The 63,052-nt window shown below is 36.6% G+C and overlaps 5 protein-coding genes across 8 annotated transcripts; 4 read left to right on the top strand and 1 right to left on the bottom strand.

Annotated features, from left to right (window-relative positions):
- The first annotated feature begins 4,368 nt into the window (after positions 1-4,368).
- On the top strand, positions 4,369-10,309 carry akip1 (A kinase (PRKA) interacting protein 1). Its single transcript, XM_053499993.1, has 5 exons — positions 4,369-4,489; positions 4,767-4,936; positions 7,459-7,548; positions 7,754-7,894; positions 9,857-10,309. Exons 2-5 carry the CDS (start codon positions 4,787-4,789, stop codon positions 9,998-10,000), a joined length of 525 nt encoding a protein of 174 aa, XP_053355968.1. The 5' UTR covers positions 4,369-4,489; positions 4,767-4,786; the 3' UTR covers positions 10,001-10,309.
- Positions 10,310-10,895: 586 nt separating this feature from the next.
- Positions 10,896-14,609, bottom strand: c7h11orf16 (chromosome 7 C11orf16 homolog). 2 transcript variants are annotated; one of them, XM_053501000.1, is made up of 8 exons: positions 14,530-14,609; positions 14,195-14,405; positions 13,426-13,794; positions 12,651-12,763; positions 12,402-12,549; positions 12,081-12,315; positions 11,410-11,958; positions 10,896-11,219 (listed from the first exon to the last, which is right to left on the bottom strand). In XM_053501000.1, exons 2-8 carry the CDS (start codon positions 14,402-14,404, stop codon positions 10,993-10,995), a joined length of 1,851 nt encoding a protein of 616 aa, XP_053356975.1. In that variant the 5' UTR covers position 14,405; positions 14,530-14,609; the 3' UTR covers positions 10,896-10,992. The 2 variants fall into 2 exon arrangements, with proteins under 2 accessions (XP_053356975.1, XP_053356976.1); XM_053501001.1 differs by having other exon boundaries at positions 11,410-11,952.
- Positions 14,610-21,879: 7,270 nt separating this feature from the next.
- znf143b (zinc finger protein 143b) lies at positions 21,880-30,609 on the top strand. 3 transcript variants are annotated; one of them, XM_053500731.1, is made up of 16 exons: positions 21,880-21,983; positions 23,756-23,871; positions 23,964-24,056; positions 24,206-24,319; positions 24,427-24,507; positions 24,995-25,179; positions 25,293-25,361; positions 25,469-25,585; positions 25,717-25,792; positions 25,877-26,002; positions 26,121-26,300; positions 26,403-26,630; positions 26,971-27,107; positions 28,999-29,154; positions 29,285-29,428; positions 30,243-30,609. In XM_053500731.1, exons 2-16 carry the CDS (start codon positions 23,763-23,765, stop codon positions 30,324-30,326), a joined length of 1,899 nt encoding a protein of 632 aa, XP_053356706.1. In that variant the 5' UTR covers positions 21,880-21,983; positions 23,756-23,762; the 3' UTR covers positions 30,327-30,609. The 3 variants fall into 3 exon arrangements, with proteins under 3 accessions (XP_053356706.1, XP_053356707.1, XP_053356710.1); XM_053500732.1 differs by lacking the exon at positions 21,880-21,983 and adding an exon at positions 22,017-22,801; XM_053500735.1 differs by lacking the exon at positions 21,880-21,983 and having other exon boundaries at positions 22,017-23,871; positions 24,206-24,289.
- Positions 30,610-31,692: 1,083 nt separating this feature from the next.
- On the top strand, positions 31,693-37,760 carry wee1 (WEE1 G2 checkpoint kinase). Its single transcript, XM_053499711.1, has 10 exons — positions 31,693-32,816; positions 33,208-33,413; positions 33,675-33,741; positions 33,885-34,057; positions 34,273-34,541; positions 34,886-34,978; positions 35,058-35,143; positions 35,891-36,061; positions 36,188-36,333; positions 36,580-37,760. Exons 1-10 carry the CDS (start codon positions 32,337-32,339, stop codon positions 36,734-36,736), a joined length of 1,848 nt encoding a protein of 615 aa, XP_053355686.1. The 5' UTR covers positions 31,693-32,336; the 3' UTR covers positions 36,737-37,760.
- Positions 37,761-41,142: 3,382 nt separating this feature from the next.
- Positions 41,143-59,913, top strand: swap70b (switching B cell complex subunit SWAP70b). The gene is made up of 12 exons (XM_053501009.1): positions 41,143-41,298; positions 43,106-43,246; positions 45,788-45,961; positions 46,932-47,159; positions 47,978-48,124; positions 48,423-48,531; positions 48,685-48,866; positions 53,475-53,582; positions 54,856-55,022; positions 56,506-56,704; positions 58,516-58,612; positions 58,833-59,913. The coding sequence occupies exons 1-12, from the start codon at positions 41,203-41,205 to the stop codon at positions 58,949-58,951; spliced, it is 1,767 nt and encodes a 588-aa protein (XP_053356984.1). The 5' UTR covers positions 41,143-41,202; the 3' UTR covers positions 58,952-59,913.
- The last annotated feature ends 3,139 nt before the right edge of the window (positions 59,914-63,052 follow it).

Below are 63,052 nucleotides of genomic sequence, written 5' to 3'. Positions count from 1 at the left end.
ATTACTGCATTGCACACTCTTGGCATTCTCTCGATGAGCTTCAAGAGGTAGTCACCTGAAATAGAAGGATGAAATAGTTTTCCAACAGTCTTGAAGGAGTTCCCAGAGGTGTTTAGCACTTGTTGGCCCCTTTGCCTTCACTCTGCGGTCCAGCTCACCCCATCAAAGAATCGTGACAGAGTGTTTTTGTGTAGAGCAGAGAGAAGGGGTGTCTGAGTGTCTGTAAAGGCGAAAGTAGGAGGGGTGTGTGTGTGTGTGTGTGTGTGTGGCACGGTGTCCAATGAGGCGCGTGCACACAGACATAAAGAGCAGGCTGATACAGAGAGAGAAAATGGATTTTTAACCTCTCTGAGACTTGCTTTTGCTTTATTCATCATGCGCGCTGTACACACGCGCATACAGACACAAAATAAAATTTGTTTTACGCACACACGCGTGGTCACAGTGTTGCAGTATGCGCATGCACGAATGTTGATTATACCAGTAAGTGACGCGCACTAAGACCCAGCAGGGGAGACAATTACTCACTATTCCGCAGCACAAGAGAGAGAAAAAACATTGGCTCAGTTGTGATCACGTGACTCTCCGCGTCAAAATAAGTAGCGCATACGTGATACATGATACTCTGTAAAACAAGACTTGTTCGTTTTTCAAGTTTTTCAAGTTCTTTGCTTGTCTTGCGGAACACTCGCAAACCGCGGTACTCACAATCCGAGGTTTCACTGTAATAGCAAAACATGCAGCAGGATTCTCCCACTTCCTCAGCCTAATGAAGAGTACAGGGTGTACCACAGCCACATAGTTGCTCCAAGCACATACTGGTCAGAAGAAGTGGGCAGTCAAATAACTGAGGGTGTCAACGGTGTGTGAGATGCCAAAGATAGTCCTATACTATATGCAATAGAAGGATGAGGCAAAGCAGCACACTGAGCTTCTTCATTTTGAGACATAAATGATAGTCTTTCTGTCCTTTACCAATAGCCAGTGTTGCTCTGATCTTTTTTCTGTTTTTTTATTACCTATATACAGTTCAAGCAATCTTGGGCAAGTAATCTGTCTGGAAGGTATTTGACTATCGGCAATGGATGACTGAATAAGTTTGCATAATCAAATGCCATCCAAAGATTCTACACACATTCTCAAGCACCTCCCATTTGGCCAAAATATGTATCTGTATATGTCATATGTATGACTCACTTTTGCTACACTGGTATAATCTTACCAAAAGAGAGAATTCCATTAGAAATCATTGGTTTAATAGGAATTGTTGAAATGCTTCAGATACTCTCTGCCATGCTTCAGATCAACTGTGGGGATACTAAATAAAAATTAATATATGGATACTGTATGGACAAACTAAGTACAGACCACACTTCAAAAAGTAATATCTTAACATGTGAACATATCTTAAATCTAGGAAATCATTCTAATATATTGCATTTATCTGCAATTTCTTAATATATTATTTTTTGTTAGTTCATCTTTATCAAGTGAGGGCACACTGCAGTTCAAATATTAAATTTTCCATACTTCATGATCTCAGTCCACCCTTTCGATGTCCACTCTATAAAATTTTAGCTGAATATCCATGCTTTACCTTTGTGACACTTATATGGATATCAGAATAAGGCCCGCTGCCCAAAGACTCAACAGTGGAAACCCTGTGGTGACATAGCTTGAACCACCAACTCTCTAATCAGCAATCCAGAGCCTCCACTGCTCCAATATAAGAATGCAACTAAACCAAATATAAGATTATTAAACCTATTCCTAGACAGATTTTAGTGTAAAAAATGCAACAACAAAAAAATCTATAAACAGGCTTAATTCTCTTTAAATTGAAAAGCTCAGTTGCCCTTTTATGTGGAACACAGACTTGCCTAACAGACAGGCCACCATGATAAAAACAGTACATCAGAGAGTGTGTAGACAAAGATGACTACTGTCAATCCTTTTTTAAATTAATGTATACAATGGAAGGCTGAGGCAAAAAAGCACACTGAGCACAGCCATGCAAAGAACAGGGTCTTTCTGTGCTTTATGCGTTTACTGGGAGGGCAAATATAAGAATAGAGATCTGTATGGGTGCAGTGGGAATCATTCCCACTTTTGCTATATCTAGTTATAATTTCACCAAAAAAGAAATAATTTTCTAAGACAAATAACACATTGATTTTAAAGGACTTTATAGAAAGAGATATGGTCATTTTATTGTTTTAATTTGATCTGGTGTATTTCATGATGAGCATTTGGGGTATATAATTAAGGTTTCAGTTACTATTTAACAATACACTACCAATTCAAAAAATAAAATTCAGATTTTTTTTATATTTTATTTTTTATCTGTTTGAAGAGATGAAGTAAGTAAAAATGTGTATAGATCATAATGATCAGATTGTCCCTGATGAGCAAGCCAAGGGCGACAGCAGCAGTGGCAAAAAAAATCCCTGAGATGGCAATAAAAAAAGCCCTTGAGAGAAACTCATCCTCATTTGGGTCATAACGCATACTGTGTTAGGCAGCTGGAAGTACAATATAACAGATGATGTCTTAGTTAACATGGTGTCCAGTTCGGCACCAGAATGAGTCAGACAGGTTCAGACCTACACACTCACACGCTCATTCACACACTTTGGGCAATTTAAGAGCGACATTAATCTGCCTAATCTGAATGTATTTGGACTGTGGGAGGAAGTCGGACGTACCCTCAGGAATCCCATAAAGTACGGAGAGAACATGCAAACTCCATGCACATAGAACCGAGGCAGGAATTGAACCCTGACCATGTAGGGTGAAAGTGTTTAGCGCTAAGCCCCTGTGCCACCTATAAAATATACAAGCAAAAAATATATCCTAGTATATAATGTACTAACCTCATAGTGCAGTGTACTGTTGTGTACTCCCTGTGTCCCCTTCTGTTTTCATGACAGAAATGCTGGCAGTGGATGACTGAACAAGCTTTCCCAGCAAATACCAACCTGAATCCTACCCTAATTACCCAACACTCCCATTTTAAATAGAGATGGGCTCTGGAGCATTATAAAAATAGACATGCAAAATTAATTGTTTCCTTAATTCCAGTAACATATTTTAACAAAAAACCAATGGTGAACACACAAACAGTGACAATGAATTGTTTTGAAAAACAAAATATTGACATATTGACAAAAATATATGGGTATGATTTATTGTGAATCAGCTTTAAATACTACATTTCACTACAATACGAGAATACGACAAACATTTCTGCAAACAAATCTACTGCTTATGGGATATGATTTACCTAATGCCAGTAATGCAATTTTTATACTTAATAATAATAATAAAAACACAACAACAACAACCTCAGTTCCGATTTATATTTTAGTACTACAGGACAAATAATACCACATTATACTCCCAGGTAAAAGACGACTATTTACTGCCAGCCAGCCAGCATTTTACCTAATCTAAATATACTAAAATATGTTTCCACATAAAAAACCAGTCTATAAAAGGTACAGCACCAATTCTATTAAAGCGAACTAAAACATCTTTTAGTATTCTAAAATAACATACTGAGTAATTGTTAGAAAATGTAACATAAAAAAATCTAAGTGCACAAGAGTCAGGCATGATTAGTTTCAATTAAACAAATTTTTATGCAAATGTTTTACACTTCTTTGAAAACTCAACCCAATACACATGACCTACCACGAGGAATCTGCAAATTACCTAATTGCCAGTCATCCTTAATGTTGTGATTTTGCATGTCAAATGTTAACCTCAGACATTAGGAGTCATAGTAAAAAAAAACAAAAAAAAAAACATTTGATCACCAGGTGAAGGACTATTCCGAAGCCAAAGAAATAAATGTAAATTATATGCGTTGACATTTATTTCAATGGCTTAATTTCGGCTGGGCTCAGTTTCTCATGACTATTTTCACTAATATGCTTCTAATAAGAAAAACTACCAAAGTTCTTTCAGAGAATACATAACGTCTAAAAGGAATGTTTTGTAAACCTCTTAATGGTTCTGTTAAGATCCATTAAGTCCTGGGTGTGTTCATACAGTACGTGTCTTCTTCTGGCGAAGTTGGCGGCTATTCGCCAACAGGGGGCGACAAATTATATGACTAGGCGACTGTGTTGCCCTGTTCGGCTAAAACAAACTATACTGTTTAGCTTTTTGACAAATGGATGATGTACAAAAATAAACGATGTAGATAAATGTTGCCCATCTTGAAAATGACGGATAAAAATCCAGAAAAATCATTCTAATGTATATACATTGGTTTTGCAAGCGGTATATTACGTCATGTCACGTCCCCTTAATAAGAGACAAATAGACTACACTTCCCGACAACACCCGGCAAAGGAAGGAATATTTTACCATTCACTTTCATTTACGCGCCCAGCAAGTCTCATTTAATAGCAACTTCTTTCCCCAGCAGCACTGAACTAATAATATTGCTGTGAATATTGATGTCACCAATGTCGTGAAAGCGGTAAGTGTTCGCGGGAATAGGAAATAATGGATCTCGGGTCGATTTTGGAAAAGTTCTGCAGATTTGAGGCTTTCGACTGAATGTTTTGCACGGCTACGTCCAACAACACACAACCTTGTACTAAACAATTGATGGTGTTGCAGTAATTTCCCGTACACGCATTATTACGTGTAAAACTGATTTGGGTGTAGGCTTCTTAATGATCGGTTGTAATCCAGCAGTTATGTTTGTGCGCGTGGTGTTTATAAATGTAACTCTCTCATGCACGCGCATCCAGTGATCAGGCGGAGATCGATCATGGCAGGTCGGTGTTGGCTAGAATCTTCACTGGATCGTTCGTCTAAACTCGGGCTTGAGGTGCTGCAAAGAGCCAAAAGACGTTCGGAAACCTGGAAGAGTGTAGGAACACCACACAGGGATCATCATGGCACCGAGAAACACACGGAGGTATAGTCTATTAAAACTGGACTACTTTTAATTTAATCCATACACCATTTACACGTTTATAATTTTTAGTTGCTGCACAAATAATAAAAATAATAACAATTATTATTATTATTATTACAAATCTGCCTGTTACCTAAAATCTATCTACCTATTTACCTACCTACCTACCTACCTACGGCTTACCTATCCTTCCTTCTTTGCTCCCTTCCTCTAGTAACCACTTTATCCTGGTCAGTTTTATTATGAATCAGTTGCCTGACAGGCTCCATTCAAATACACACATTCACACCTATAGAATTCTGATGTAGACAATCTAACTACCAGCATGTATTTGTATAGTGGGAGGAAACCATCCTGCATAAACACCAAAACAAGCTAAACTCTCCATCAAACCAGGGACCCTGGAGCAATGCTACCTGCTGCTCTATTGTTCCACCCAGAACCAATATTTATTTGGTTTATTCCAGCAGTGTGTACATACAGTGGTGTGAAAAACTATTTGCCCCCTTCCTGATTTCTTATTCTTTTGCATGTTTGTCACACTTAAATGTTTCTGCTCATCAAAAACCGTTAACTATTAGTCAAAGATAACATAATTGAACACAAAATGCAGTTTTTAAATGAAGATTATGTTATTAAGGGAGAAAAAAACCTCCAAATCTACATGGCCCTGTGTGAAAAAGTAATTGCCCCCCCTTGTTAAAAAATAACTTAACTGTGGTTTATCACAGTTAAAAGTTCAATTTCTGTAGTCACCCCCAGGCCTGATTACTGCCACACCTGTTTCAATCAAAAAATCACTTAAATAGGAGCTACCTGACACAGAGAAGTAGACCAAAAGCACCTCAAAAGCTAGACATTATGCCAAGATCCAAAGAAATTCAGAAAAAAATGAGAACAAAAGTAATTGAGATCTATCAGGCTGGTAAAGGTTATAAAGCCATTTCCAAAGCCTTGGGACTCCAGCGGACCACAGTGAGAGCCATCATCCACAAATGGCAAAAACATGGAACAGTGGTGAACCTTCGCAGGAGTGGCCAGCCGACCAAAATTACCCCAAGAGCGCAGAGACAACTCATCCGAGAGGCCACAAAAGACCCCAGGACAACAACTAAAGAACTGCAGGCCTCACTCGCCTCAATTAAGGTCAGTGTTCACGACTCCACCAAAAGAAAGAGACTGGGCAAAAACGGCCTGCATGGCAGATTTCCAAGGCGCAAACCACTTAAGCAAAAAGAACATCAAGGCTCGTCTCAATTTTGCTAAAAAACATCTCAATGATTGCCAAGACTTTTGGGAAAATACCTTGTGGACCGACGAGACAAAAGTTTAACTTTTTGGAAGGTGCGTGTCCCGTTACATCTGGCGTAAAAGTAACACAGCATTTCAGAAAAAGAACACCATACCAACAGTAAAATATGGGGGTGGTAGTGTGATGGTCTGGGGTTGTTTTGCTGCTTCAGGACCTGGATGGCTTGCTGTGATAGATGGAACCATGAATTCTACTGTCTACCAAAAAATCCTGAAGGAGAATGTCCGGCCATCTGTTCGTCAACTCAAGCTGAAGCGATCTTGGGTGCTGCAGCAGGACAATGACCCAAAACACACCAGCAAATCCACCTCTGAATGGCTGAAGAAAAACAAAATGAAGACTTTGGAGTGGCCCAGTCAAAGTCCTGACCTGAATCCTATTGAGATGTTGTGGCATGACCTTAAAAAGGCGGTTCATGCTAGAAAACTCTCAAATAAAGCTGAATTACAACAATTCTGCAAAGATGAGTGGGCCAAAATTCCTCCAGAGCTCTGTAAAAGACTCGTTGCAAGTTATCGCAAACACTTGATTGCAGTTATTGCTGCTAAGGGTGGCCCAATCAGTTATTAGGTTCAGGGGGCAATTACTTTTTCACACAGGACCATGTAAGTTTGGATTTTTTTTCTCCCTAAATAATAAAAACCATCATTTAAAAACTGCATTTTGTGTTTACTTGTGTTATCTTTGACTAATAGTTAAATGTGTTTGATGATCAGAAACATTTAAGTGTGACAAACATGCAAAAGAATAAGAAATCAGGAAGGGGGCAAATAGTTTTTCACACCACTGTACATATCTGCAGAAGGCCAGTGTTGCTCCAGGGTTTCATTCCAACCAATAAACAGTCAGTCCTTAGACCACAAGTTAATGTCAGTCTGTCATCTTGGCTATTTAATACATCTCCTGTCTAGCAGAATGAAAAACCTGTGATTGAAGACTCCTGGTTTCTTGCTGTCCATTGACGATAACTGTTTTCATCATGGTATTTTTCACAGATTACAACTTGTTTAATTGTAAACTGGTTTGCTGGTTTGTATTATATGCACCCTAGGCTCCCCAATGCCCACCGGGACAAAAGGCTAGCCCGCCAGGTTTGATCTCACAGAAAAGTCAGCGCAAAAGTCAATGTTAAAAACATTATAAAGGCATGAAAACTCCTGTGTACCCCCTGTATTTACAATAATAAAATGTATTTTTTGTTTATTGAAAGATTCTGGAACACTCTGCCACCCATATGACACTGGATAAAGCTTTTGCAAAAATAGTGGAGTGCATGTCTGAAACTAGCAATCAATGCAAGGTACAGTCTGATGCAATGTTTTTCCCTCTCTTTATTTACATTTCATCTCACACAAAACCATCCTGGCAAATAGTTATGTCAGGCTTGATAAAAAGAAAATAATATTAATTAAATACATCCATACTAATTAAGCTAAAAATATAATTGAAGTAAAATGTAGTCTAAGGATAGAATTATTCATGTCTAGTGTTTGTTTTCTTAACAGAAGTTTTACAGGTCTGCAAGTGCAGCAGAGCTTCAAGGACAAGAGCGAACCCATGTATGTCGTTTTCATGCTTATGACCTTCGACAGACTTCTCGGCAAATAGAAAATACTACTTTAACATCCAAAGGAGCTCATTATACTGTAAGTAGTGCCCACATACAATGAGGAAATTAAATATCCAGACAGTCTTGTTATTTAACATGCTTCCGGTCCACTTCAAATATAAACACAAGGTTTATGTCTTTATCCTTCTAAAGGTATATATTCATAAGCATACCAAACATTATCAATCAAGGGGGGTGTATTCAGGAACCACTATTACCAAGATTAGAAAGTTGTTCCCACCGAAAGCTAGTTACAGCTAGTTCTACAATAGTGGCTAAAAGTATTGAGACGAAAGTGAAATTCTGTCTTTTAATGACAATATTTTAAAGTAATGACAGTCAAAATATTAAGTATAATTTGCTATTTTACAGTAATCAATATGCGGGTTTTACCACAAAGCCAGCTTGATCCGGCTGGGCATAGAGTCAAAAATACATCTGCAGTATTTTGGTGTCACTCTCTCAATCCACTCCAGCTTGCTTCCTGAAGGTCATGTATAGTACAGCAAGCATTTTTTTGCCTGCTATTGCCTTCTTCACCATTGTCCAACAGGTTTGTTTGAGGTTTAGGACTAGAGATGACCCAGGTCATGGCTCAAGGTGCTGAACACTATGTCGGACAGTTTTTGACTAGATTTGAGTTAATAAGCACAACTCTTCAGCCGGAACTAATTGGCTAAATCATCTGGGTATTAATACTTTTGGCGACCACTGTATTTTTGAATATTTGAAAAGAGGTCTTATTTGTCCAGCTGATTTTAGACACGCATCTCAGTGCTTCTTTTTTAGCTAAAGAGTTTGTGTGTGGTTTAGTGTTATAAATTATTTAGGTGAATATTTGTTGCGCTTTTTTTTCTGTTTACAGTAATTGTAGTTGCTGCTGCTTTCAGTTTGTCCTGCAGCACTTTTTTCCCCTGATTTTCTCCCTAATTTTTTCCCTGATTTTCTTCCTAATTTAGTCGTATCAAACTCCCACCCGTCACTAGAGGGCTCCCACACCAAGGCTTCCACTGCCTCTCAGTAGTAGACTATCACATGTTCCATCCCTCACATTCCACCACACTGGCTCTCTCATATATTATATGCATATACTGTATTATGTTTTTTTTTTGGTGCACAGTTTTGGTTAGTTTTTGTCACTTAGTACACTTTAGGTTTTTGGTAAACCATCGTTGTTTGTCTTTTTTTGTTATGCTAGGCCAACACCAGACCAAAAGTTAGATTCTAGACCCTGTTATTAGTGTAAATAAGTTTTCATGACAAAGCTGATTGTTACAAACTTTTTCCATTGCTCCAAAGACTTTATGCTCCATAGAAATACAGTAGTCTCACAAACAATTGATGTTTTTATGGCCACACAGCTGTGTAGTGACAATTGTATGGGTTCTCGGGGCATTGTGCGTGTAAATGCTTTTAGTTTCACTAAATGATACAGCTTCAACAAGCATTTAAGTGATTTCTCATCACAGTCATTTAAATATCCTATCCTTTCAGGTTTTAATAATGCATTGTCCAGTTCTTAACACAATTTTAGTAATCCTAATATTTGCTTTGCATTGTGCAGGCCATTAAATTTGGGTCTTCTGAAACAGTGATTTTTTTTTTTTTTTTACTGTCTGAATAACCTTTTATTATTTTGTTTATAAAAATGTTTGTGCTTTTGAATATATACTTTTTAATCATGCAAAATAAAGACATTGTGTAGAAATGTAAAGTGAAAATATGTATAAAAAAACAAAGGAGTATGAAGACCTATTTCATTAATTATATTATTAATTTCATTAATTATATATATATATAATTAATGAAATAGGTCTTCATACTCCTTTGTTTTTTTTATACATATTTTCATATATATGATATATATATATATATATATATATATATATATATATATATATATATATATATACAATGTATAATAATTTGACTAACATTCAGAATTGAAGAAGCGTACTGGAATAATATTTATGAGTGCCCTGTTTCAATTTTATTGAAGGGTTTGTCTGAGCCAGAGGATTTCCTAATTGAAGTGTCTCCGGGCACTTATGCCATCACAGCAGCAATGCAGGATGCTGGCCTACAGACCAGAGTGGTGCACATCAATGCAGGGGAGAGCATGAGACTCGCATTCAACCTCTAATCTTAAGATACTATCCTCAAAGATTAACAAGATTTTTTTCGAATACAGTGAATCATGCCCGCTAAAGCATAGTCTCATTTAATTGCACTGAAACTAAAAATGAAATATTAACAATTATGTTTAAGCTATTTGGTGCTTTTATCATTAAGGAAAATGTGCCTTAAGGTAAGGTGCACATGTACCACTCAGGGTATTTTCAGCAGTGCTGAATTTTAATAGTTATAATCTGATTGTAATTGTGTGCAATACAACTTTTGCCTTTATTGTGTTAACTTTTGATACCAAAATAAAGACATTTATTTTTTAGAATGTTTTGCTGCGGGTTATTGCTTTATAAGCTAGAAAATAAGTATATTTATAATTAAAAAAAACATTAAAATGCAAAACAATTAAAATGATCAACACATAATTCATTTATTCATAAAAATTCCAGAATTGTGAATTTCCCAAACTATTTGAAAGTGTGTGTCAATTTTAAATTCTTGATGGTTCTTGATGGCTGTAATGTTACATGCCTTGGAATATCCTATGAAGTACTTACATGTTAACCATAAAATGTTACAACATATTCACAAATCACTTAGAATACCTTTCACTCCACTTAGCTCTACCATTTATGGAGATTTGTGGGTGTTACATAATGCAACTGGACTAAATAGCTCTGCTGAGGATTTAAAATAGAGTAAGTCAGCTTGTACTATCTCACTATCTAGCATAGATAAGCATTGCTTACTAAAACATGAAGTTTAGCACATGGTTTGGAACAATTATCCTTTACGTTAGTCATTTTTGTCATTCAAAATCATAAAAAAAAAATTTTTTATAATGATTATAACATTATTAGTTTATAATTTAAAGAATTTTCAAAAAACATAATCAGTAGTTACATCTCCACTAAATCATATGCAGTTTAAGCAAATTTCATATAAAATATTTTAATAATTTTCCAGGCCTATTGAGCCATTTAAATAGATTTATTATCTTGTTTCAGCTCAAATTTTCTTTAATGCAGAAGCCACTGGAGATGATGCTTCAGAAAGAGGTTTTTGTACAGTCCAGCCAAATACCTCTTTCACTGTTATACCTCTTCTTACTGAATGTGGAATCATTTCAAACAGTGAACGGTGATTTGTGGATGCAGAACTGGATAAGGAATATCCAGAATCACTATTTATTGCAAAATAAGTGTCACCTGGGTTTGGAGGTTTAACTGTCTGTCCTATAAAACAACATAATTAAAAAGAAAATAATAATTTTAAAATGTAATATATATTTTCATACAGACAACATTTAAATGTTCTACCATTTAAAGATAATAGCCCTAGCATGTAGATGTGTTGTTCTAAAATACTTTGGAATCTTTGGTTCCACTGAAACCACAGATGGCCTGTGATTAGTGAGGCAGTTACCTGGTTTTTTGTGATGTGGCTCTGGGGATCCTCGTCTCCAATATCTCCAGGCCGGTCTACACTGTGTTTCAGCATGTGCCTTTTTCATGTATGATATCTCTGTGTTCACTGATCGGCTTACCAGTTCTAATGGTGTAGCATTTACCTTCACGTTTGCAACTTCTTCCTCATCTTCGCTTGAGTCTAAAAAAGATAAATCAGTCTTCATCTCCTGAGAAGCTGTTGGCTCATTTGTTAGGTCAGCTTTAATGTTCTGCTCCTTTAGTTGATTGTCAATAAAAAGGCTATGATTAGAGATGGGACAGCTACTGATCGGGCAAAGGCACACTGAGGAAGTTTTTGAAAAACAGTGATTGATGCAGCAAACTGGAGACCAGTTAACATGAGTACAGTGGCTATAGCATAAGCAGCCTGATCTGAACACATTTGTTTGGAGTTCCCTGATTATTCGCTCATGGTGAGAAGCAGGAATCCATACAGCCAGGTTTTTTGGAACATGCAGTCTGATTCCATTCCAAAACAGCACCACAAGTCCATCTCCCCCTCCAACTAAAAAAAAAATAAAACAATAAAAATAAAACAATAACAAAAAAATGTATCCCACTGGGGAAAATGATGTAAGTAGTTTAATTAAAACACCTCAATTGGACCTAAGCAAAACCTGGCCTTACCTGTCAGTGGATCTCGTAGTTCGATGCCTGATACAACTCTGCCAGGACCATATCTGCTTATCTGAGGTTCCCATGGAGCTAATACAGTGTCTCCAGATACTATACTGTGCCCATGTGCCTGAGTTACATTCACCATGTCAGGTTGGCATGTTAACTGAGGTGAAACTATTTCCATCTTGGTGTCAGCTTTGGGCAAACATTCATTAAATTTTACCACAAAGTGTCCTGGCCTGTCCTAGGGTAAACAAAACTTATGTTATCACACATGGCAGGTAAAGAGATTTTAAGTTAATTACAGAATATGTAGAACTTTAATTTTACCTGTAACACATGTACAATAGTCCCCAAGTAGTAGAATCCATCTGACTCTCTTCTTGCTAACACATGGCAACCTGGAAAGTACTCTGTCCCTTTTATTACTTTCCTTATAACACATGGTGCCACACTAAAGGGATTCCTCGTTGGACACCTGAAAACATAATTATTATTTTTTTTTTAATCATCTGGTGCTAATACCTCTTGGAATCCCTTACCCCCTAAGTTTCTGGACTATAACTATAGATAGAATACCAGTACGGTGAGATGGAGAGGGAACAAAATGGTTTGTAGTATAAGAGCTGACATCTGTCTTCTGAGCATGACAAATGTTGAATCTGGTGTTCTGAGGAGTGCAACAAGGCTATCTGTTATGAATAAAAACATATTACTATTAATTTTGCACAGCATTTAGGATAGCTTCAATTTGTTCTAAGACACTGAAATGTGTAACAAATAAAACTTGACTAGAGTGTCTTATTAGAAGAAAATTTGCTTTGATGGGATGGAGTGATGATTTCCAGCAATATTAACACTATTGAGTAGTCATAATAAAAGTGATAATTCCTTCCCTCCCTCTTACTCGAAGTTAAAAAGAAAATTGCTTTCATTGTTGCAAAGAAATAAGAAAACACAAATTGCTCAGTCCTAGAATTCCTGGCTTTTAACAGAGAGATGATAATGTGAAGTCCTTTCATAAATCTCATAAAAAACCCTCACCATGGCAATGATTATATGTTGTTGTATTAAGTAATATTTTAAGTTCATCATTAGACTTAGATTCTTTAGAGCAGTAGTTCCCAACCTTTTTCATTGAAGCAGGGGGCTTGTATCTAAGAAAAGTTACCCCCTCCGTGCCCCATAAAACAGGTTGGGAACCATGGCTGTAGAGCCATACAAGGATTTATATATTTATTCCACCATAATAAACCAGTCATTTGAAAAATAGATGACACAATAGTCAAAGCCATACTATAAATCTATACAACACACAATGAGTGATGCTTTTTCATTGTTCTAGGTCACTGACCGACGGTTTCACTTGCTCAGCTGCGTCATTAATGTTTAGAGACAGCCTGTAACAACTCCCTTTAGTCGCAGTATTCAAGCATTTAAGGAAATTCAAAGTGTCTATTTCCAAAGCCTGCTTTTCTGAAATAAAAAATGTATGCACAGGGCATGCGATAAAGGCAGATAAAGCATTCAGGCAATTCTCTGGGTTTCCTGGGATGCTGTTTGTCACCAGTTGGACAGATTGACAGGCTGGATCAGAAAATGCTGTAATGAGCGCCGTAAGTAGATCATTTCCAGGACTTGTGCTGAGTGTATGGATCCAGCTCAGGGCCTGGTATACCGTATCGGGTGCACAAGGAATCATGTGCTCAGACAATGACGTTATCTAGGGAGATACATATAGGTTTGGTTAGAAGATGTGGGTACTGCTTTGTATAAAAGGGAAAGTATTTTAATCATATTGCCTGCAAATAGAGATAATGTGCATATTTGTCATCATTATACAATTAAATACAACAATATTCAATATATTAAGGTATATTATTGACTTCAGTAAGTCTAAAAAATGTACATGAAATTTAAACATTAAAAAAAAATTTAACACTTGGTTTTGCTTTAATGATAGCAAAGCTGACATGACTCCTCACGTTTGTCAAAAAACTTATGATACAAGTCATATTCATTGCAATTACATTTAGGGACCTACTGTACAACTAGTGTAAAATCTTAAGTACTGAAAATACGTAGAGAGAGAGAGAGACTGAGACTAGAACAAGACACAACACCTTATATGAAAAGGTTATGATGTTAAACAGGGAGTTTCTGAGAGACGCCTTGGTAAGCAGACTTTGAATAATTAGGTTTTTCACTGTCCCCAGAATTGCAGCCATAGCCTCGGATGTGTCCAGTATATAGGTGACATTCCTGTCCCTCCCAAGCAGCACAGGAATAACACTTTGACTATCAGAGAGCTGGTATATGGAGGATGTTGTCATTCTGCAAAAGAGGACTGAATTTAATTAAACATTAATTCTATTTTACATTACCTGAAATTCCATAGATCTTTCACAAAACGTGTAAAAGACTGTAACCAATACTGAGAGAAGAAAAAGGAACATACCTCTAGAGATTTCTGAGAAAGTTCATATATATATCCTCAGTTTGCAATCCACTAGACATTGTTGTTGTGCAATATTGTTGCTATAGCGATACACTGGCTACTAAAGTGTGACAATGAACCCATCTAGTGGTGACACAACAAATGGTGCCGCTGCAAGACTGCATGATAATCATGTATCTTTTTATGATTTATTTTAAAGAAACACAACTATAATTATCCAATATTAATTATAGTATCACAATATTGTTGCTAATTTACACAATGTTCTGAAAGAAGGCCTGATTGTGGCTCTTATTTAATGGTTATAAAGGCTAAACCTGTGTGGTCTCTCACACACCAGAAGCACAGATCATATAAGCCAAGCTGCTAATGAGCTAAAATCATTTGGGAGACATAGGAAAATGATAAATGCTTAATATGCTTTAACTGATTAATTGGTTTTTGCTCTGGAAATTTTGCATGAGGAGTGTCCCTCCCCCTGTATTTTTTTCCCCAACTCTTGAAGCATTGGTTTTGTTTGTTTTTGTTTAATTTTCAATTAAAAAGTTATTAACAAAAAGAAATTTAGCATGAGGATATAAAATGTGCAAAATTAAATCACTACAATCGCATACAAGTTAATATTTGAACGGGATATGAATGCATTTGTATGCGATATGAATAAAATTGTATTTCTTGAGGTTGCTCCATTCTCACAAAATGCTCTTCCACAACCTGGTGACTCAACCAGAATTACTGTAGCATGTCACAATATGACTGATAGCTGGTTTGAGACTGAGGTGGGGCAGAGTAAAGGGGCATTGTCGATAAAATGACTGACATGAAGGTGATCCAAACACAGACTAGCCTTTGAAAATATCCATTTTTCAAACATATGATCACAAATGTTAACACTCTAAGATTTAAGACAACAAACCATAATAATACACTTGTCAAAATAGCCTATGACAGAAAGTCAATACAAGTTTTTCTAGTAAAAAAAAAAAAAAATCTAATATAAAAATACACTTTTGTGGACACTTAAAGCTTGGTTTTCTATTAGTAAAATTTCCATAATAATGTAATTGGGATACATGTGATATTGCTAAGCTGTAGTGTTGTAGCTCATAAGAGTTCTTAGCTAAATTAATTGCAAAATTTGACCCAGGTAACACTAACTAGAGCTTTACTTAATAAAACTGATATATATATATATATATATATATATATATATATATATATATATATATATATATATATATATATATATATATATATATTCTATGATGTTGGTACCTATGGACTGTAGAAAGATATGAACTGGACACCTTTTTTTATTTGGAGCTATAAAAAAGTTTAAACATGTCTGCTTTAGAGAATGATATCTGTATATAAAGCCATCATATCCTTCCCAAAGCACTAAGCAGAGCTGGAAAAAAAAAAAGAACAAGGTTTTTCAAACCGATATGCTATGGGGTATACTTAGCAAACTGTCATCCTTAACCATAGTGTATTTTTTTCACCTGACACACAACTTGAATGAGGTTAGTCTCGGACATATTAGGGTCGCTGTGCACGCTGTGGTTTCAAACCGTTTAATTGTGTTTCACACCGTGTTGTGGTTTCATATTTCCGTTGTTCAATCTGTTCTGTGATAAGTGCGCCTCCAACAAACCTCCTCTGGGGAATTTTAAATAATACATTGCATGTCTTGGGTTTGTGGGTGGAAACTGGAGTACTTTGAGGAATCCCACCATGCATGTGGAGAACATAGATGTTTAAATATAGCACACTGACCGTGTTGCCAAGGTAAGATTTATATTTAACGCAAGTGGTTATTAAAGATGAATAAATGAACAAAGAGAGAACAACCATTATCACCTGAGTGACGTAGGTTGGCAGAAATGGCCAGATGACAAGTGGAATGTCCTTTGATAGCCCACAAATGCACAGTCATGATCATGACGTGATGATATTACTTTTGGCACATGGCAAGAAAACAAGTAATCAAGAAAACTCCAGTCATCGAAAGTGCTGATCCACTCCTCACAACCACAGTTTCATACTTAATCCTCTGTTATAACTGTAGAAAAGTAAAACAAAACAAAACAAACAAAAAAAAAATTAAATCATCATTTTAATCAGTGTTTATTGTATGTATAATAAAGTGGGATATATGGTGAGTGAGTGAACTTGCCTTTAAACTCACTTTAATGGTACTGTAATTGCTTAATATCTGGTTTGACTTTGGGGCGTGCTAATGTATTTTCTAGTTACGCCATGTAGTGTCCAGTTAAAAATGGTCATCTTTAGGCTCAGCAACGTTATGTGGCAATAGAATGAAGTCAGCTGATAACCTGAATGTACTGAATGGCCAGGTGATCACTTCTATTCAGTTTTCGTCCCTGCTGGCACATAAGTGCCATCTAGTTCTTAAATTGTGTTTCAGTGAGCATGAGGAATCATTTTCACACTTGAACTGCCCACCACTTTGTGTGCTGTAATCTATGCTAAAGGTGACAGAATGAAATCTTGGAGGGATAGTTTTTTTTTTTGGCCAGGCAGTATACAATACTGTATTGACACAATGACAAAAAGGAGATATAGTATACAGCTACTCAGCCATTCAGTTATCCAATCATCCAATCACATGGCATCTGTGCAATGCAGAAAATTATGCACGCACATTTCAAAAGCTTAAGTTAATGTTTACATTTAACATCAGAAAGGAGAAAAAGATATTTTAGTCACTTTAAATGTTTGGTGAAAAAGCCCTTGGTCCCAGAAAGGCTGGTTTGATTGCTGATTCAATGTATTATTTAATACCAGAGCATCAAGCTTGGGGCAAAATCCAATTTTAGAACAGGTACCGCGACTGCAATTATCCACTGGAGACCCCTTATTACACTGAAGCAGAAGAAGCAGGTAGTTTTAGGAACAATATCGAATCCACATTTAATTTGATGCCTACAAAATGTCCTTGTAAACATAATACTTTGTTTTATTTGTCTGCATTATGGTAACATGGTTCAAACACAAGCTGTGTTGTAAAAGAGCATGTTGAATAATTCATTAATTTAAAAAAAATCTTCATAAAAAAACTGTGGTTTAAGTGAAGTAACACACCCCAAACCATGCTATTATATTAAAATAATGCACTTAGGCACACAGTCAACGGCTGGGGACCACCCCAGTGCCTGTTCTTTTACTCACTCACTAACTCATCGTCTATACCGCTTTATCCTGTATTCAGGGGCATGAGGCAGGGTACAATCCATCACAGGGCACACACACACACACACTCATTCACACACTATGGGCAATTTGAAAACACCAACTGGCCTAATCCGCAAGCAGCTGAGGCTATGGCTGCAGTCTTTGGACTGTGGGAGGAGTACCCGGAGGAAACCCACCAAGCACGGGGAGAACATGCAAACTCCATGCACTCAGAGACGGGAATCAACCCTAGCTGGGATTCGAAACCAAACCCTGGAGGTGCAAGGCGATAGTGCTAACCACTACACCACCGTGCCACCCTGTTCTTTTATTTCATATTTAAAGCAGGATATCTAGCTAGCAGTTGTAAGACAACTAGCCAACTAGAAAATTATTCTTCATTGCTACATGAATATTATTCATGCCTAAAAATATTTAGACAATATGGTTTACAGTTATATATCACAATGACTTTGCTATTGTATCTGTCCTCTCTTTGTGTGATATACTGTATATGGCTTTTTTTTTTCAAACACAAAGACTGAGAGTACAATTTAGAGAGCACAAGTATAATTTTATGTATTTTTCCCAAACTAGGCTTAGCAAATAATAACAGTAAAGCTGCTTTTGTTATATTTGGTCAGTTAACGATTTTATTTTAACCAAGCAGTTCAAAACCAAGCAGTTCATTATAGCCCACTGCCATGATCTGCTGATCAGTGTAGTTTTTCAAAGTTCCTGAAAAGGGAAGTACACTGTGGTGTTCACAGTTTTGTCTTATTTAGCTTGCAGCTATCACCATGTTAAAACTACACCAACACCTCTTTCAACCATCATATTGTGCATGTGATAGACTAACACAAAGAAGCATATATTACACACACACACACACACACACACACACAGTGGGTACAGAAAGTATTCAGACCTCCTTAATTTTTTTACTGTTATATTGCAGTAAAATCATTTAAATCATCATTATATTTGCTAAAATCATTTAAGTTATTTTTTCCCCTTATTACTGAATACACAGCACCCCATATTGACAGAAAAACACAAAATTGTTGACATTTTTACAGATTTAAAAAAAAAGAAAAAGCTGAAATATCAAGGTCATCGAGGTTATTGGGTAGCGTTGTAACATAAACATGATCTTTTACATATCCTCACAAGTAAAAATCACATACGGTGTGGTCTGGAGATCTCACAGACCAAGCACAAAGAGCAAGGTCATTGGCCCCCTTCTGAGATATATAGAGATAGGTTTGTCCTGTAATCACCCCCTGTGGCAGCCATTCAAAACTTAGATAACTCCTTTTTCAACTGGTCACTAACTCATTCCATAACGATGCTTAAGAACTGAAGCAATTGGTCATGAAATCTGTTCATTCCTTTTGAATTACCTTGTATTAGTTGCGTTTAGACCAATATGTTACATCTGATCAGAGCACCTTGTTCCACGTTTATCCCCCACATGACAGAATCAGAATCAGAATCAGAAAGAGTTTTATTGCCAAGTACGCTTACACGTAAAAGGAATTTGTTTTAGTGACAGAGCTTCCAGAACAGAAAACAAATGACAAGACAAAAAACAGCACGACAAAAAAAAAAAAAAAAAAAAAAAAAACACATTTGACATCAAATGGAGTAGGGTGTGAGATACTTTTTAAATAAGTTATATAAATATCTGAAATCTGTGGTATTATACAGTATATTGCACTGTGATACTGTACACAATATTGCACATATATTATTGACAGTTGATGTTTAATTGTTCATGAGGGAGATTGCCTGGGGAAAAAAACTGTTTTTGTGCCTGACTGTCCTAGTGACTTGTTACAAACTGCAAATGGGACTTTTTATGGCTTTCTTTTTGCCATTCTTCCATAAATGCCATATTTGTGGAGTGCACAACTAATAGTTATCATGTGGACATTTTCTCCAACCTGAGCTGGGGAGCTACAGTACTCCAAAGTTACCATGGGCCTCTTGGCTGCTTCTCTGATTCTTCTTGCCCGGCCTGTCAGTTTAGGTGGATAGCCATGTCTTGATAGGTTTGCAGTTGTGCCATACTCTTTCCATTTTCAGATGATGAACTGAACAGTGCTTGAAATATTTTTTAATGCCTAACTTTATCCCTGACCTGTCTGATGTGTTACTCGGGCTTCATGATGCTGTTTGTTTACTAATGTTCTCTAACAAACCTCCAAAATCTTAAACTGTTTTTATTATTTTGCTTCCAGTTCACAATTGCAAAAGTCCCACTTTGTGTTGGTCTATCACATAAAATCTCAATAAAATATAATCATATTCTTGGTTTTAACGTGACAAAATGTGGAAAAGTTCAAGGGGTATAAAAAAATACTTTTGCAAGAAACTATAGTTTTGATAGATGTAACAACAGTTGTGTGTTTTGTGAAACCATTTTATAACATATGGTAATCAGGAAGCTGCCACTCCCTGGTCCTTTTAAGCAAGGTTTTGCTCAACCACTTTAAACACTATACAACCAAAAGTATGTGAACAGCTGACTACTGCACCCTGACTATAGGGCTCTCCACAATTTGTTGCAAAATACTGCATATACAAAGCAATAAAGGTGATGCTTAAGATCTACATATCTTCACAGACACAGAAGTGTACAGGAGTATTTTTTTTATTTGGAAGTAAATGCTTTGGACTATTAATTACATCAGAAAAAATAAATAGATAAAATCAGAAACTTTAGAAAAACTCTGCTAGCCAATCTGGTTTCTTTTTACTTAGAGAAAAAAAAAGGGGGGGGGGCATTAAAAAGTATATTTATATATATAAGTATACTTATATAATATATTTTGCAATAAAGTGGCAATACTTTTTAGAGATTGCTGGTAATTAAAAGTTAGTATTTTGTTTAACTTAGTAGTTTTGTTACCAATTGCTATATTCGAAAGTTACTTAAGTTTACAGGTTATTTGCTAATGTTTTAGTGATGAAACCTTTAAATTGGGAATTTAACCATTTAAAGTATTTTACATGTTTGGCACTGTTTTTAAATGTGGTAGGTCTATAAGGGGGTTTGCTTACCTAAATTTCCATTTGTATGTCCTTTTACCTGGCATATGTTTAAATACAGAAATGCAGTGTGAAATAAAGTTATTGTACCACAACTGTGGTGTTGAATGTTGTTTTGAAAATTATCAAAGTGTTCTAGTGTAAAAGCTAGTACATAAACCTGTGTGAATGTGATTTATGCATTATAGTGGAATAGGTGTAATTGTGTCTTGAGCAAGGCCCTTAACCCTCAACTGCTCAGATGTGTAATGAGATAAAAATGTAGGTCGCTCTGGATAAGAGCGTCTGCCAAATGCCCAAATGTAAATGTCTGGTGTCCACATACTTTTGGCCACGTATTATATGTGATATATGAGCAGGTGATAAGCCATAACCCAAATTGACACCTTTAGCTAAAAGCAGGAAAGACATTATAGTTGTCCTTTTAAAAGATAACTATACTTTAGACAAATATTGTTTTTCTATAAGTTTATACCCCTGTGCTATTGGAAATATCAGTTTGTAACAGGTCTGACTTAATGATGTCGCTGCATAACATTTCCATTAAGCTTACGACTGTTAAAATATTAAAATATTTAGTGGATAGTTAGTTGCCAACAATAAATTCGGGGCATTCATTAAGTCACTTACAGATTTTTTTCAAATTTTAATGCAAGTAAAAAATCCTCTGTGCGGAATTCCCCGCGTGCACTGCATTGCCCATACAACCTCACTGCTTATGACCAACATGCAATTCAAAATGGCGGCGATCATGCATATAAAACATTGACAACTTTGGTTGTTCACCAAGCATTTCCGAGATATTTTACACCAGCAAACGTAAAAGCGTTTAAAAAGTATCCTTCCGCATCCGTCAAAAAATAAACTTTAGTCTCCCTAAATAAACTATATTTTCGTAGATAATACTCGTGTTTATTATTCGCCAAACAATACAAGAGCCAGACCAGAATGGCGTGATCATGGTGCCCCTGACTCTGAATACTCACGGATATTAAGCCCTTAAAATATTCTTAGCCAATCAAAACACGAGCGTAACGGTTCTCTCTGCTAAAGAGCCAATCATATCAGCTCAATCTCTCGACTACATCCCGCCCTTTGAGAGGTATTTTGTCGTTATTCATGTTCCGGGGTTGTAGTCTCTGCAGAGCGTTTCCTGCCCTGATGCATGGCGGTCGAACGAAGGGATTGTTGGAAAATTTTTGGAGGTTAGTATATAAATGTGTTTTTACCCAGTGTGCCTTATTTCCTCGGTCACTGCAGAGAGGGAGAAGGTGCTGATGGAAATCTCATGGAAGTTCCGGAGGAAGCCTATTTTCAATAAAAACAATTCAAATGCATCGGGAAACAATGTTTTATTTATTAGAGGCAATTGGACACTGCGTTCTTATCGGTTACAACGTTCTTAACCTTCCTGTGTTTCTTCAAGTTACTGGAGCTAGCGCCTGCTCACAGCCACTTTTTTATATAGTTGCATAACAGTTTAAACGTTAATAATGCCAACACTTAAATGTATTGACTTGGATAACATACTATTATGACATCGAATATAGCGTAAGCCTCGTGCAGATGTTAAAAAGAACCTAAAACCTGCATGTTTAACGTGTTTGCTAACATGTCAAACTAGCATAGAGCTAGGTGGCAACTACTTAGATAGGTAGCTAACGGGGTGTGTTTTGCTAACTGATTTTACTCATTTATCCCAAAAAAAGAGCCGATATAATTAACGTTAGTGTTTTTATATCTATAGAATTAGAATTATATTCGTAGAGCATTCTTTCAGCTTGGGCAAGGATGCTTAGCATCATATTTGGCACAGCTAGGCTAAAGTGGTTAGCTAGACTGATAACGGCGCGTATTTGACGTTTATTATTTTCTCTTGGTTTACTAACCTTTAACAAAGATATTTAGGACAATCTTAAACCGGTCTAGGTTAATTCGTCATATTTAAATCACATAAAGAAAAGCTTGTAATGGCATTTGACATCTCCCCGAGAGAATCCACCCGTTCTAATCTGAAAATCACGTATGTTTTACAAGTGAATGTTTTGATATTCTGAAGTATATGCTATAACAGTTGTGCCATTGTGTTGAGATGTGTTGGATTCTTTGTTTAAATTTTTAAGGTCACCTGACTGGATACTTGATTACAAACCTTAATCTAAAATGACACCTTTAGGTAATTTTCCATCAGGTAGTCCTATTCTATTGGATATAGCTTTAGTTTAAAACCATACTTTATAATTTTGTAGAATGTTTAGATTGTATACTATTTAATATAAAATTACAACAGAAAAAATACAGATCTTAGTTAATTCATCTGCAGTAATTGCTGTATACTGGTCAGATCTCAGAAATACTGGGCAAGATAGGCAGATTCACCTAGAACTGGACACCAGCCCATACTCTCATTCTTTTACAAACAAATTCAGACATATGAATACACTACCAATCAAATGTTTGGACACAACTTTTAATTCCATGGTCTTTTCTGATTTTTATTCCTTTCGACATTGTAAAACATTGCAGAATGGAAGCATCCAAAATATGCAATACATATTCATACCTTTAAACAGTTAATATTGAGATAAATGTGCTACTTGTGTTTTTTTATAGTTTGGGGGAAAAAATCCCTTGTTGGTCTAAAATGTAGAAAATTTATTCAAACTTGTGTCCAAACCTTTGACTGGTACTTTATGTGAAACTCTACCAAAAAACGATAACATAAGCCTGGACTCTGGACCTGTGAGGTGGCAATGCAATCACTCCAGTTAAAGCAATTTTTTATGATCACAATGAGTAAAACCTGGTTTTCCCAGTCTACACTGCATTGCCCTTACAACCTTGTTGCTCAGAACCAACGTATGAATGAAAATTGACATAGACATGCCTTTAAATCAGAAACAACTTTTTGTTGTTCATCAAAAAGTACTAACATGTTTCAGTCTGCAAATGCAAAAGTTTTGCTTGCTTTTTACAGGTAGACCATGCTCTTGGCCCAGGTAAATCGGGACACCCAGAGCATGGAGTTCCAAAGTGTTGAGGGTGACCCACAGCAGGTCACCCTTTGCCTCACTGAGGCTGTAACAGTTGCAGGTGGGCCAAAATTTTTCAGTATGCTTCTTCTTACGTATTTTACAATGATTTATTTCTGCAGGCGTGTGTAACTCGCAACTTTCAATTTGCAGACAGTGACCACATTGAGGCAATGGATACAGTGAGTTTGCAGGCAGTGACTCTGGTGGATGGCTCCACAGCATACATACAACACAGCCCTAAGGGTATAGAAATGGGATAATCTCAACTCTGTTATTGTGCATTTCAATATAATCAATAAATGTTAATATGTATATTACATTATGATTTTTTCGAATATTTTTTTCTAGAGGTGTCTTATGTCTTTATATTATTATTTCATATTGTTTTTAAGATAACAAGATAATGGAAGGACAGGTGATCCAGTTGGAGGATGGATCTGCGGCATATGTGCAGCACCTACCAATGCCAAAAGCAGGTACCTTCCACAGGCCTAAAATTACCTCAGGTTATTTACTTATTTGCACTTTGTTTATAATTTGATTTGCGTAGCATGCATTCTTTCATCTCCTTAATGACGAAAGACATATTTCTTAAACTTTATATAACCTTTAGTTGGAGAAGGTCTAAGATTAGAGGATGGCCAAACTGTGCAGCTGGAGGATGGCACAACAGCATACATTCATGCACCCAAAGGTACATATTTCTCAGCAGTTACTGTTTTGTCAAAAAGATTAATGAAATAATTAGTAACTATTTAAAAGTTGCTTTTGGGGAGGAGGTGTTTGGAGAGAAGGATGGTTCTAAAGAAATAATCACTTACTAGTCAGAAATTCACCTATAGAAAATGTAAACAAACCATTTGTAGGCATGTGAAAAAATCACAAAACTTAAGCAAAGAATGCAGAACTTGAAACTTGAAAACATTAAAACATTTCAACATTTTGTATTTTGTTCCTTGTCTCAGACATACAGAATTCATTATGTGCTTGTATCATTTTTAATCTGTCTTCTGGTATTCAGTGTTTGTTATGCAAACTTGTAATACGCTTGGGTCAAATTATGTTCTCACTTTAATTGAATCACGAATATGGACCAAGTATTGCCATCTGCCCAAATAATTCTACAGCATATGTAAAGCTGACCTTTAATTAAACATAACAAAGACATATATTATTTACAGAAACATATGATCAGGGTGGATTACAAGCTGTCCAGTTGGAGGATGGTACAACTGCCTACATCCAGCACATGCCCCAGTCGAGCACCATTCTAGCTATTCAGGCTGATGGCACAGTGGCAGACCTGCAAGCAGAGGGCACTATTGACCCTGACACCATCAGTGTGCTAGAACAGTATTCTGCCAAGGTTAAATTTATACCCATCACCCACATAAAAAAAATAAGAATGTCTATTTTGGTATTAAAGTGAAGTCACTGCCAAATTGATGTATTTCTAATATACTTGAACTGCCCTTGCAGATGGAAGCAACAGAATGTAGCACAGGGCTGCTCAGTAGAGGCGACACTGATGGCAGTGTGCATATGCAGGTAACTTCAGGTCTATTTCTGAACAGTTTTGCCATTGTTTATATGGTTGTTAGAACCTTGGAAATAACATAGGTGTTGTGCATGACTGGTATGTCTTTTGTCCGCAGATTGTACTTCAAGGTCAAGAGGGTAGGTCTCCAAGAGTGCAACATATTGGGGAAAAAGCCTTTCGCTGTGAACATGAGGGCTGTGGCAAACTCTACACAACAGCACATCATTTAAAAGTAATGCTTTATAACTTTTAGCAAAATTAAAGCAAGAATAGTTGTTTTAGTTAACTTTTTTTCAGGTAATGCCCTAATTATTTGATCATTATTGTTGGGTAAAGGTAATGTAATTTTCTTCTTTTGAAAAGGTGCATGAACGATCACACACTGGGGATAAGCCTTACATATGCGATCACCTGGGATGTGGAAAAAAGTTTGCGACAGGTACTGTATCACATGGGTGTTTCTTAATGTGTTTAACCTTTTTTTCTGTGCAATTATTCCTACTAATTTTATGTTGTCTAACAGGATATGGCCTAAAAAGTCACGTTCGAACACACACTGGTGAAAAACCATATCGTTGCCAGGAACTCAACTGCCTTAAGTCTTTCAAGACATCCGGAGACCTACAAAAACACACACGAACACACACCGGTACATTATCTGTATATTCTGCCCAATGACGAGCATTTAGTATTATTTAATAAAGACCTCTTTTGTTATGTGATGGTTTATAAGAAAGTTTTATAATTCCTTATGGTTGTTTTTAAAGGTGAGAAGCCTTTCAAGTGCCCATTTGAAGGTTGTGGGAGATCTTTCACCACTTCAAATATTCGAAAGGTTCACATCCGAACACACACTGGTGAGCGGCCCTACTACTGCTCTGAACCCAACTGTGGAAGAGCATTCGCCAGTGCCACCAACTACAAAAATCACATGAGGATCCACACAGGTACTTACATTTTTGTACTATGTAAAGATAGGGGTATTTAAACCAGCATCATTTTTGGAGAACCAAATCTAATAATAATTGCCATTTTGTTTGCATTTTTAGGTGAGAAGCCATATGTGTGCACTGTGCCTGGCTGTGATAAGCGCTTTACTGAGTACTCAAGTCTTTACAAGCATCATGTGGTCCATACACCCTGCAAGCCCTACAACTGTAACCACTGTGGGAAGACCTACAAGCAGATCTCCACATTAGCCATGCACAAACGCACTGCACACAATGATACTGAACCCATTGAGGAGGAGCAGGAGGCCTACTTTGAGCCACCTACAGGTTGGTGTAAAACAAAAAATTTAAATGTGTAGAACTACTTAAAGCTCTGAGGTGACCACTGGTTAATTTAATTAGCCCTGGTCAGTCACCCACATTGGAGCTGTTTTAATACTAGCAAAACTTTTTGAGTAGATTTGTTGTGGGATGATATTTTTGAGAATGACCTTTCCATAAATTTAATTGACATAGTCAGTATTTATCAGCTTGTCATAATTTGCCGAACAAGAAATTTACCAAAATCTATTATCAAATATTTTGTAACTGCAATGCAATAATAACCCTAGCTGCATAATAACTGTTAATGTTATTTTTCTCTTTCTTTTTTTTAAATCTTGTTTAGAGGCTATTGATGACCCTGCATTAACATTTACCCCTGCTGTGGTGGAGGAGGATGGAGGATCAGAGCAGGGTTCAGCAGGACCCGAGATCATGAGTCAGCAGCACGTAGCACTCATATCTCAGGATGGCACACAACAGGTTGGGACAGTTAAAAAAAATTGTAGTTGAATATAGTTATTGCCGTTGTTGTTGTTGTTGTTATTAGTCGTAGTATGTCCAAGAAAGGTAATGCAATTAGTGCAGATTGTATGGCCCAATACCGTTTACTTCTCTAAGGAATTGGACTGATTGGTTTTCACACAATTCCCATGATTTCACCTTGGACTGGATGTCCAGATCTGCGTCAAGTTCAATAAACCCTATATCAAAACGGTCAGACCAACCGTTCCTGACTGATTGGGACAGGTACATTTGGGGGTCTAAAATGCACAGTTTTTAAATTCTAAATATTTGTCAATAGATACTTTTCCTTCTGTGATTCTCAGCTTCATTTTGGGTTTAATCTGAAAACAAGACATGTCACATCAAAGAGCTCAAAAACCTCTTTTTGCCTTAAAAAACGAGCATTGTCTTAGTTTACGAGCACCGAGTATCATGTTTCACGCATGCGCTTCTTGTTTTAACAACGAGCGTTACATCATCACAAGTGAGCCAACGGTTTTTCTCTCTCTTGCAGCAGAATTGTAGGTAATTGCCTCTCCTGCTGAGTGAATACACACACGCACACACACTGTGTGTGTGTGTGTGTGATGTACGTGCGCGCGCACACACACACATTAACGGAGAGACCATTTTTAAAACCGTTTAAAAATTAGCAAGGAACATTCCTAGTCACACTCACGTGAGCGCATACTAACAGGATCACTGCTGTAAGTAAAACAACAACAAAAAACAAATTAAACAGCTCCTCACCTTTGAAAACAATCGCGACAGAGTTTGTGTGTTTATTTGGCAACCTGAGAGAAGGGGAGCTGTAAAGCCGAGACCTATCGTCTCCCCTGCTGGGTCTTAGTGCTTGCAGTGTTTTTGAGTGCGCGTGTGTGTTTGTGTCTGTGTTAGGCAGAGAGTTTGTGTGTTTGTTTGGCAACCTGAGAGAAGGAGGCTGTAAACGCGAGCGAGCCCCCATTCAGCCCCCCTCTTCTTAGGTTGCCAAATAAACATGCAAACTCCTCTTTGTCGCGATTGTTTTCAAAGGTGAGGAGCTGTTTAATTTTTTTGTTGTTGTTGTTGTTTTACTTACAGCAGTGATCCTGTTAGTATGCGCTCACGTGAGTGTGACTAGGAATGTTCCTTTCTAATTTTTAAACGGTTTCAAAAACGGTCTACCCGTTAATGTGTGTGTGTGTGTGTGTGTGTGTGCACATTTTACACACATACACCCTGCGTGCACAAACGAAAACCCTTATCTGTCGGGATATATTTAAAAAAAAAATTAAGGTGAAGTACAGGTTAATTTGTTTTATTTTTACTTTATATTTTGTGTTAATTATATTTATGTATTTATTTTTTTGGGCTGTAGAACGAATAATTTAAGTTTTCATTATTTCCTATGGGTAAATTAAATTTGGTTTACGAGTGTTTTGGAATACGAGCCTGCTTCCGGAACGAATTGAGCTCGTAATCCGAGGTTCCACTGTATTATTAATTTTTATTTTTATTTTTTTATTTTTATTTTTTAACTTGCTCCAAACTCTCTGAATAGAGAATGAACTGCATTTTACAGTGAATCAGCAAAATCCACCTCTGTCTCTTTCATGCCAATTCTCACTCAATTTTGCGTGCCCACATAAAAAATTACAGGATATTATGTCTTCTGTTTGCAACTACCGTTTGGGAGGTATGAATGGCTGAATCCATTCATTTTGCACTGTGGCTGATCTTTACCAAAAATGCTTACTGAAGGTGGTGCCTCTCACTTCACTTTCTGGCCTACACAATAAAACTTAAGCAAGTGTTAACTTGGTTACAATGTAACTAATAATGTGTTGTGTCAAAATATGAATAACTAATAATTGCACTGTCCATTCAGGTTTTTTCTCAGGCAGACGTTCAAGCAATGAGTGGCACAATAACGATGGTAACTCAAGAAGGAACAACTATAACCATACCTGCTCATGAGGCAATGCTCTCATCTGGAGAAGGTCATTCTGTCACCATGGTTTCGGCAGATGGCACAGAAGGACAGGTAACGATTCATGTTTGCTTCAAAATTCTTCAAATTAATTATTCGTTTTATCTATATGTACATTCATTCAGCTGAGCTTGGCTAACCTGTGCTTTTTTCTGGGGTGTCTTGGGTTTAACTTCTGTTGTAGGTGGCAATTGTGACACCAGATCTTTCTGTGTTTCATACTGAGGATGGAGAGCTGGTTCAGGAGCAGCAGCAGCCGGTGGTATCCACCAGCCCACATCCAGTTACTCTCCTGGCTACCTCTAATGGCACACACATTGCTGTGCAGGTACATAAACACAGTGTTCTCAAAATTTAAATATTATTTACTATGATTATAAGCATGGTAATTTAATGATTTTAGGCCCAACTAAATTCTATTTAAAGTGCACCTGATGAATTACCAAGATTTCTTTCTGTGATGAAAACAGTAGTGGTAAAGCAGATTGAGTTTAACTGAAAAAAAAAGCTTTTTTCAGCTTTATGTTTATTTCCTCAGCTTCAGTTTAATTGACTTCCATGGCTGTACTAGAGCCAGACTGTTAGATTTACCTTTAATTTAAGCTTAAAATAGCAATTTATTTTTTTTCTGTTCTGAATTAATCCTTATTTGGACCCAATTGTCACTTCTTTGAATTCCCGGGGATTTCATACACTTATTTAATATTTAATTATCAAATCATCTTAAAGTGATCTGTTAATTACATCTGATAAGAGACCCTTATTACTGAGTGAACATCGGGTGAATTTGGTAAATTTTCAAGCAGTTATAGGGTGTAATGTGTGAATCATCTGATTTTTTATTTTATTAAAAAACGATAAGATTGAAAGCTATAACAACCTATATAACAAAATAATGAATTTGCATGAAACTCATCTTGCTGTACTGCTAGCTGCACATTAATTATGACGAAGGGTGTAACTTTTAAAATTTCAGCCTGTTCAGGTGTCCTAAAAACTTTCCAAATAAATTTCTATTGCATAACAGGAAACCTGTTTTGTAAAATGGTTAATTTGTTCTGTGAATTTAAGTATTCCATTATATTTCTTTTTTGCTTTTTTTATGTATTTATTTATATATATGTATATATATATTTTTTTAGCTCACTGATCAGCCTTCACTAGAGGAGGCCATCAGAATCGCATCTCGCATTCAACAAGGAGAAACCCCGGGCCTAGATGATTAAAGCATGACCTTGAATTAAGCAGTTACAACATGTGTGTGCCAGATGTTTGTGCGCATGCATGTGCTTGCAGTGAACAACTGAGAAAGTCAAGTATCCAGAAAAAAAAAAGTTTGCAAGGATTATGGTTGTTCTGTTTGAAGAGGACTGAATATATTTTTGTGTGGATTTATGTACATAATGTTTTGAAACTGGAGTTTTTGCTGTAAATATTTATTTGATTCTTCTATTGAATACTTGACTTTTTAGGATCTTAATAAATGAAAACTGAACATTCTATTTATACCCGCCTTGACCATTTCATGGACCTACCATGTAATTGCTGTTGTAGTCCAAAGGAACCAATTATTATTTAGTCATTTTAGCACAATGTTGACATTAACCTGTTGGTATTTGAGTGTTACTATTAAAGTGTACCAGGCGCAGTCACTTTGGTAGGATGTTTATAATGCTCAGTGTCATAAGTGGGAAAAAAAAAAAAAGAATCATCTGTTAGCAACAAGTTACTGTGTGTAGAAATAAATTAACTATTAAATCTGCACCAGTGAAATCTGGCAGGAGAGGTTACCACCCCTTGCCCTAGAACATGAAGTACAAAGTGTTGTTTGTTTAAAATATGTACTGTATATTTTATACAACCAGACATTTTATACAAATGCCTGTAGTGCTTTCAGGTCCTCTACAAAGTGGGTGTGTCCTTATACCCCAGACAGTTTAATTCTCTGCCTTGTCACTGTAGTTTTTTAGGACAGTTGTTAGCCAACCATATAGATTAAATATTCAACTCTTTCTAGATTGTCCAAAGCATTGCAGCCAATATGTAAACATATGAATCATTGTATTAAGCAGACTAGGAATGTTTGTCTTGTGATGGGTGGAGACACGCACACCGAAACTCACGTGGCTAATCTAGGACCGCCCCACATTCCAAATATACATAATTCATGAACTTTGCATACATTTTAAATGTATGAAACCTGACATAGTCAGAAATGTCTTTGATTTAGATGCCACAACAGTTCAAATTAATTTTGGTTTATTAAGTTTAAATCTACTTACGAGCATTCATAATATTGCAGATGTATTACATTAATGGATACAATTTTACTTAGTTAAGTGTACGTTGAATGTATTTCTAAACTCTTAATTTCCATGACATAATACGGCCTCTGATTAACTAAAGAGGAGTGAGATAAGAGAGAGAGATCAAAGCGCGGCGTTCGCGCCAGTCGAGAACAGCGCCCGTCTCCGACCAGGTTACGAAACGCACCAACGATGACGTCGACGCTTTGGAGCCGCCCATCATTCAAACTGTACGGCGCGCTCTGATTGGTCGACAGTGAGTCATTTGACCAACGGTCGCGGGAAGACTATGACCACGCTTGTTGTAGGTGGGAGGAGTAGCTCGCCATTCAAACGACTTTCGTAAACAAAATTTTCTTTATTAGATATAATTTTGAAGGCTTTGCATTTTGTTGTTTTTAATTTGCTGTTTTAACGCCGTACTGTCTTTCTTGGACATAAGATTTCGCTTTACCGCACTGACTTGTCTGGGGAATTTGAAGAGTCGGAGAAGAAGCCATTTTTTTTTCAAGCTTGTTCGCTTTCGTGCTTAGTGGTTTACAAGTTATTTTTTTAAGTCGGTAAGAGCTCGTCCATCCCGTTTCTGTGGATATTGGGGTGGCCACTGGACGATATCGTCGCCAGTCGACGGCTTAAGACACGCAGGAATTTTTTTTTTTAATTAATGTGACAAGTCTAAAATAACTTGTTAGCACGGTGGCTAGCTAGCTAACTTAGATACAGTAGCCGCCAGGTCTCTACGGGGAGCTCAGATCTCCCATTAGCCAAAGGGAAGTGTTCCGAGGTTTAGCAGATATGCCTAAATTAACGTTTTAAGTTATTTTTCTTTAGCCTCCTGACTTAATTTTGTCTGGACTAATTTTACGACAGCGTCTGCCCATTTGTTGTGTTTGTGTAACTCTCAGCGGAGAGTTTGTGCTGGCTAGCAGAATGAGTTTTGGCTGCCGACGGCACGCAGACTTTTCTCCAAGTCTTCGACCGATTCGCCAGAAATTGCAGTTTTCAAATAGCGATGGCGAAGAGGACAGTATCGAGGAGGCCAACAGCAGTACCGGAGCGGAGTCTGGCTTTACCGAGCTGGATTCTCCGTTGTCTCTGCGGCGAAGCAGCACGGATAAGAGACCCGATGAGCTGAACAGCAGCCCGTTGAGCCGCACCAGAGAGGACGACGACGCCGAGTCTTGGGACGAGGAAGGGTTCGGCTCCCCATCTCACCTAAAAATGAGATTTTGTGGCAAAATCTCGCCGTCGCCGAGGAAAAGCCCTCGCGCATACGACAGCTCACCGGAGAGGACGTGCGTTCAGGACGACGTCGAGGGCTCGAGCTCTCCCATTCCTGACTGTCCTGATACACCACCCCATAAAACCTTCAGAAAATTGCGACTTTTTGATACTCCACACACCCCAAAGGTTCGTACTGGAGTTATCCCGATTTGTAAACATGTATCTTAGTTATCAGCAGCCAAATACAGAGACCCATTTAACTTTTTATTGAGGGATGCTTATATTCAGGTGACTTGTATTACCATTAGAAAGGGCAAAATAAATCAAGACAAACGTGTAACTTGAATGTGATCTGTTCAGTACTTTTTTCTGCTGTCTCAGCAAGTAAAAAGTTTCTGCCTCCAGGTAATTCAGTGCTCAGAGACCGTTATTATTAGACTGTTACGGTTATGTAAAAATTCATATGCAGTGAATAATCTCATTGTCCTCAGCGCATTGTCCATATTTGCTTGTAATGCACGTCTTTTAACCTTAATATTTAGTGTTTCAAAATGTATGTCTGATCTTCGATCTGCAGAGTTTGCTGTCCAGAGCAAGTACGTCGGCCTCTACAAGCAGGAGAGTCGCACTTTTCAAGAATGTGGATTCCAAAGGAAAGGCGAGTCTCGACGGAAGGCGAAACCAAACACCTCTGGTCAACATTAACCCCTTCACCCCTGACTCAGTGGTCGTCCAATCATCAACTCAACAAAGAAACAATAGAAAGCGTTCTCACTGGAATGAGTAAGCTCTTTGACTTGTTCTAACAGCTTTGCTTATTTAAATGTATGCGTTAGTTTAGCTTTTATGGCGTTGACATTATTCCTTTACACGTTTAGGTTGTAATAAATTCGTTAAATCCGTTTATTGCCCAGGTTGCAGTACAACTTGGCAAGAAACCAAATCCTCACGTACACTCCTCCACCACGCCATGTGCTTCCCCTAGGTCTCTCGATTGCCCCCTGGTGTCTAATATGAAATACCTTTTATCCCGTCCTTTTACAGCTCCTGTGGAGAAGATATGGAGGCAAGTGATGCTGAGATTGAGGATGAGATTATTCCACCTTCAAAGGTATATATTTCTTTAATTGGTCATCTATTCTCATTAGAAAGCTCTACATACTGCCCACCACATGCAAACAATTAAACAGTATATTAAGTACAAGTTGTGGTAACCTTGTGATTAAACTTGTAATAAACCCTCATTGTTTACAGAGAATTACAATGATGGAGAGTAATATGATGTCAAGATATGCATCGGAGTTCCACGAACTAGAGAAAATTGGTTCTGGACAGTTTGGCTCCGTGTACAAATGTGTGAAAAGACTAGATGGCTGCATATATGCGATCAAGCGTTCCAAGAAGCCTTTGGCGGGTTCTGTAGATGAGTAAGTGATTGATTACTGATGTTTATAAATTTTACCACTAATATATATATTATTTCTACGTTGTGTTTTCTAATTTATAATGTTTGCTTTGTTACTGTGTCCATTGTTAAAACAATTAAAAACATTACATTTAATTCATAATTAGTACACCATTTACACAGGTTATTAGAATTAGAGACTTACTGTGCCTTTTTGATTTGTGCAACCAACCACAGGCAAAATGCACTTCGTGAGGTCTATGCACATGCAGTTCTTGGACAGCACCCACATGTGGTGAGATATTATTCTGCCTGGGCCGAGGATGACCACATGCTTATCCAGAATGAGTACTGCAATGGGGGCACCTTGTCTGATGTTATTGCTGAGAACTACAGACATATGCACTTTCTGTCTGAGCTGGAACTGAAGGACCTTTTGCTGCAGGTCTCCCGTGGGCTTAAGTACATCCACTCGACAGCACTTGTGCACATGGACATTAAGCCAAGTGAGTGTTTTTTTTTTTTTTTTTTTTTTTTTGTATGTTGTACTTTGGGAGAACAGGGAAATTTGAAGTTGATTGCTTTTTCTCTTTTGCTGTTTACTGCTATGCAAAACATTCCATTGTGTTATATTTGGTTACTCAGTTTTTCCAATTTATTTTTTTTGTGTTTAAAAATGTTTGCCATCGTATCACACGTTCTACATAATACAGTCATAGTGATTTTAGGAAAATGCCTCTCACTTTTATGTCTTTATGCTGTCTTTTCTTTTTCCTCTTTGTTAAAGTGCACTGGAAGTATTAGGTGTAGGCTCACTATCCTGTCTGTGCATTTTGTATGCTTGTTTCAGGTAACATATTTATTTCAAGAAAGTCAGCAGTGAGTGTTGAGGAGTTTGAAGATGAGGAAGATGGGCCCAGCACAAATGTGATATACAAAATAGGTATGCACAGACTGACTACACCCTTTATATGCAATGTACAATTTTGCTGAATTGCAGAATAACTCAATCTCTTTATTAGGTGACCTGGGTCATGTGACCAGGGTGACCAATCCACAGGTTGAGGAGGGTGACAGCAGATACCTGGCTAATGAAGTTCTTCAGGAGGTAATGGTGCTTTACTTTTATAGTCCAAATTTTGTAAAGGTCGTTTGGGGGGGGGGGGACTTCTTATTTATTAAGAAGTAAAGGGAACATTTTCATGCACAGGGTAGCACCTCCTCATGAGATTTCCCTGTATTTCAGGAGCTAATTGTTCAAGTATTTTCTATAGGCAAAAGTTTTGGAAAATTGTGTGGTTTTTGTTTGTTTTTTTCCTCTTTCTCCCCTCTATTTGGCTTTTAATAGCCTTAATCATTGACAAGCATTAGTAAGGGTCAGGTACTTGTGTCGGACAAGAAGTCATAGGAAGTGCTTACCATTCTAATTCATCTTAAAGGTCTCAAATGAGATTTAAGCCTGGGCTTTGTGGGTGCCGTTTAAGGTTTTGACACAAACACTGGCAAACAAATGTCTTCATGCACCTTTATTTGTGTACAGAGGCATTGTCATTCTGGAACTGGTTTGTTCTAGCTACCTTAAGTGCAGTGAGGGGAAATCTTAATGCTAACATACACTAAGCCATCCTATATAGTTATGGGCTTCAAGCATTGTGGGATTAGTCTGTGGATGGTCCCTGTTTGGGTGTCCATTTGTCCACTATGTTTTGGCTATATAGAGTAATAATTCTAATTAAGTTCTCTTGAATGATATTTAACCAAGCTATTAAATATATTGATCATAGGTTGTAATGATGTTTTTGTAGTGGTGGGGGTTTCCTGCTTGATAAACTGATTATGGTGCTGTTCCTTTCAGGACTATAGGAACCTGACAAAGGCTGACATCTTTGCTTTGGCTCTGACTGTCGTCAGTGCATCTGGAGCTGAGCCACTGCCAACCAATGGCGAACAATGGCACAAAATCCGCCAGGGAATTCTACCCCATATCCCACAAGTGCTTTCTCAAGAATTTATAAGCCTATTAAAGGTAAAATAAATCTATATCTTAATTACAGTGCATTATTTTGTAACTGTAGCCATTTTAGAATATCTTCTTTTTTATTATTATTAATTGTGCTTTGTTTAGTACTTACATGTTTAAAATGTCTTACAGCTTATGATTCACCCTGACCCCACACGGCGGCCATCGACCTCTGACCTCATAAGGCACCCTGTTCTGCTGACTGCCTCCAGGATGAATGCTGATCAATTGCGCGTGGAACTTAATGCAGAGAAATTCAAGAATGCCCTGCTCCAAAAGTATGTAATTTCCTGCAAAAGCACTATTATAAATAGTTTAGATTAAGCAAGACTAGTTTGATATACTGGTAGATCGCAAGGGCAAATAAGTAAAGGTCATTTAAATTTTTCACTTTTAATTAAATTCTTATCATAATTAACCACTGCTCTTACTTAATTTTGGCTGTTAAGGTTATTGACTTATTTCTAATGCTTAGAAATAAACTTTGCATATATATATATATAAATTTTTTTTTTTTCACGCAGGGAGCTGAAAAAAGCCCAGCTTGCAAAAGCTGCAGCAGAGGAAAAAGTTTTATCCACAGACAGAGTCCTGACACGTTCTACAATCCAATCCAGTTCCAGGAACTCTCGCCTTATTGGGAAAAAGATGAACCGCTCTCTTAGTCTCACCATTTACTAAACTGAGCATCGGCTTACAAAAAATAAGTGTCCCACAATGGGAGGAACATTGGTGCTGTTTTGCTTGCAAGATGTTTTGTCAATTGCAATGTCCCATGATTGCTTGTCACTGTTCTGATACAAGCAAGATAGTTTTGTATGGAAGAAACACCCAGAGCAACTGAAAATCTCAGTTAAAACTTGTCAGTTTATACTGACCATGGACTGCTTTTATTGCATGGTCACATTCTTTTTGCAGAATTTCAGTTTTGCATGTATTTCTTAAGGTAGAGAATTTCCATTCCTCTTCAACTTACACAGAGGAAGGTCTGCATCTGCATGTTGGTCATATATATGGGGAAACTATTTAGCCCTGTAAAGACCTGATGTGTGAATGTTCCAGACCTAAGACTTGTGCACCTTACTGCCTGTAAAATGCCTTATGTTGAGTAATGAAGGTTGGGCCCTATGCGTCAATTACCGTTAAACAAGCACTTTGGAGGCAATGGGGAACTCGCCAGAAAGTCTGCTGCTATTCATGTTTGTCTAGTTCCAGTTGTAGTTGGAAAATTTTATATAGCCCACATCCCCCCACCCCCTTTTCACCCCACCTCAATCATTGATCTCTCTTGCTGTACAGACACTTAACAATAATTTCTTTCGGTGTTATGTAGAGTTCTATACATAAAATACATGTACGCCTTTTTGTTTTTCATGTAGAAAAGGTATAAAATTGATCATGCATACATATTTGGTTACATTTAGAAACTGCAACTTAAGCTAAATTTGTATAACAGTCAAAATGTTTGCTAGAGTAGGAACAAAGAAAAGATTTCCGTTTCAGCCTTAAGCCTGTTTGTAGCATTAAAACTATTGCATACTTCTTTTAGACTTGCATCATCAATTAACAAGTCATCATTTTGTCTGTATTGCCACTGTACTATTATTAGGGTATTCTTTGGTTTCCCCTTTAGGCTTTGTACTATGAAGCATTTTTTAATTTCTTTTTTTGTAAATATGTTCTTTTAATAAACTAGATCAACATATCCTTTCTTTTTTTTTGAGTCAGTGCGAACTTTAACAGACACTATGTTATAGACTCTTGTCAGTCAACAGTGCAACCAGGTAGGTAGTTATTAATTAAAGTGAAATCAGGATGAAATAAGCTTGTGGAAAAATGGTGAATATAGCCATTCAGGTTGGATTTATTTATTTATTTCATTTTATTTGTGTTCGTTTATTTTGGTGGGTCGGTGCATTATAAAGTTTTTAGGGTATTATTAATAAAAGTGTGTGTGTATGTATGTGTGTGTATATATATATATATATATATACACACACACATGCATACTCAGCAAAAAAAGAAACGTCCATTTTTCAGGACTGTGTATTTCAACAATAATGTAAAAATCCAAATAACTTTACAGATCTTCATTGTAAAGGGTTTAAACAATGTTTTCCATGCATGTTCAATTAATCATAATCAATTAATTAACATGCACCTGTGGAATGATCGTTAACACCTTAACGGCTTACAGAAAGTAGGCATTTAAGGTCACAGTTCTAAAAACGCAGGACACTAAAGAGACTTGTCTACTGTGTGAAAAACACCCAGGGTCCCTGCTCATCTGCGTGAACGTGCATTAGGCATGCTGCAAGGAGGCATGAGGACTGCTGATGTGGCTAGGGCAATAAATTGCCATGTCCGCACTGTGAGACGCCTAAGGAAGACCGCTCCGCTACAGGGAGACAGGAAGGACAGCTGATCATCCTCGCAGTGGAAGACCATGTGTAACAACACCTGCACAGGGTCGCTACATCCGAATATCACACCTGCGTGACAGGTACAGGATGGCCACAACAACTGCCCGAGTCACACCAGGAACACACAATCCCTCCATCAGTGCTCAGACTGTCCGCAATAGGCAGTCCATGAGGAGGAGATGCACTGCAGTACTTCAAGCACCTGGTGGCCACACCAGATACTGACTGGTACTTTTGATTTTGAGCCTCCCTTCATTCAGGGACACATTGTGAAACATTTTTAGTTTATGTCTTATGGTGTTGACTCTTTTAGTGTTCATACAAATATTTACACATTAAGTTTATTGAAAGTAAAAACAGTTTTTTTGCTGAGTGTATATATGTATGTACTATATATGTATATATGTATATATAATTCAAATTAATCATAATTTGTTTTAGTAATTAAAAAAAGGGGGTATGGTGCACAAGGTGACTTCTGGTATTGCTTTGAGGAAAAAACAGAACCATTTTGAACCATGGAATTATAATTGTTCTCGGAATAAGTTACTCCGAATGCTATCTATCTATATACGTATTTACAATCATGTTCAAAAGTTTGTTAGTAGTCTTTTGTCTGTTCCTATAGAAGCGTGGTCACATTTAGCGGACGAACTGATCCTCACAACAATTTGGCACAGGTTTTATACCAGATGCCCAGTTAGCTGGGGTTTGGGCATTGGCTGGGAGTTGTGCCTGGACCTCCCGCATGGTAGGCAAGTAACCTAGCACTAAGCCACCAATGCTTCTCATTTTGAAAAGTTAGTACACCTCCTAATTCAAATTTTTTGTTTAAAAAAAAAATCATCTCATCATAGTGGGTCTTGCTATTGGGCAAATGGCAACCTCAGAATTTTCTTAAAGTGCCAAAAAAACTTAAATTTTCTAGCTTAACATTTTACAGTGAGAAAGATAATTCTTCAATAAAAATGTTAAGAAGACTAGCAAGTATTGTTCCCAGGGTTCTCTTCATTCTTAAAAGAACATGTTAGCAAGACTGAGGTTCAGAAAACTGCATTTCAACAAATGTCAAGGTTTTCAAAACAATGTACTATACACAAATGAGACCAAAGTGGAACTGTTAGCAGAAAACCAGCACTTCACTTGGAAAAGAACAGCCTTTCAGCAGAAACACCTCATGCCTACTGGCAAGTAAGTGATGATTTTGGTTGTTATGCTACAGGACTTAGGCACCTTGCAGATCAAAGTTGATCATGAACTCCTCTGAATTAATAATAATATAATAATGGCATCATTAAAAAAAAGTATTTTGTTATTTGTTACACCAGTGCACAAAACAAGGTCCATAAAGACATGAATAAGTAAGTTTAGAGTGTAGGAACTTGACTGATCTGCACAGTCTTGACCTCCAGCCGATATAACACCTCTGGGATGAATTAGAGTGAAGCCCACAAGCCAGGCCTTCTTCTCCAACATCAGTGTCTGACCTCAGAAATGCACTTCTGGATGAATGGTCAAAAATTCCCATAAACACACTCCTAAACCTTGAATTAAAGCTAAAAGTCATAACTGCAATCACTTCCTGAGTGTTTCATTTCAAATTTAATGTGATGGTGTGCAGAGACCAAATGCCAAAACTGACAGTAGGTTAGGTTTTATTGTCATCTAAAAACAAACCATTTCCAACAATGCTCATTGTCATTAATTAGAAAACCAAAATAGAATAGAAACCAAATTTTGGACTCCCAGAATGCCATGCAGCCTCGGTATATAATAGTTGGTTTGGGCAGTGTGGAGCCAGGGAGGCAGCTCAGTGAACTACTGAAGTTGACAGTGGTAGTGGCATGAAAGTTACAGTTTTTGAACTCTTTCTGTCTGAGCAGAATGTAATGAAGAGAAGAGAGAGCTGGATGGATTAATGTGCTGCTGCATTAGTCTAAGGAAGGGTTATCCCAGAGCCCAGTGAGTGGGCGGCTTACAATCATTCTGAGTAATGCAGGAAATTTTAGCCAAAGTGAAACAAGACAAATGAAAGAATGTTGTGCACAAAATACAGATCAGGAATGGTATGGAGTTGTGGTGGCATAGTGGTTAGCACTGTGACCTCACATCTTCAGTGTTGAGGGTTCGATTTTGGCCTCGTGTGTCTGTGTGCATGAAGTTTGCATGTTCTCCCCATGCTTGGTGGGTTTCCTCCCACAGTCCAAAGACATGCAGATTAGGTTATCTGGCGTTCTCAAATTGTCCTTAGTGTGTGTGCGCCCTGCTATGGATTGCCACCCTGTCCAGGGTGTACCTTGCATGGTGCCATACGTCTCCTGGGATGGGCTCCAGGCCCACTGTGACCCTGTAAACAGATTGGCGTTAGAAACGATGAATGAATAATTTAAAAAAAATGGATAACTGATGCATACAAATTAATCGTGATTATGAATATTGATAATGAGGTGGGTTATGGTGGGTTTTTTCAGTTGCATAAACAGTACGCTGTAGTGCACAGTAGCTAAGCAGCAATTACAAAGTACCAAAGCTGAAATATTATATGGATTTGTTGTGTGTCGAGCGGTTTTGACGCACTCTGAGCTGTGACTGTGCACTGAGTCCGAGTTCCTCAGAGTGCGGGTTAGCTCACAGTCACGTGACGGTAGCTCTCCGGTTGAGAGCTTCAGTCTCCCAGAGCGCAGCAGAAGTGCGACGAGCCTCAGCCAGTCTGTACCTCTCGAAATGGGACTAAGGGACGAACTTCTGAAGTCGATATGGCATGCTTTCACCGCGTTGGACCTGGACAAAAGTGGGAAAGTGTCAAAGTCGCAGTTAAAGGTACGATTTTGTCAAGCAGCGGAACATTTCGTAGCGATTTTGTAACATTTAGTGGGACTTTGTGCTTCGGTTTTTATGTTTAACTATTAAATCACACGTTTTAACATAAATAACCTTCACTCATGTTTTTGTTTTTTCACGCATATCTTATTTTCAGGGATATGAACGATCATAACCAACACAGTCATTTTAGGTCGTTACAGTCGATTACCTAAGATTAAAAAAATCACTTGAGCGTGTTTATGTCAGAGACACTGGACTGAAATGATATGGTGTTAAATTGTAAGCAGGCACATTTATTGCTGTGGTTTTGTACAGATGTATGAAGCGGTATGGTGTCATGTCCTGAAGCGTCCATAATAGAACCTGTGGGTTTCGAGCATTGTTGCCGTTAAAGGGGAACTGTTTGTTAAACGACTTGTAATTTAGTCATTACTCAATTGCCATCATACAGCACTTTATACTTAATTCCTTGTACTTATCCTTGTATATAATGACACCGAGTGTTTCTTAGGTTAATGATGAAATGAATGGGTATTAATGTCAGATTTCCAAATCTATTATTTAAATAAATGATTTAACAAACATAAATAAGCTACAATTAAAAAATAATAATAATAATCAGGAAGAAGCAACAACTAGTTAAAATATCAGGTATTCAGTTTATATACTATACAGCTTAATGCTTAGTGTTGACTCTTATTTCTTAACGCTTAGTGTTAAATTAAGACTTTTATTTATTTATTTAAAAATGTGCCAATTGTACATAAATGAAATCTACAAGTGGTAAATCAACACCGGAAATGTTAGTGGTGATTTTTAAATACAATAGATCAGGTACTGTATTTAACCCATATTGGTCAGTCCATCTATGAAAAATTCCTTGAATACAAAGGTCTGGATATTTGAATGTAAAATTAAATTGTAAAGCTCAATTAGTACTAGTTCACTCACTCACTCATTCATCTTACTCATCTTCTATACCGCTTTATCCTGTATTCAGGGTCGCGGGAACCTGGAGCCTATCCCACGAGACTTAGGGCATGAGGCAGGATACACCCTGAACAGGGTGCCAATCCATCGCAGGGCACACACACATACACACGCTCATTCACACACTACGGGCAATTTGGCAATGCCTAATCTACATGTCTTTTGACTGTGAGGAAACTGGAGTACCCGGAGGAAACCCACCAAGCATAGGGAGAACACGAAGCCTGGCCGGGAATCGAACCCGAACCCTGGAGGTGCAAGGCGACAGTGCTAATCACTACACTACGCCTATTGTTATTTCATAACTCCAGAAAATAAATGAAGCATCAGTCTGAAGTAGTGATATTTTGCTTTGCACTGTTGATTTTGACTAGCACCATAGACCTTTTTAACTTTTAGGTTTACATGATCAACTACTGGCTACTGGCATACTATTCAGAAACAACATGGCATTATTACAAATGTGAAACATTTAAGTTTTTTTTTTTTTTTTTAAAGCAACCATGACTAGTCTTTTCTTTCTTTTTCTCTGAGTGTGTATGCATAATAGTTTATGTCTTTTACAAGACCCAGTGTTATAAGGCACCATGCTTTATGGTTTCATAATAGTATTGCTGAGTTAATAATATTATTCTAGTATATTGTGTAACCTCTGTTCAATATCATGGCCAGCCATCACTGTTAATTACTAAATTATGTTAAAAATGTAGGACATAACGCCAAGTGATTGTATAAAGTATGCTATATCAGCATTCATACTTAGTCTGAGATGTTTTTATTTATTTATTTATTATTATTTCATCATTACTTTCAGGTGCTTTCCCATAGCCTGTGCACTGTGATGAACATTCCTCATGATCCAGTGGCTTTGGAGGAGCACTTTAGGGATGACGATGAGGGGCCAGTTTCCAATCAGGGATACATGCCCTACCTGAACCGATTCATCCTGGACAAGGTGAGCTCCTTGTGCTCAGTTTCGAGTCTTTTTGATAATGTGACAGGGCAATCTTTGGAAGACCCTATGACTACTAATGTCTTTTAATTGGATCTGGGTGTATGAAATGTAACACAACACTTGATTTCAAGTGAAAATATATATATATGCCATGTTAAAGCTTTGGGGATAGTTGTTCTGAATGGCTTTTTACTGGTTGTTTCTTCCATCCTTGTGAAAGAGGAAGTAGATTAAGGAAGAGTTATATTTCACAACACACGTCCTGTTGTGGGATCCAGGAAAAAAAAAGTTACTAGCATTAGACAGTGCTGAGTTGTCTTAAACTACTGGCTACTGGCAAGCACAACATTTCATATAAACTTATAAACTCTGTCAGACTACAAGCTTAATATTGAGTCACTAATCTTAAAGTATAGCATGTTTTATCGTAACTACAATGGATTATTTGATAACTACAGTGGAATGCATAGATAATATAAGTTTATAATATATGCTGACAAGAACTGGTTGTGGCTTAAGCCAGGGTTAAGTTTATGACATCACAGAATTTTTTTTTTTTTTTTTTTTTGTTAATGTGTTGTACTGTTTCACCATCCACCCCCTACTTGTCTCACTCCTTTGGAGATCCGCCTTTCCCTTTTCCTTGACCACCACCTTGACTCATAGCCAAGACTGCTTACTCAGCCTGTAGTTTGATTGTACCAAATGACTCACCTCTTTCTTTATTTTTTCTTACTTTCATTCTTTCTTTCTTTTTTTCTTTTTCCATTTTTTTTTTTTAAATATATTTTAACTGAGTCAGCTTCTTGTCAACTCATAACACTTGAACCAGATTTTAGTCAGAAAACTCACTTCTAAACTGTTGTGTGGGTTTTTGGGGTTTGGTGACTGCTTTCACCAAGTAGTGTTTTTGATTTCAACACAGCATATAAAAAAAAAACAAATTTCAAACTCTCTTTCTGTGTATCTATCTGTCCCTTCCTTGTTTTATATTTTTTGTAGTAAAGAAAAAAACATTAATTGTGTTTAAACTCTGTCAACTATCACTTTATCATTAAGTTTTATTTAAAAAATGTGTGTTTAAATAATCCTCTCTATACTTCAGGCCTTGTGTGTTTTATACAGTAATATAACATGGACTGCATATGAACTTTTTTTTGACATACACACTATTGACTAAGCATAGATGACTTAAGGTTTTTATAGCACATGGTGCTGTCATGTTGTTTAAAAACAGTGCTGTACTGCTGTAGCTTTCTGTTTAAAGGTTAGATGTGAAACAGCGTACTTCTTCCACTATAACTTTTGTCTCAAATCCTGGAATGCATTGTTAATGAAGTACTGAAATGCCACAAGGTGAACAAAAGAGCAGGACTGCTATACAAATGCAAGACCATAATATAGCTGCTCTCTTAAAATCCAGAGTACTATGTGCACTATGATGGAGTTTATGCATCCTTAAAAACATGATCAATTAAACATGGCTATATGTAGATTATTTGTATACTTCACTAATATATAGTTTATTGTTCATAAAAGTGTTATTTTTTAAACAATTTTGTCAAATAGCATGAACTTCCGTCTGCATTTCAAAATTGCGCAATTGTAAAATTGTGTCTTTTGCCTGTCTCTGGTGATAAGGCCTGTTTACAAATCTCACTGCCACTCAGCTCTGTAGAATGCAAATGCCCAGTTCTCTCTGCAGCTCAGCAGAAGTCGTGGTGGTTCAGGCCTCCACAAGGCTCCTATTGTGCAGTCCCACAGTGCACAAAACTAAATGGGAGGTGTGTGTGACGTAAACTAGTTCACACTGTTGCAAAAAAAAAAAAAGCTGCTTTTTCAAAACAGACTGGCTTACAAATCCAGCTGTGTGCTGGTGTATAATCGTGAGCCAGCATTAGTAAGAGCATGTTTATTTGATAGATGAGGTTGTTTTGACCACTATAACAATACAAAGATTCACATTATTATGTTTTTTTTTACTACTATAGCTTATTTCCAAGGACACCTTTGGGTCAACAACAAGGTCTTAAGTTGCCCTTCAAACCAATTAATATCGTTGAATATTTCTGCATTCACATGTCTTGTAAGAAGTAATTTGCCAGGTATATTGAATTTCCCAGTCTGGAAAAACATAGATGCTTAAAATAATCTCTCCTGAAATTATGTAAAGCTCATAAAAAGCTATTATTATTACTATTATTAGCTGATTAACCTTAGTAATAAACTTTAATGCTGATGATTACCTTCTCACAGCAGCCATTACTATTATCAATGTTACAGATTTAACAATGTAATGTAATGTATTGTAATGATAACTCTGTGTTAAATTTTTACTTTTTTAATATGATTGTGAAGTGCTCCCAAATTATTGTACTGTAATATAGTGTTCTCACAGAATCCAAACTATGTCACATTTGGTTTCAAAGAAAAAATCTCAGATTTTAAGTGTTTTTTTGTTTGTTTGTTTATTTAAAACCCATTTGGCTGCTTCTCAATTTAATATTTTTGGTAAATTCCTGTTCCCGGTATTTTTATCAGGTACAGGACAACTTTGATCGAGTGGACTTTAACAGGATGTGCTGGACGCTGTGCGCCAGGAAAAACCTCAACAGAAATCACCTACTCATCTCTGATGATGACGCATTTAAGATCTGGTGTATATTTAACTTTCTTTCAGAGGACCGATACCCTTTGGTCATAGTCACAGAGGAGGTAAGCCACACACCACTGTTCTTTAAAAAAGTAGACAGAAAAAAGGAGTAAGTTGACCTCCAAATAATATGTGCAGCCAGCATATTTGGAAATGTTTTTGCTATGTTAGAGATAATAGGCAGTGGATTTAAAGAGTCCTGAAATAAAAAACAATGGTGTAAGTAAAAGACACCATGTCCTTCATTCTCCATTATTATTATTATTATTATTATTATTATTATTATTATTATTATTTGATGGTTTTCATGTATTTATACCATGGCCACTAAAAATAAGTAAAAAAAAAAAAAAAATGGAAAGCTTGGAGATGCTTTTTGTAGTTATATCATTATTTTATCTAACTACCTTTGTAGTCCCCTATACCTAAATGCTAATTTTATACTATTATACAACTGTTGCTTAGAACTGTTGCTTTTGAATTTTCGATAGCATCAGCGGCGCTGACTCTTATTCCTCTCAAAACACTCACGTTAATATAAATGCCTTGATATTACTACTTTTAATTATTTATTTAAATCCTTTTAATTTTTAACTTGACATTGTTATATTGACATTAAGGTCAATAGTAATGGTTATATATACAGGAGGGAATGGTATCAATTATAATAAAGAAGAACTAGTAACAGAAAAGGAACTATTCAGCTTCCTGTAAAGCTTTTCAGGATGTACGTTATGACTTAGTTGTCCTTTATGCTGCTATTGTTATTTCGATTATATGGAATGCAGTGACATAGAATTGTATTAGTTTTAATCATCTTAATCACTCAAATTTTCAGAGAAAATAAAGAAATCTAAAAAAGTGATTCAAATAATACAGTCATAATACAATACAGTTTTGTTTATCTTTTATTGTGTATCTTGTGTTAAATATTATAGAGTTGAATACTACAGCATAGAGGATAACTTACTATTCCTTAATATTCACAGGCTGAGTTTCATTAATCTTTAACCTTTATCTTTTGTCCCACAGATTGAGTATTTTCTACGAAAGTTGACAGAGGCAATGGGAGGTAGCTGGATTGAAGAAAAGTTTGAGGACTACAAGCTGCAGCTGAACTTTAAACAGCAGTGCCTGAATGTCTGGGAGCTGATTGAATTGATCGGAATGGGACATTTCAGCAAAGGGATGGACCGCCAGACCCTGTCCATGGGCATCAATGAGGTTTTCCAGGAGCTCATTCTGGATGTGTTGAAACAGGTCTCAGCCCTACAAATATGCACCATGTACATTATGAGTCCACAGTGTTTTTTTGACATTAAAGCGTTAATAGCTTTCCTTTTCCTAAATCTGAGAACAATTTATTTAAAGTGTAAATGTGCTTATTTTGTCAAAAGTCTCTCTTGCAATCTTTGCTATTGTTGTGTTCAGTAAAGTTTTCAGCACTGTCTAGGTTGGATTTTATCACTGTGATCTGGCAACCATGTTATATGTCACTTGATGTACTGTAGAATTTTGCAAGAATGGCTAATTTGTGCATACCATGATTCATTTGGGTATGTTTATGTATAAGTGAGTTATGTCTGAATAACGGAAATACATCACTTTAATGCATTAATAAAGTTAGATATGTTACATATCCCATATTTTAAAAGGGCTTATGTTTTTCTGCAGTAAGGCATCCAGGTTGGTCTTGGCGGAATCAACCTGTTTACTTGAGCTACTGTTTTAAGCTAGTCTATCTCAGTCCAGTCTTCCTAGGTAATTAGCCTGCTTCCTTATGAATCAAACATGAAGTTCCTGCGTAACTTTTGCATGGTGTGCAGTGACTGCTGTGTGGGTATGTTTTGGAAAATGCAGGTGGTATCAGTGGAACTCTGTGATAACACTGTTTTCATTTTTGGATTTAAATTGGTATGCACAGCTTAGTGGAAAGAGACCTTTGCCAAGGCCAGATGCTTGATCACAGAGACTAGATACAGAATAACAGAAATTTGTCTGAGCTCTTTATAGTTGACTTCCTGTTTCAAACAGAAACTGACTGATGGTTAGGTAAAATCTTCTCTATCTATTTTTAGGCTTATATGCTGAAAAAAGGCCACAAACGAAAAAACTGGACTGAACGGTGGTTTGTCCTCCGACCCAATTCAATCTCATACTATGTGAGTGAAGATCTGACAGAGAAAAAAGGAGACATATTGCTGGATGGGAACTGCTGTGTTGAGGCAAGTGATATATCTCTAAAATGATCCTGTGTTGTACATTATGGTAGCCTAGAAACGGATGGAATCTCCATTATTGGCTTATTATAAATTACAAAATGATTATAAGTACCAGGACCAGTATAAGTATTGCTCTAAGTTTACTGCTTAATACTGAAATAAAGTTTAATGTTAAAGAGAGGTGGGGTGATGATGCCGTTGCTATGTGTTGCTACAGTTCCTGTATGTTTTATGTAATCAACTTCCTTCCATTTCTGGCATGATGTAATGCTGATGAATCACTTCCTTGCCATTTCCACAGTCATTACCAGATAAGGAGGGAAAGAAATGCCTTTTCTTTGTCAAATGCTCAGACAAAAGTTATGAGATCAGTGCCTCTGATAAAAAGAAGAGACAGGAATGGATCCAAGGTGGGAAAATGCACATTACTTTTTTTTATAGAAACTCTCACTATATTGCTACTTGTGACATTTTCTAAATTGAGCTTTATTATATATCTTATGTAACACAATATGTAAAATAAAATGTATACTTAATATCCTTTTTTTCTCTCTGCTTCTCAGCCATTCAGACGTGTATCTCCCTGCTAAAGATAAGCCGCCCAGCTCCACATCATGAAGCACGGCAAAAACGGAGGGAGCTGCGGCAGAAGCAACAAGCTGAGCAGGAGCAGCTGGAACTTAGGATGAAAGAACTCCAGATAGCCAACGAGAACAAGCAGAAAGAGCTCGAGGCCATGAGAAAGGTCTGTAAACAGCTCTTATTATAAACCCTATTAAGTAAGCACGTAAAACACACTTGTCTCCAAATATATCTCCAAACTCTTTGTACATTTTACACAGAAACAGTAAAAACACACACTAAGCCTAATCTGAGCTAAGCTCATGAATAGCTAAATATAGAATACACTGTCACTAAAAGGGCACTTCACAATTTTTAATTAGTGAATAATTAATAAAAGTGACTGTGAGTGCATTTACATATGCAACATAATCTAATACCTCTGTAAGACTGGATTATTTTGAAAAATTGGATACATTTAGTAATGAGGTGAGTTTGTAGCTTATAAGTGTTGAAGTTAAAATATTTTATTATGCCTCCTTTGCGTAATGGTGGAAGAATTTGTGTTTCAGTTGTCTGTTCCTCTACTTACCCATCTGAGGACATTGTTAGGTTGTAGGATTTATATTGAATTATCACTGTGAGCAGCAGATAAACTAATTAGATTTTGATCAAACTGGATTTTAATCAGCAAAGTCATATATCTGAAATATTTTTTCTTTTAAAACTTATTTCCTAATTAAAGCATATTTTAAGTGTTCCTGACAAAAAACAACAACAACTGTACAGGCAAAAACAGGCAACTGTATTTGTGAGTGGTTTTGTGTAAATAGTGGTGTAGTGTTGATCCATTTTTTAGCATATTTTAAATCATTTCCTTGTGTATTTCATGTTATAAATGTAAAACGGACTTTTTGTGTCATACATGTTTATTGTTTGAGTGTAAGACTGACTTCTAATGGTACAATATGATTGTGTGTTTAATGTAATAATTACAATGTAATAAACTTCAATGTTAAAGGTATTATATTATGCAATTGACACAACCATTTAAATGAGGTCCCCACTTAATATACCTACCAAAGTCAGATATTGATTGAAATGGTAGTGTTTTATGTAAATTCACAAGTAAACCACTGAGAGTATCTGTGGAAATATACTTTACTGTCTGGTTTACAAAAATAATACTGGTTGATGTTTCTGAAGTAGGGCACATTCATCATGTACTCAAAAATACCATACCTAGGCACTTTTGTCCAGTATATTTTCATTAAGTCAGGTTTAAATATGAAACTGCTTTTTCACTCCTTCATTCATTCTTATTTAAACAATTTGCTAAATATTTACATAAAACACACAGGTTTTAATACTAAGAAGACAGTGTAAGTTAAAGTACAAAAGAGAGGACTATAGTGCATGTAGGTGCAAAAAATAGTTAACTGTTTCTAGTAGTTTGTGTTATTCTTAGTGTATTGTCCTATCAAAATAAAGAGTTAGTGCATTAGGTAAGCTGTTAATTTTGTGTGAATTTTGGGTTAGCAAAATAGCAAGGCCTAAAGTAGGTCAGTGATTATTATTTGATTATTATTTTGGCAATGATAGCAAATTTTCTTTGTATCACTGGAAGGTGAATTCATTTTGGTTCATGGATTTGCTCATTAAAGTTAATGCTTAATTGCTAGCGGTGTAATAAATGACAGAACAATGTTGTTTCGGTTCTTCTAAACCACATTTTCTTCTATACAGCAAGCAAGACTTGCATTACACAACATTTAAGAATTTTGCTGGACTGCCACTGTACAGACAATGTGACATACTCTGACAACAAGTTCCCTTTGTCTGGCCCGGAGTGAGTCTGGGGTATAGTGTGAATGAAGAACAATTTGCTATTCATGACTACTGCCTGCCCCAAGTGCCCCTTACAGAGATCAGAACAATAAGTGTACCACGAGAGAGCTTTCTAGGGTCGACCCATGTCTGCAGAGCTCATTTTCAGAAACAGTACCTGTTTTGTGTCCCAGCTGTCCCACCTGAGATATCTCACACCACCCTGAGATACTGCAAATGGCACTGGCAGGGCAAGTCTCACCCTGACACGTGCTCATGAATAAAGGGAGGTGAGAAAATAGTGGCAGCTGCATTAATTAAGTTACCTTGATGGTAGTACTTAGCATAGCGTTGAATGTTCTTTTTCCCAAAGTAAGTCTAAATTAAAGGAGCAAATTTGGTTATAGTGGCTTTATTATTGCACAGTATCTCAAACATCTTGGTAAGATGAATGTTTTTGTGTACTCTTACTGTGTACAATGACAACAAGCAGGAGCGTAGTTGCTTGCATATTTGCCGATATGTTTTTTTAACACTTGCATGCACTGGTAGACCATTTAACTGGAAAATCTGTGTGGAAGTAAGTTATCTTGTGTTGGGTTGTGTATCTGGTTTAGTGAGAAGACCTACTGTGCTGGGATTTATTGCCGGCCAAACTGTTTGTGGCATGCTGGTTTATTGCTGTTTTGTTGATTTTTTTTTTCCTGCCTACTTTTAGTGCCCATCACTGTTGCGCTTTATGATCTGTACTGTTGTAATAATTATTTCTTAGAAGCAAATGGCTAGGTTTTCTTTCTTATTTGCCGCTACTTGTAAAGTAGCAGAGTATCAACTTCCCTGACATCTATGTAAACAAGAAAGGTATTTTACAGTGCCCTTTTTTTTAGCAATATATAAGATACTTGTAATATAGAAGTGTACTCGTAATATTTTCAATATATAGACTACATCTAAAGTACATCTAAAGTAATATTTTTGCTGTACAGCAAAACACTGAGTTAAACGCATAGACTTAGGTATTTTATTGGGGAGCTTGAACCAGCCTGACAGTTTGAGATGTCATACTATAAGTTTATAACAACTATCAACTATCCTAACCCTTGTACAAAATGTTTTTTATAATATTTAGTCTTACCCTTCTATCATTTGCTCAGATAAAAATAGCACTTAAACTAGCACATGTTTAAGTATTAATACAGTTTACAAAACAGAGATAATAAACAGAAGTAGAGACACAAGTATGATGTGAGTCTGGACCTTTTAAATGGTTATTTAAAATTCAGTCGCATATTTAACCAAAACATCACCTTGACTTTAATGTTTCAGTACCAAGGACATAACAACAGGTTGTGCTTTTATAGCATAATAACCAATGGTGAAGTTATTGTAATCAACTTTTTTTAATCTATTAAAGCCACATTTATTTCCTATTTACAATTATGTTTGTTCACAAAAAAGATCTGGTATCTTTTATGCTATCACAGCTATAAACTGTTGTTCCATAACCAGCCTCTCTTTTTGCCTTTCATAGAATAATAAGACAAAAAGTGCATGTTGTTATGTTATCGAGGACCCCAAATGAAAAGTCCTTTTATAACACGTATGACACTATAACACTAGAGATTATGTATGCTAAATAATCTCATGGACACCATTCCAACAAGTACATATTCTGCTTGTATGATGCATCTTTCATGCATCTTCCTGTGCCAGTTGCTATAACAAAGCAATAAATTAATCAAATGAGCACATTAATATAACCTGTGAATTGTATGTAGTTGGAACAATTGTCTAAGCCAAAATTTTGAGCGAGTTTCAGTCCAGATTGCCCAGATCCGGACCGCACGGCAAGTCAGTCTGGACCCAGCCCTTCTTAAATTAGGAATACAATAATACAATGTAAGGAAGTGTATGTTTCCTACTTTGAAATGAAAAAATAAATACTTGTACTTATTAATAAACTGTTAGTTTTGTAGTCTATTTGGAGATAAATAAGATCAGCTAACAGGCACTGGTTAAAAAATTAGCGAGATAGCTAATGACCAGTATTCGTTCACATTCTGTCCAGCAGCATCTTCTGTCAGTGTGCATTATGTGTCCTGTGCACTGAGGATGTCACAATTCTAATGTAAAAACAAAATTTTAGTGTCATCTTTTCCATGCTTAGTTGTGTATTTTAAATTTAGACTGACAAGAGAGCAACACTGCTTCCACACTCATGCATTTTCCATATGCGTCCATGCCACAGCCAGATAAAGTTGCAGCTGTTTAGGTGCAAAAGCAACAATTTGCAGGCAAACAGTGTTTATTTTGCACTAAAAAGGAATTTAGTTTGAATCTTTCTGACACTTTAAAATTAGAGCTGTTTTGATTTACTTATCTGATTGCAGTTTTTTCCACTAGGTTTAGATTTTTTTCTCAGACAGCATTAAATGCTTTGACCTTAAATAGAAGTCAGATTTGGTCCTTTGATTATTAAGTTCGAGAACCCCTGGGTTCTCTAGGGGATATTAATCACCACTATTTGTGCTGTGGTATAGTGCACAATGCTCTTTTCCTATAAGAACATATCTTGTTGTATTTCTTCCTTATTTGTCTTAACAAGATTTACTCACTCACTTATTGTCTATACCGCTTACGGGTCGTGGGGGCAAATTTGGGAAGGCCAATTAGCCTAATCTGCATGTCTTTGAACTGCGGAAGGAAACCCACTAAGCACAGGGAGAACATGCAAACTGAGGCGGGAATCGTACATTGACCCTGGAGTTGCAAGGCGACAGTGCTAACCACTAAGCCACCTTTTACAAGTTTCGTTTGGTAGATATTTTAACATCTTGTACAGTTAAAAAAAAAACAGCAATCATTATTTGTAATGTAAGAAAAAATATGTACCACATGCATTCCTTTTACATTAACATTGAGATAAATTAAAACATGTTTGTCATTATTTGTCACTTTTAACCAGAAACTGGAGGAGGCAGCAGCCACGTCAGCTGAGGAGGAGCGTAGACGTCTGCAGACCCAGACCCAGCTGGAGGACCATTACAAAGCTGAAATGGAGAAAGAGAAAATGGTTGTTACCAATACTTATATTATACTATTACTATTCACACAGTAAAATGGAGCTTAACCAAATAAAAATAAACCACCAGCTCATCTTTAGGGTTTTTACTGCTGCTCATTTTAGTGTCTGGCTATGGCCTAAATTTGCTAACAATGATGTTACTGGAAATTCCCCATTGAAAAAAGATCCTTTTTAGTCTTGGTCTATGCTTTGGCTGTTAGTACTTGTTCATAAAAATGGGGACTGCACAAATAAGCAGTTGAGAACTGCGAGGTGACTTCAGCTACTTTCAACAATATTTTGGCCATAATTTAGGAAGTTAATTTAAGTGTAACTTCTCTTTTCTACTGTCATTCTTTGAAATGTGGAAGCACACACAGGCACACAGACAATGAGTAAGCACAGTATAACATTAAAACTATTTATTTTTTGTCTAAATATAAAATTGGTAAATCACAGCAGGAGGATATAGACTGATAATTATCTTCATATTATTCATTATAAATACTTAAAATAGTAACTAAAGTAACAAAACTACACATTGGTCACAATAATTCAACATATCTAAAGTTTAATAAAGATACTAGCAATCTCACCTACATTGTATATTACTGTGGCAGAAAAGAACTCATTGCTAAATTGATGGATGATTCCTGTCCTGCACAAATTAAGTAATGAATATTAAATGCACATGCAGTTATAAATGGCAAATTTTGTGCCATAAGAAATGTTTTCTATCATAGGTTAAATTTTGCTTAGTGCTAAAATATTTCAGTGCAAAACCTAAATGACAGGAGGTTAAGTATTGGGTGTAGATGTAGCATTCAACAGGATTATCAAGACAGAATTGTGTAACAAAGTGTGTTTGGAGATTAACATATTAGTCTCAGTCATCTCCTCCAAAGCAATTGGCCAGTAATGATGTGTGAATGGATGGAGGTGGAAGTAGGTGGGAGTTCCTACCTACTGTTTCCTAACTCTTCCATCTTTTTTGTTCGAGAAACAGCTGAAATCATGCTGTGTGAGACAAGGAGACAAGTGTGAGACAAATCAGTATCTGATTTTTTTATTTTATTTAGTGTGTTAAAGTTACAAACACGTTAGACCACATGTGGGTATTGAGGATTTAATACTGAATTTGCACACACCAATTCAGGGAAGAAATTAAAGGAATAGATGTACTGCTATGAAAACACACAATAAATGCATAATAAATGTTCCTTTATTGGGTGATTTTTTTTAAATCACTTGAACTGTAGTAATAATTGTGTGTATGTATTAGGTGAGGCTGCAGATGGAAGAGCAGGTGGCACAGAAGTCCAGTGAGCTTGAGCAGTATCTGCAGCGTGTCCGAGAGCTGGAGAATATGTACCGTAGCCTGGAAGAAGCACTGGAAGATGAGAGACAGGCAAGGCAGGATGAAGAAACTGTTCGCAAACTGCAGGCCAGGTACCCACACAACACACAATTTAAACACAAGAACAGTAGAGGAAGTAAAGATTAAAGATAGGGACAACTGTTTATATAAGATTACTCTGAACTGAACTGAAACTTGCCAAAAATTAAAGCCAAAAAAGTCCTCAAGGGAGCCTGGATCTGGCTCATCATAAGCAAAATATGAAGAAAAAAGGGGTGGCTCAAGACCTTTTTTGCACAGTATTGTACTGTCCAAAATATTATTTTATTCAAATTAATAATGGCATTTATATGGTGTCAAAAATAAATAAATAATCAGGAAAAAACAACCTTCCCTTATTATTTTTAGTCGTTAGTTACTGTCTGGACATCCTGTTGCCAGTCCCAGTTGTTAATACTTTACATCTCACCTGCACTATTTAACCCAGCATATGTGCTTCCGGGAAATAGGGGGGCAGCAGTTATGCGAGGGGTGTGTTGGTTCGTGTGTGTGGCGGAGTGTAAAGGAAGCTGTTGAGTGTCTCTAATAAATGTTATCAACAAATAAACGTCGTGTTTATTTCAGTTTAACACCAGTAGAAGAGCTGTGATCTCTCACTCTGTAAAGATTAGATGCACTTAATTGTATTTTTCATGCATTTAATTGTGTTAAACATTTAAAACAGTTTTTCTTTTTGTTCCATAAATAAATACAAAAGAAAGTAATTGGTAAAAAGTCATTTTCAGTTGAAGAGGAAGTAACAGAGACAATGACACGTGTGAGGCATGTGAAGTGCTTTCTGGCTATTGCTAGTCTGACCTGACACAGACCTGTTGTTTTCCTGCCTTTGTGCTGACTTACTACCAGCTCAGCACTTTACCAAATCCCATTAGAGCTGAGTCGTATTATACCCACAGTATTAAGAATGTGGCAGAATATATATTCTAAAACATCTGTGTACAAATCATTTTTTTTGTATGAATGTTCATTCTGTATTCATGTCCTGTTGTATTCAAACTGAACCTTTTTTTTTTTTTTTTAGTTTTGCCAACAGCAATTTTCATGCACCGATAAACCACAACTTTTAAATGACAGACAATTTAAATGAATATAATTTATTATATTGGTACAGTCCCTCCTATAAAGGAGTGAGATATATTAAGCACTAAGTTAACAGACAGGTGTCTGATGTGAGGTGATGTAAGCAGGACAAATAAACAAACTGTAATGGCTAGATGACTTAATGGTTAGAGCATCTCTAAACCAGCAGGTCTTGCCTAGAATGGGTATGTGAGGAGAACTGATAGACTGGCCCGTGGAACGGGTGTGATGAATCACAGTTTCATTTACATCAGGTTAAAGAAGTGATATTCATCAGAAATGTTCTTGATATTTCCTACTAGCATTTTTTAAAATCTTTTTAATGAAATGCATTTAAATAGGTCACACATTATTTGCTTAAAAGACAGACTTTACAAAACAAAAGCAAAAAGTAGTAGCCCCTAAAGCAATGTTTGTGTATGGTGTGTGATGCAGATTACTGGAGGAAGAAGCATCAAAGCGCTCGGAACTGGAGCAGATCCACCTGCAACAGCAGCAGACTATCTCTCAGTCAAAGGCTGAGAAGGAGGAGCTGGAGAGAGCACGGCTGGAAAAGGAGAGTGCATTGCAGGAAGCCATGGAGCAGCTACAGAGACTGGAGACCGAGAGAGAAAGCGCACTGGAACAGTATGAGGTAGGGATGGGAATCATCAGTCACCACCTGACACTTGAGTTTTCAGTTACATTTTACATAGTTACAAACAATTCTGTAAGAATCACGATTTTAGAAATATCATGATTTAATATTACATTCAGATTTTGTACAATTTGAAGCCCTTGCACCTTTAAAAAAGTTGTCATAGCACAAAACTTTTATACCTAAGCTTCATACAACAGCTTCACAACTGAATTAAACATAAGCAATTAAGTGTTGCCCATTCTTTATAACTTTTTTTTTTTCCACAATGACAACCAAGGGCAGCATTTAAACAATAAAAACTAACTTACATTTAATTAAGAATTTAATTAAACAAAAAAGCTATGTTTTACTGGGCAGCAAATATCTCTGTTATGTCATCCACCATAATAGTAATAGGAATAGGTCATTCCTACTGTACCACATAAGAAATGTTGAAATAGTTTAAAGTCTAGCAACTGTAGGGTTATAAATAAACGGTGACGTTTTACTGTTTCAAATTTCTCCAATGTCACAAAACTTGTTTTGATCAGTTGCGGGCATTCTAATGCATATGATTTTCAAGATTAATTTGTGATCGCACTGCGAGAGAATTGGTTATATTTAAGACTACTAAATAATGTGTTGATATTTATGAGACCATTGCTTGTTTGTAGTTTTATGCTGTGATAATGAACAATACATTTGAAATCAGTTGGGGCATTTCACCTTCAGAAAATCTGCACATCTTAAGGTATTTTCTTTAACTTAACGTAGCGTTAGTATTAGTCATTTACGGATAGAGAGTTTTTAGAAACAGTTAAAAGGTTAAAGATAAATTGATCAGTTTTCATGTTTCCCACATACATGTCTGCCTGTTTTTCAGTATAGCAGAACTCTCTGCCTAATTTATTAATACAAAGAAATAAAAACTTTGTAAGGTGGAGTACATTACGCCTTATTTAAGTTGTAGTTGTTTCGCCATCAGCCACACTCCCTGTTTCAAATAAATTATTACATCCGGCACATAACATCACCTTTCATCAACATTTTGATTTTAGCGCATGATGGTGTGCTGTCAGTTCATGTATTTTACACGCCCTTACCTCAGACTACTGCGGATTTGCTCGCTCTAATTTGTGTTTTGTCTTATAGTGCTTTCCACATACTGCTTGTTATTATCGGCACAGTTTCAGAACATACAAGACAAACTGGTTTTATACTTCCTGCAGGAAGAAGAAACATACATTGATCTGTCCGTACCTCTTTGAAGGTTTAGTTTTCATAGTGTACATGCTTTTTTTGAAATAATCCATGTTATGTTGTGCGTTTCTATTTTGTGAGGATTTGGGTGCTTTGTAGATCTTCTGCATATTCTGTGTATTTATGGTAAACTATCATGTTGTTTGTCTATGTTGAGTGACATATAGCCACACCCAGATGGAAAAAGGGCTATATTAGTCCAAAAAAGTGTTGGCTGCTGTGATGTAAACTGGCACAAAACCGCTCATAATGTCCTCTCTACTCAACATTTTGATTACATTTATGGTGCAGATTTAACTTTAGGCAAATACAGAAGGACTGGCCAAGTTTCTTTAGATTGTGTTTAGCCAGTTTTGTGTGATGCTGTCACAAATTCGGCTGGACAGACAGGCAGACAGACAGAATTTTTTTCTGAGACTGGTTTCTGGTCCTCTAATGTATAAAATGTAAAGCTATTGTTCTGACCAATGTACAAACAAAAACTTTTCTTTTATTTATATAAATTTAGAACCACCTCAAGTGGCCTTAAGTGTCTGCCTTTATCTCTTGTGTGTTCTAATGAACAGGAAGTAATAAAGAAACTGAAGGATGCTGCTAATAACACAAAAAGCTGGAAGGACAAGGTGGCCCATCATGAGGGACTTATTCGTCTTATACAACCAGGTAATGATCTATATTTTTACTCCCCTTGCAACCCTTTATTATACCTCTTTTTGTTACACTGTAACACCCACTTCTTTCTTTTTATTTACTCTTCTTCAGCCCAAACCTTTGTGTTTCATCAGTGCCACACTTCCGGAATGTTCACACATTATCTTTTCATTTATGTCTGTGTGTGTGTGTGTGTGTGTGTGTGTGTGTGTGTGTGTGTGTGTGTGTCCAGGCCCAAAAGGCCCTCAGAAGATCACCAACTGGGGTCCTGCAGCCTTCACAGAAGCAGAACTGAGTCTGAGAGAGAAAGACTGGCAGGAAAAGAAAAACAGGCCTGCTCAGACCCAATGAGGCATCGTTGTTTTACTGTCTCAATTACTGCAAAGCCTTACTGTACATCTAACCACTACTGAAAGGGGAAACACTGGCTAAGAGGGCCACATTTCACTCAGACTTTTGAAACACCCCGTGTGACTGCAAAGTAAAGTCTAATTTCACTGTATTTCTCATCATTCCAGTCATACTGTAACATTTCATCACATTGTGTCGCTCATTTGATAAAAGGGATTTATATATTTGTTTCTATAAAGCACTGTGTTCTACATGGACATGTTGATTTAGTTGTATTTTTTGCCAAAGTGGTGACAGATTTTGCACTGAAATAAATAAAATGTCAAAGGTTGTTTATTTTAAAAGTGGGAAAACTGTCATTCACCATGTAATATCAAAAACATCTAAAAGTAATATCATCTTTAGCCTTATCATTTTTTGTGACCTAATTTAGTACTGTTAAAATGAAATAAGGGCATCATAAACAGTAAACAACATTGAAGGTATGAATGAAGTACTATGTAGAAATATGTTCAGTTTTTTTGTGTAGAATAGCATAAAAAAACACTGACTGAAATAAAAAATATGAAATTTTGTTTTTGGAAACATGGCTACAGTATTAAGTGGTAAGAGTAATCCTGTTATTCAAACTTTCATGAGATATTAGTGTCTTTGTAATTTTTGTCACAAACAGTATTGTGCATGTTTGTATCAAACTAACGTAATGTTCAGAATTGAGACGTTTTTTTTTTCATGAAGATTTCATAAAAATAGAATAAAATGTTATCCATATCATTTTTAAATGTTTGAAATCTTTAATTCTCAGATGTTGTAGCTTGTAATGTTAATTAACAATGTTGGTGCTTAGAAAATTGCTACTATTTATTTGTTTCTTTCGCCATCTGTTTCCTTTAACTTGTATGTATGGTGTAAAGCCCTAAAATTAGCTTTTTTTCTGATTTATAAGCTTTGGATTAAACAGTCAGTTTTAAAACTACTATCCAGGAATATTGCGATCATTACCAGCAGATGTCGCTATACACCAGTGAAAGAATAGGCTCTATTTTACATGTACAGAAAATATTAATTTAATTGCATTAGTATTTGTTTTACACTTTCTTTGTTTTTTATACTTTAGAATTTGAATAATATAAGATTTTTTTGCAGTAAAGATATTGAAACAGTTTAAAGATACGACTGTTGCACACATTTATGAAAAATTAAGCTCTTGTAATTCACTTAAAGAAATAATTTAATTGTGTGGTATTTCTATGGCTATCATGTTTAACAAGCCTGTAGGTTATTTCTTCAAGCCGTGAAAAACACCTGCTTTGAATAGCTGTTCTTGGAATTTAAAAAAATTATTTATTTATTTATTTATTTACTTGTTTGTTTGAATTTCTGGCCTTTTCCCACTTTTCTGGCCCTTGTAAAACTTGGTCCAAAGACATGATTTATAGCTTTATAGCTCTTAAGATTGTTGAAACTCTATCAGCGTTTAACTTGGGGTGAGTGTGTAAGCATGCATAAATGTGTTACTAATCAAGTGAGAGTGAACGCTGCTAATAGTTGAGCATATCACACCTTGCCATAGTACTTCAAGAACAACATTACTGAGTTCCTCTTACACTCATATTTTCCATCAACACGCTGTGTCCATTAGAGAATAAATTGCTCCAAATCTAAATATAATCAACATATATTTAGACCAACAACCATGGAGAGCAAAGACAGACTGAGGCTAATTTCTAAGATAACATTAGGAAATTAAATTTGATGTTCAGATTAAAATAGGTGAAATGTCATGCAGTCATACAATAATAAACAAATAGTTTGCACATATGTGGTGTGAAATAACTGTGGTTGTTAAGAGGCCTGATCATATGTTTACCTTCAATTATCTGATGATGGAGAATTTAAAATAATTGAATTAAAGCATAAATTTGAGAATTGGTATGAGCTTATAAATGTCATGGAGTAAATGATTCTTTATTTCATCATATATTTCTGTTGTCCATTTCATAATTTCCAATTATTCTTTCAGAATTTTATGTATCTCAAATGGGCTACAATAGATGTTATTCAATGCTATTCAGGGCCTTATAAGACTGTGATGTCTGAGGAATAAAACAAGTCGCATTATCAGTGACAGGGTGATATAATATAGTTGAGTTCATGAAACTCCTAAACTAGGTGAATTATTTTCCATGAACAACCGGTTCTAAAACATCTATATTTCTCCATACTACAGCAGTTCATTAACAATTGCAATTGTTGTGTGTGAACAGCACATTGTACTTTTTATTTGTTTATATTTAATGTTATAAATCCTCTCCAAGACAGGTCAGTTTCTTTTACTATTTACCTCACAACAGGTATTAATAGCAAGTCTCTTTTAGCAATAGCAAGGGAAAAATGCAGGTGGTTATTATACTAAAATTCACAAAATCCTTAGTCCTGTAGATTCTCCTGTGTCAGAAACCTAAATTTTCATTTACCCCAGTCTGTTAAAAAGGTCTGACGCTGGAGACTTCTTCCAAATATTCACAGAAAACAAATTATTAGATCAAATATTAAATATGTTTTATGTGTGATAATTAGTTTTTGTACAACCGTAACTAAACCCCTTTAAAATAGTTTTCAATGTAAAAGATTGATAATATATTTAAATGATTAATATAACCCTCGGATTTAACTTTCGGGAAGAACTACTGCTTGGCCACCGATACAAAAAAAAAATTAATAACCTTTTAACCAAGCAGAATCGAGAATTTACACATCGCTGAGGTAAATATTAAACATAAATACTGTATTCATAAAGACTTGTTTCAAAATTGGCCAGAACTGTTTCCTTTGATGTGAAACCTTTACAACGTGTTGTACACAACTTAAAGGCTAATAATAACAGATAAATGTTATCACCACAGCGTGTATGGTCATGACCTGATTTTCAAAAAAAAAGTCTTTTTTGGCACTGTTGTGTGTTTTAAGGTAGTTTAGAGTTCAGCGTGCATCGAGCCACAAATCGTGCGATTAGATGAATAACAAAACCCACATGCAACTATGTCAAGGTTGCAATTGGTTGATTGCACAGCAAAGGCCAAATACGTCAAGAGTGATGTAAATGGAAGATTCTGTATGTTCTGAAAAATTGCCTCTTTGATGTATGTCCAAAAACACCCTGCGCTATTTATTAACCAACAGCAGAATAATACAAAAATGTACACACTGTTCCACATTGGAGGTAAGCTATTAATGAATGCATTAATCACTCTATTTTAACATCTGCGAGTTCACGTACACTCTCCTTTAATTTAGAACACATTGAGCTTGGAAATAGCCTCTGAAATTTCCTTTCACTGACCCTCAAAAACAATTATTTATACAACAACAAACAATCATGCAGCTATGTGGACAGTGCGTGAGTGACAGTGTGCGAAGAGCGCGAGAGGGTTGAAATGTGTGCACCAGATGCACAGAGTTCCAGCTGAGCTAAGCAAGCTCTTTACGCAACCTGATGGAAGGTCATTAACGGCAGGACTCGCACGGCGCTCCGGATGCACCCCGCTCCCCAGCAGCGCCTGCATCCCATCAAAACTCCTTCAAAACTCCCTTGAATTCATCAGCTCCGCTTGGGGCCTTGTGCACCAGCACAACATTCCAGAGCAATGATGTGAAACAGAAATGCATTCAATTCCTGATCTGGAATCCATCGCTGAGTTGTGCATGTCGTACTGTAAAAATAGGGCGCTCCGCGCTGTTGCACAGACGGGTTACACAGCTGCGGTGTTTGAGGGGTTAGCTGGTGCCTCTGAGGAGCAATGTCCTAAATTTGAACGCCTTTGGAATGTGGTGCACTGTTAAAGACATCTCTGCCAACCACAGAATGGATTAATTGCTGCCATTTGTGACCAAAATACACACACACACACACACACACACACAGACACACACAGACACAAAAACACACACTTGATCTCCTTGAGTTGGCATTTCCTGTGCAGCCGAAACAAACCGTCTCCCTCTCGCAAACATCTGCTCACTGAAAAGTCAGGATGCTGAAACTGGTTTCACTTAATTAAAAGTGAGTTTTATGACAATTGGATCTAATCAGCTGCGAAC

The sequence above is a fragment of the Clarias gariepinus genome, chromosome 7 (assembly GCF_024256425.1).
Source record: "Clarias gariepinus isolate MV-2021 ecotype Netherlands chromosome 7, CGAR_prim_01v2, whole genome shotgun sequence".
Classification (NCBI taxonomy): domain Eukaryota; kingdom Metazoa; phylum Chordata; class Actinopteri; order Siluriformes; family Clariidae; genus Clarias; species Clarias gariepinus.
The sequence above is the reverse complement of the archived record's forward strand: the minus strand, read 5'-3'. Positions and strand labels throughout refer to the sequence as shown.

Excerpts from the sequence above, each read along its gene's own strand:
- c7h11orf16 (XM_053501000.1), bottom strand. The coding sequence starts at position 14,404 with ATGACAACATCCTCCATATACCAGCTCTCTGATAGTCAAAGTGTTATT. Across the intron at positions 13,795-14,194 it reads TCATAACCTTTTCATATAAG|ATAACGTCATTGTCTGAGCA; the intron begins GTGTTGTGTCTT and ends GTATCTCCCTAG. Across the intron at positions 11,220-11,409 it reads GCCACATCACAAAAAACCAG|GACAGACAGTTAAACCTCCA; the intron begins GTAACTGCCTCA and ends GTTGTTTTATAG.
- wee1 (XM_053499711.1), top strand. The coding sequence starts at position 32,337 with ATGAGTTTTGGCTGCCGACGGCACGCAGACTTTTCTCCAAGTCTTCGA. Across the intron at positions 32,817-33,207 it reads ATACTCCACACACCCCAAAG|AGTTTGCTGTCCAGAGCAAG; the intron begins GTTCGTACTGGA and ends TTCGATCTGCAG. Across the intron at positions 36,062-36,187 it reads AATTTATAAGCCTATTAAAG|CTTATGATTCACCCTGACCC; the intron begins GTAAAATAAATC and ends AATGTCTTACAG.
- akip1 (XM_053499993.1), top strand. The coding sequence starts at position 4,787 with ATGGCAGGTCGGTGTTGGCTAGAATCTTCACTGGATCGTTCGTCTAAA. Across the intron at positions 4,937-7,458 it reads GCACCGAGAAACACACGGAG|ATTCTGGAACACTCTGCCAC; the intron begins GTATAGTCTATT and ends GTTTATTGAAAG. Across the intron at positions 7,549-7,753 it reads AAACTAGCAATCAATGCAAG|AAGTTTTACAGGTCTGCAAG; the intron begins GTACAGTCTGAT and ends TTTTCTTAACAG.
- znf143b (XM_053500731.1), top strand. The coding sequence starts at position 23,763 with ATGCTCTTGGCCCAGGTAAATCGGGACACCCAGAGCATGGAGTTCCAA. Across the intron at positions 26,003-26,120 it reads ACACACACGAACACACACCG|GTGAGAAGCCTTTCAAGTGC; the intron begins GTACATTATCTG and ends TTGTTTTTAAAG. Across the intron at positions 29,429-30,242 it reads GCACACACATTGCTGTGCAG|CTCACTGATCAGCCTTCACT; the intron begins GTACATAAACAC and ends ATATTTTTTTAG.
- swap70b (XM_053501009.1), top strand. The coding sequence starts at position 41,203 with ATGGGACTAAGGGACGAACTTCTGAAGTCGATATGGCATGCTTTCACC. Across the intron at positions 41,299-43,105 it reads TGTCAAAGTCGCAGTTAAAG|GTGCTTTCCCATAGCCTGTG; the intron begins GTACGATTTTGT and ends CATTACTTTCAG. Across the intron at positions 48,125-48,422 it reads ATGGGAACTGCTGTGTTGAG|TCATTACCAGATAAGGAGGG; the intron begins GCAAGTGATATA and ends CCATTTCCACAG.